The 60,948-nt window shown below is 40.0% G+C and overlaps 2 protein-coding genes and 1 long non-coding RNA gene across 3 annotated transcripts in view; 2 read left to right on the forward strand and 1 right to left on the reverse strand.

The window, feature by feature from the left end:
* The window catches only part of LOC126910689 (uncharacterized), a 2,209-nt gene extending 899 nt beyond the window's left edge, over positions 1-1,310 (forward strand). The window contains exon 2 of the long non-coding RNA XR_007705315.1: positions 456-1,310. This is a non-coding gene — a long non-coding RNA (uncharacterized LOC126910689). The remainder of the gene's footprint in view (positions 1-455) is intronic.
* A 12,374-nt stretch (positions 1,311-13,684) lies between these two features.
* LOC126910697 (uncharacterized) lies at positions 13,685-15,746 on the reverse strand. The gene is made up of 2 exons (XM_050693801.1): positions 13,752-15,746; positions 13,685-13,702 (listed from the first exon to the last, which is right to left on the reverse strand). Exons 1-2 carry the CDS (start codon positions 15,744-15,746, stop codon positions 13,685-13,687), a joined length of 2,013 nt encoding a protein of 670 aa, XP_050549758.1.
* Positions 15,747-53,317: 37,571 nt separating this feature from the next.
* On the forward strand, positions 53,318-57,578 carry LOC118271998 (uncharacterized). The gene is made up of 4 exons (XM_035588286.2): positions 53,318-53,483; positions 55,609-55,758; positions 56,563-56,766; positions 57,389-57,578. Exons 1-4 carry the CDS (start codon positions 53,447-53,449, stop codon positions 57,499-57,501), a joined length of 504 nt encoding a protein of 167 aa, XP_035444179.2. The 5' UTR covers positions 53,318-53,446; the 3' UTR covers positions 57,502-57,578.
* Positions 57,579-60,948: the final 3,370 nt, after the last annotated feature.

A 60,948-nucleotide genomic window follows, 5' to 3' on the forward strand; every position in this document is an offset into this window, starting at 1 on the left:
CACTTCGCTAGATATTAAAATAGATACCTATAAGCAATAATTACTATAATAAACATACGCTCTTTAAAACATCGTGCAAGCAACTGGTTTTAACACAAACAAAACAAGTTCAATTATAGACTATAAACTTGAACATAAGATCACGTTTTATCCTTTATCCTTAGTAGGATAGGCAGATATGCACATAGTAAATAATAGGTAACAGCCTATTTCGTAAATAATAGTTTTAAGCTCTATGAAAAAGAAGCCTATTGACGTACTAAATCGCATCTATGTCCTTGGGAAAAATAATATTTAAAAAATTCGATAAACACATTTTAATCCAATATGTAATAATGAGAACGATTTCTGGTTCAAACTGGATACTACCTATCAGCATCTACGCTGACGATTTATCGACAAAAAAAACAATGTAAACGTACAATTTTATTTATCTTTTATTTCTTTCTTTACAGAAAATGGCCGCCTACAAAGTTGTGCTAGCACTCGCCGTCTTAATTGCTGTCGTAAAAGCCCAGAGACCTTTCTACGCTGGACTCAGCCCAATTGGATACCCAGCGGTGGAAACAGACCTCATTTCAAACAGATTCGGTGAAGATGAAGACTTCCCAATTGACGCCAGAGGTGATAGGAACCTCATCAACCGATTGGATGCCCTTCCCATGGACAACCAACCCTTCTGGTACCTCAACTGGAGGCAATACGAAAACTTCAGACGCAACCCACAAGCCTACCCCCAGAGGCCAAACAACTTCATCGGCACCAGATAATCGGTTAAAAAATCGAGAAAGTGCATCGATTTAGAATCTCCATTTTATGTATTCGATTCATGACTGACAATTTAATTCGAATCGAAATTGGAATTTGATAGAACTGGTTTGACTTTCGAACGTCCGCCTGAGATTCTGAATTTAAACAGTATTATTATAAAATTTCGTTTGTTTTTTTTTGTAGTAGGTATGTGTAGTGATGTGCCAACTCGGGAAAAACAAAACTCGATTTAACTCGAGTTAAAATCCATGTAACTCGGGTTGAACTCGAATTACGTAACTCGAGTTAACTGGATTGACAAGTAAATGTTTTTTGAGCTTTTTCCAAATTATTCCCTCAACTTGGCATAAATACTTGAAAAAATTGGAACAGGCAAATTTTATTTTTATATGTTTCAATTCTTTATTTTTTTACATACTTATTTATAATGTATCGGGAGAGTTATGCCTACTAATGAGTGTTCGTGTTGTAAACATTGGAATTATGCCATTGTATTGCATTTATTGTAGTTTTGTAAATATAAATTTTGTTTTATGAAACCTATACTATTTTATTTATACTTTTCAAGAAGTCATAAAACGGTGCTATTTTTGATAGTAACATTGTTAAATTTAATGGACAGTTCCACAAAGGCAAAGCTACAAGACCGTTGATATTCCGGAGCTTACCTTCCGGCCTACCTAGTAGGTTAACGGGGAGTCCGACTCGAAAGCAGGAGTAGGAACGAAGTGGTCTTTATTCAGTAAGAGACTGACACAAGGTATCAAGTCGCCCAAGGCGGAAGAAATCATGAATGATCATCCCCCTTAAAATTTTACTGTTCACGTATTTAACTTTAGCTATATCTATACACTAGTCTAGTTTTAGACAGCAACCAAGATATAACATACAAATATGCACACACACACATTTACGTACAACAGACAACAATAATTCTAAGCCCCCATTCACCTATTACGCCCATTCAATATTGGACACTATTACTCTAATCTCAATGTTCAGAATTAATTCTAGCTTCATTCATCACTCCATCCTCAATAGGCTTTAGGTATTAATTTCTGTGAGTGGACCTCGGACGTGATTCAGTCATTGTATAGAAGTGACTCCTATTGGAAATCTGATGTACAGAGGGAATGATTAAGAAGCCATTAGAGTGTTAGATATTGAAGAGAGATTGATAGAATGTGTATGTACCTATAATACATATAGACATACATACATGTATGATCTATAGATACTCAAATCAAGATCAATATTTGTAAACAAACATTAATATGTTTTTTTTTTTTGAGGGAAAAATCATCCTATTCCTTCTCCTGCCTTGAGCGAGGCGAAAGGGAATGTCAGGCTCTTACTGACTAAAAACCACCACGTTCCTGCTCCTGCTCTGAGCCGGAGAGCCGGCAAGCTAGGTACTACCCAGGGTCGGCATCAGCCCTACTGGGCCCCATCTGTGATGGTCTGATGGTTCTATGAGGCGCGCGTGGAACGTAACACGCCATACGTACGTGTCTGGTTCTGGTCGGGCGAACTGCCCTTGCTCGCCGTCCGCAGATCCGCAAACATAATAGGGGTAGAATTACGTCTCGTCACTTCCTCCTTATTTTCAGGAGTTATAACCGCAAAACATAGAAGTATACAATGTGTAGGGGTGGGACTTCTAACCCGTTACGTACTACATCTAATTTTATCGACAAAAAAAATAATATGGGGGTTGAACCCCTAATTGAAAATATTGAAAAGTAGTGATTTTTTCGGTAAAAATAATTCGCAAATGATTTTTTTTTCACCAAAACATTGACAACAACGAATTATAGCCGAGGTTATAGCTATATACAACCTTTGATATCAAAAAAAGTAAAGAAAATATTAAAATTCTTTTAGGGGAGATTCGACCCCTTCGACCCCGACCGATAAAATTAGATAGTATTAGCCCGGGTTAGAAGTTCAAGCCTATCACATTGTATAAAAGTGCTGTTCAGTGCAACCAGATGTAATCATACCTTTGTCATTTGTTTACAAACATTTTATATCAATCTTGGCCGAAGTACAAAATAAATTATTATTGAACTTCGCACTACCAACTGTTAGTGATTACCTAATTACAAGACGCACCGAATGACATGAGTAACATGGTTTACAAACATTTTATATCAATCTTGGCCGAGTACAAAATAAATTATTATTGAACTTCGCGTAATACTGTTAGTGATTACCTAATTACAAGACGCACCGAATGACATGAGTAACATGTTGGTCAAGAAAATTACTTCTGTAGTGAAGACCTTACTTACTTACCTAACTATGTATTTACAAGTTCAATACAAAAAAATATTGAATATTGAGGTTGAATACAAAAATTGAATACTGAATTCAATATTTACATTACGCAGAATAGGTAGTGATAACTAGGGTTATGTAAACATTGGTGATAGTGACTAATAAGTCCCACTACTGTTTACATACATATGTAACTAACCTCTTATCTGCCATAATAAGGGATTTAACAAAATCTCCACGTTTGATAGGCGGGTTACAGATCAGTTCAAAAGGTTCAGATTTATCAGGGGACGCTGCTGACGGGTCTCTGTAAAATCCCTTACGTCAGCTTTTGTATAAGACCCGCGAAAAAATTGAGAAGTGTTGACAAACGTATGTTTTTGGTTTCCTCCATACATTATCGGTACATCACCAATCCTGCTCTTTTTGTGGGTTTTACTATCAAAGTGTCACCTAGCTCAGTCCACACACATTTTTTACGCACAGCATAAGGTTCCTTGACGAACGAAGCAACTTAACTAATATCTTCGTTCATTTTAAATAACATAAACATACTCGGGCTTTCCTTCCTGACGCTATAATAGCAATAATTTAGAAAAGCAGAGAATCAGGGAAAATCATTGGTCGAAACGGAGTTCGCCTAGTCGCTTATAAATTTATCTTAGACTAATTCCTCAATGTTAAAAAACGTTGTCAATACACTGCGAAATAAAAAAAAAAAAAACTTTGTTCCATAGCTCCATTCTTGCATTACGCCTTGACACGCTACGCATCAAGCTGTACAAAACCAATATAACCTGACCCGCAAATGTATAGAAAAGTCATACAAAGCGAGACCATGATAAACTGGTTATTTGGTGTGTACAATAAACCCTACTTTGAAACTAGAACGACGACGTTGTACTTTAAAATATTGTTATTGCCGACTATTATCCGCGGTTTTACTGGACCTAAGTAGTTGAACTTGCTACTGAATTCATTTGCTAGATAAAAATCTTGAAATGCAGTTTGGAACTCAGAGAGAGAGAAATACTGCTTTCCTCAACTTTGTTTTGATGGGGAAAACTTTGTTGGTGAACTTTTGATAATGAATTTTATAATAAGACATTAAATTCCTTTTGGCGGAAGATAGTATGGTACTGGTTCTTTTTATTATTTGTAAAACGTTGCCCCATACTAGGATTTTTTCCTGTGTCATAGGTGCGTTTACAAACATACAATTTCATATATACACATGACGCTCAGACTCGAAACAACAATTTTGGACCACACAAAGTTGCACTGTGCGGGAATCGAACCTGCTACATATTGCACGGCTGCCAGTTGCCCAGCCACATGCGCCAACCGTGCAGTCACTTGTTGTTAAACCCACAAATATTATAAAACTGCGACATTGTATAATATCATTATTATTAAAACTGGGAACTTACTCGTATTCTATTTTCAATTAAAAAAATCCTTCTTTACCGATTGAAATTGCATGTAATGATGTACCGTCTTGTCCAAAAATATAAATACTTCTAAATATCTAAACATAGTATATGATCAGTTGTAACCACAGAAAGGTAAATACCATACCTAGTACGAACATACATAATAATATGTTTGTACATCCAATTATACTCTCTTACATGTCTAACCTTACATAAGAAAAAAAGAAACTTTCGAACGAATCAACCGCCAAAAAGGTTCCATCAGGAGACAGTGCTACCAACATACAGAAAATTAACTGCCAATCTGCCAACTTTACGCCATCAATTTATCTCAGGAACTCTAATAAACGTAAAAACCCACACTTTCCAGTTACTATGTTTAATGGTGCTCTCAACGATATAACTTATAATTAGAAAGTACTTTTACTCTAATAATTATACCTATATTATACATAATATGAAGTAGGTATTTTGTTTGGTTTGCTTCTTATACATGAGTCAATGACCGCCATGTGATCTCATTGCAGATTAATGCAGAAAGTTTGTTATGAAATTTTGACATACTCGTATAATTTCGTAAAAAGGTGGGCAAAATACTCGACTGCCGGCTGTAACTTGTAGTTGGTTCAATTCTTTATCATCATCATCATCATATCAGCCACAAGACGTCCACTCCTGAACATAGGCCTCCCCCAATGACTTCCAGATAGGCCGGTTGGAAGCGACTTGCATCCAGCGGCTCCCTGCGACCTCAATCAGGTTGTCTGTCCACCTTGTGGGTAAATTTTTATGTCATCCACTAATTGTTGTTACGGGTCTGGGTGCTCTGTGTGTGTGAACTTATATGTTTGTAAACGCACCCACGATGGAAGAGAAAAACCTAACGTGAGACAATATGTACCGTTTTTTTTTTTTTTTTTGAGGGGGAAAATCATCCAATACTTCTGCCTTGGGCGAAAAGTGTCAGACTCTTACACTAAAAACCACCCCGTTCCTTCTCCTGCTTTTCGAGCCGGAAATAAACCCGCTCAAGGTAGTCCGCAGCTCCGGATTATAAATCACTGTTACTGGGCCCGATCTGTGGTGGTCTGATGGCTCTTTGAGGCGCGCGCGGAACTACGCGCTGCAACGGGTCTGGATCTGGTCGGGCGATGAGCTACCCTTGCTCGCCGTCCGCAGGCCCGCACTTACGGTGGCCGGAGATCGTCACGCGATCCCCGACGCCCGGAGTGTCTCTCGCGACGGCTGGGGCGTGAGGAGGTTTGTTCCCTCACGCGCCCCGCCTCCTCCTTAGCTAGCATGACTGCTTCGCAGAAGGAGGAGACGGCATCCCAGTCCCTCTCGCTCCGCACCATGGCTTGAACCAGTGCCGGGCGCGAGAGGTCGCCGTCGCCGACCACATCCCTGAGGACTTGGCGGTGCTCAGCCCACGCAGGGCACACCGCCACGTATGTTCTACAGTGTCCTCCGGGCGGTCCTCGCAGTGATGACACCCGGGCGTTTCCTCCCGCCCAATAAGGAACAGGAACCTACCGAAACTCCCATGTCCGGTAATAACCTGCGTCAGGCGGTAGGTGAGGACGCCGTGGCGCCTCTCTAGCCACTCCTCAAAGAGGGGACTTACCGCTGCAATGACAGCGAGCCCAGCCCTCGGTTGCGACAGTCGTTGCTGCCATTCCGCCATGAGATCGCGCCGGAGCTCGTCCCGCCACGCACTGATCTGGCGCGGCAGTGGAGTTTCGCCCCGGCGACACGCGTCGGCGCGCAATCTGAACACGCGCGCGAGCACCTTCGCCACCAAATCCCAGGGCGGTAATCCGGCAAGGAGGTTCGCCGCCTCCCCGGAGATCGTGCGATATCCACGGATCACCCGGATGGCCATGACCCTCTGAGACGTGAGCAGCGCCCGAGCTGGCCGCCGCATCAGGTTCGGCGCCCACACAGGGGCGCCGTAGAGGGCCATGGACCGCACGATCCCCGCGTACAACCTCCGGCAGGAGGCATTTGGCCCCCCGAGGTTTGGCAGGAGCCGCTTAAGCGCAGCCCCCGTCCGTTCCAACTTTGGAGCCAAACGTCTGAAGTGTTCCACGAAGTTCCATCGACTGTCGAGGACGAGTCCTAGATACTTCATCGTCGTCTCGACGCCGATGGAAACTCCTCCCGCCGTTATTTGGGACCCACCCGGAGGTGGCGCGTTCCCGCGGCCATGAAAGCACATGGCCTCGGACTTGTGGAGCGCCACCTCGAGTCCCAATTGCCGGATCCTATCAACAACCGTCGCAACCGCTCTCGCCATTAAGTTGGCCGCCGCCTGGTGCGACCTCCCGTGCGCTAACACTAGCGTATCGTCGGCATAACAAATTACACCGACGCCGTTCGGGAGGTCGGTGCGCAGCACCCAGTCGTAACCGATATCCCACAGGAGCGGTCCCAAAACCGAATGTGTACTGTACTTAAAAGCCTTCTATTACACCAAACCATTTTAGCTAAGTCATGCGTATTAGATCAAAACAATCAAGAAAAAAATATTTACAAAAACTGTTACCGAAAAATTCATTCCAAAACTACTGCAACAAATCGATTCAATACGGCCTAAATGCGTCAACACAGCAAAAACGTCACCTAAATCACGTGTATACAAATGTGTCCAATAAAATGGCTGATAAATGCTCCATTGATACGTCACAATTGAGTATTTCACCCATTTCAAAGTCACACAACAATATGGACCAGTTCACAGGAGTCCGCGAGTCTATATACGACAAAGGCTGAGATATGTAAATATAGAAATAAGAGCGCTTTTTCAGTAGACATAAGCTATATAGCTATGCTACGAAGATGTAATAGCTAAACTGTGAAACTATGTGACCATTTCCATTGATACTAAACTACGTAGCTGTCCGAGTAAGATGTGCTATAAAGATGCACCGCCACAAAGTAGCTGTGCGAGGAAGATGCACAGCTCGAGTATGCGATGTATCGATAGTAGGGAAGCCATTCATAGCACGCATCTTTCCGTATAAAAAACATAGCTTAGATGATGCTATGCTACTACTCTAATAGAGTGATGTGTACTGGGATTTTTTTATCTTTAAAATATATTCGATTATTCGTACCTCTGCTCTTTGCTTTTGATACCGTACAGATTCTTAACAATCCTGTAAAAACATACATATTGGTGAATGTGTTATGATCATTATATTAAATTAGCTGTTAATTTGTGGCGACCTGCCACTTATACGCTACTTATAATTACGAACAATTCTATGTATGAATAAATAAATACAAAGAAGCATTTCGGTATCACAAATAATTAGTTACTTCTCAGAATGCAGATAAAGTTAAATATAAATGTAAAATAATTGGCACTATGAAAATACCACAATTCGCGTTATTTTAATAAATGGTGCTAGAAATATTACCATTATAATAATTGTTTACTGTAAAACATTGAGGTTAACATTTTGTTTTGTGGTTCCAAATATTAATATAATTAGTATTGTTCAGTGGTTTCGTTTAATTAATATCTATTATTGGTAACTAATACTTAGTTCGCTATTTCCTGATATGATTGGATTTTAAGCTATTTTTAGTTTTTAATTGAGGTCAATATCATTTATTGGTCCACATAGCTTAAAACTGGTGGAAGCGGACTCAGCTAAGCTATGTTTTATATATGGAAAGATGCGTGCTATGGATGCGTGTTATGGATGTATGCTATCAATACATCGTATACTCGACCTGCGCATCTTCTTCGCACAACTGCATACTTTGCGGCAACGCACCTTCGTATCGTAGCTACATAGCACACCTCTAATGAAAAAGGATCCTCAGTATCACATAACAACTATTTGCGAGATACACAAATTGGTATTCTAAATCCAGACTTACAGCAAAATTATCTCAGGAACATGTATACGAAGAAAATGAGAGGTTTATTTTATGAAACGCATAAAACCTAATTTCTCCGAACCGACTGGTTTGGAGACGATGTTATACTTTGTTCCTGTTATTCACCATACATTGGTGTTTAATAATAAAATAAAACTGTGCTAATCCTTTTATGGAATAAAAGACAAGGAGGTAATACGCATGTCGTATAACACCTCAAGCCAAATACGTCAACATGAATTACAAGCCTCTAATGGATGTATGATTAATAACAAATGCATTAAGTAAAAAAACGCTTAGCAACGTTTATAATTCTTAATCTATATAATGGGCAAAATTACAAGGAAAGTCGTTAACTTTAATAAACTATTGGGCTAAACCCATTATCTTGCAAGTCACGGTTGAATCTATACATATAATAAAATCGTAGAAAAGTGCTGTCTGTACATTGAAAATAAAAATAAAAAAAATAGCAGGGGTTATTGTTATGTCGATGTCGAACCCAAAAATGTAATTAACTTTTATTTTGTCTGTTTGTCTGTTTGTCTGTTTGTCTGTTTGTCTGTTTGTCTGTTTGTCTGTTCGTCTGTGCGCGCTAATCTCAGAAACGGCTGATCCGAGTTGGATGCGGTTTTCACGAATATATTGTGGGATGCTTAAATTTACATTTAGTGTTTGTTTCATGTCAATCGGTTCATAAATAAAAAAGTTATGTCAAATTAAAGAATCACGTCGAACATTCTATGCTTATACCATTAATCTCCGCAACTATTTGACGGATTTGGTTGAAATTTGGTACAGATATAGTTTAGAACCTTAGAAAGGACATAGATATATTTTTATTTCAAAAATCAAAAAATAAAAATAAGAAATAAATTATTTATAAATAATTCTATGTCGATCGTTACACGACTTCGGTTCATGTTATTGTTTTAATTTATCGAAAAAAAGTAAATAAATAGTAAAAAGGTATGAAAAAAATAATATCAATATAATAAAACATTTAGTACAAAGAAAATGCTCTAACGGAGTATAGATAATTCTATGTCGATCGTTACACGACTTCGGTTCATGTTATTGTTTTAATTCATCGAAAAAAAGTAAATAAATAGTAAAATGGTATGAAAAAAATAATATCAATATAATTAAACTTTTAGTACAAAGAAAATGCCCGAACGGAGTATAAATAAATAATCCAAGTTGTCTTTATCCTCGATAGATGGCGTTGGGATCGAAATAGATCGCGCTATGGTTTCGTTACATTCATTTGGTTGGGTATCGGCCGAGCGCTTCGGTACTATCGTAGAAAAAGTGTATTATCAGTCGTATGATTATTTGTCTGTAGTGGTCCTGCTGTTTCGTATATTCTAAATTGGTTTCGTTGTATTTGTCAATTAATAAGTTTATTTGTTGGGTTTTCCTGGTTTTTTGGTTAAACTATTTAACGTAGGTTTAGTTTGATATCGATTATTAGTAGTTACTGTAGTTAGTTTTTTTAATAAAATTGTAAGTCTAATTTTTTTTTAATTAGATTAGATTTAAGTCGTTTCTTTTAAATTATTTAGTTTAAGCTTGGTTATTATAGCATAGAGGATAGGTTGTAATATAGTTTCTTTTTTAATTGTTATAAATTCGTAATTCGTAGCTTTCTTTAGTTTTAAGTTAGTTTAAGTCCGTTTTTAAACTATTTTTTCAATGCCCTAAGTGAGTATACATCTATTAAATTCAAACGCAGAGCTCATTATGTTGATTTTTGAAGAGTTCCCTGGAATATCTTCCACATCTCATTTTTGAAGAGATCCCGCGAGATCGGGAACTATGTGGTTAAAACCAAAAATTTGCCGGAAGTCACTATTCCACGCGAACGAAGTCGCGGGCAAAAGCTAGTAATTAATAAAGTTATTGGTTATGGTTAAGTTTACGTAAACCATGTATGCGACTTGTTAGTCATTCCTATTGTAATATGATTTATTAACTCACGCGTTTAATTTTAACTGAAATGGTTTAAGGTTCACTAATAGGTAATGCTATTTAAAATGACATCATCGTTATCCGGAAGGTCTGCTGCTTACAAAGGCTTTTTCCTTAGTTGGAAAAGGATTCTATGATTCCCGCACTTCATAATTAGCTTAGGAGAAAATTGTATTTAGCATAAAACATACTAAAAATTTAAGTTTTGTTTATGTCGGTTCTTCGACTATTAGGGTGCTTTTCCACCAGAGATAGGCTATGTAGCTATGCTACAAAGATGTAATAGCTAAGCTGTGAAGATGCGTCACCGCAAATTACCTAGGCGAGGAAGATGTGCAACTTGAGTATACGATATATCGACGACGGGGCCTTCTCTTCGTCCCCGACTGGGGGCGTGAGGACGCGCGATCCAGGCCGAGGCCTGTTTCGGCGGTCGCTTGTCGCTGCCCGCAACTGCGGGCGAGGGGTTGGAGTAGTCGGGCCCCGCGAGGGGCCCGATGCGATGTCAAGTCCGTGTTGTGGCGCCGCTAGCGGCCGCGCTCAAGCCGGGCTGGCCCGGCGAGCAGCAGGCGGGTAGCGGCGCGTGGTCAAGTCCGGTGGGGAGCCTCTACCGCCCCGCCCTAGCTAGGGCGGGCGGGAGGCTCATGTGGCTGCGTCGGGTGGGTCGGCCGGGGCGACCAGGTCTCGCGGCAGACCGTATCCGTCGGGGGGGCGCCGATGGTATGGCGCCAGCGCCCGAAGGTGGTCGTGCCGCGACTTGCTGGCGCGCTCGAACATATTGGTGCTCAGGCGCTGCACGAAGTCGTCGACGCTCTCTACGCCGAGGTCTCTCGAAATTGTCGCGTTCCGTACGAAGCGCGGGGCCTTGACTATGGTGCGCAGCGTTAGTGATTGCTGCGCACGGAGGCGTTTCTTGTTGGATTCGGACACGAGCGCGTACCAGGCCGGGGCGGCGTAGGTAAGCCGTGTCCGAATGTAGGCCTTGTAGATGCCGAGCTTCGCACGGAGCGGCAGCGACGAGTCGAGGACCGGGCGCAGGAGGTGACGGGCGGCGCGCGCCTGAGCAACAGCCTGCTGCACGTGGGGCGTCATGGACAGGGAGCGGTCGATGGTCACGCCGAGGTATTTAACTCTCGGCGCCCACCGTATTGGCTCACCCATCAGAGTCATGGTGTCCGGCTTCATGATCCCCACGGCGAGCGCTTGAGTCTTGGCCACGTTCACAGCCAGTCTCCACTTCTCCAGCCAGTCAGGGAGTGCATCTAGGGCGCGCTGTAGTTTGACTACTGCGTGCCGGGCGTTCAGCGACGTCGTGTAGAGCGCCGCGTCGTCCGCGTAGAGGGCGAGCTTGGCGCCGTCCACGACGGGGATGTCGTCCGTGTACACGCAGTAGCACACGGGTGAGATGCAGCTTCCCTGGGGCACGCCGGCTTGGATGCCGCGCTCAGTCGACAGAGCGCCTTCCACTGCCACTTGGAAGGTTCTGCCGTGCAGGAAGGTGGCCACGATCTTGACTAGTCGACGAGGAGTAGTAGATGTGGCCAGCTTGCTGAGCAGGCCGGCGTGCCAGACGCGGTCGAACGCCTTCTCCATGTCGAGGAATACTGCGGCGGCCCGCTCGCGCTTGTTACGCGCGGCGGCCAGGTCGTGCAGTACCCTCGCGACTTGCTGGGTCGTGGAGTGTTCGGCCCTAAAGCCGAACTGTTCGCCGCGTGGCTGGAGGTGTGGGCGCAGGTGCAACAGCAGCAGCTTCTCGAAGAGCTTCGATACGGTATCGAGGAGCGTGATGGGGCGGTAGCTCCCCGGCAGCAATGTATTCTCCCTTGTTTGGGCAGCATGATTACTCTGCCGAGCTTCCACTTAGCCGGGAAGTGTCCGGTGCGGAGGATCCCGTTGAACAGCCGCGTCAGCGTCGCGATTCCTCGCGGCGGCAGGCGGCGGAGGGCCTCATTGGGGATGCCGTCCGGACCGGGTGCCTTGCGTAGTGGGGCTCGGAGAGCCATACGCCGCACCAGGCCGGGGGAGAACACGATGGGGTCCTCATCGGGGAGGATCGGCTGCTCCAGGTACCGTTCGACCTGTTCCTCGATGGCTGCCGTGTGTTGCACGTTGCGGGCTGGGTTCGGCTGGAACGAAGCCTCCAGGGAGTCGGCGAAGAGCTCCGCGCGGTCCTCGGCACGGTAACGGGGGGTTCCGTCGCCGGCCAGTAGGGGCCTAATCGGAGCCGGCTTCCCTGCGAGGCTGCGGCACAATCGGTGGATGCCCGACCAATCATCTGTCGCTCGCTCGATGGCGCGTTGCCACGACTCGCCCGCGTGGTTTGCCACAGCGGACGAGATCTTCGCAGCCAGAGCGTTGAGCGAACTCTTCATGGTCGGGCAGCGGGTCCTTTGCCACGACCTGCGAAGTCTCCTCTTCCTCTCGATCATGGCGAGTATGGAGGCCGGGAGTGGTGTCGGCCTCCTAGGCGTCGCGGTGCTCGCCGTCTGGGCCTCGTCGAGTGCGGCCTGTGTGGCCGCGGCGAAGTCGTCGGCGAGGCGGTCCACGTCCGCGGGCGTGTCGACGCGGTAGGACGGCGAGTTCCGCGCCATGTGCGCGGCGAAGGAGCGCCAGTCCCGCCGTGGGCGAGGAGGAAGAGGTCGCAGGTGCTGCGGGATGTCCTCGAGAGTCAGACACACCGGTTGGTGGTCTGACAGGAGATGGTCGTCCAGGACGTCACAGTTGACCGTCGCGGTGATGCCGCGCATGACGGCCAGGTCTATGACGTCGGGTAGCTGCAGCCGGTTGCCTGGGTAGTGGGTGGGGGCCTCTGGGCCCAGTACCACGTAGCCGTGGAGCTCTGCATCATCGAGGAGACGAGTTCCCTCGCTGGTGTTGGTGTTCGCGTTCCACGCGGTGTGCTTCAGGTTGAAGTCGCCGGCCACCACTGTAGGCAGCGGCGAGTCCAGGAGGACGCGGACGTCAGCCACTGCGAGGCGAAGTTGTGGTGGCCTGTAGAACGCGAACACTCGGGTCGGCTGGTGGTTGATGCAGATCTCCACGCCCAGCGCGTAGGCAGCAGACAGCGTGGGCACCGGCAACAGCTGGTGGACGATTCTTCTCCTGACCAGGATTGCCAATCCCCTGTAGGCAATCCCTGATGGCGAGACGTGGTCCTCCCGGTAGACGTGGAAGCCGGCGAGTTTCAGCTTGTCCACCGGTCTGAGGTGCGTCTCGTTGATCAGGGCTATGTCAGCTTGCCGCTGGTCTAGCAGCAGCTTCAATAGCCTGGTCTTCTCGGGGGACATCCCGTTGGCGTTCCAGAACACGAGTCTAAGGTGCCGCTGGTCCATCGCAAATCAGAGACTTGATTGCGTCTAGGAGCAGCGGCACCGGGTCGCTCCGCTGCGTGACGAGCGCCGTCACGATCTCCTGCAGGATCCGGACGACGTCGTTGATGGTGAGTGTGCGGGCGGACTGCGCAGGGGTCGGCTGTGTTGCCGGCCGTGGCGCAGCCGTGCGCCTCGCCGGGCGCGCAGCGGTGGCAGCGGAGGTGGCAGTGGTGGTGGTGGCAGCGGGGGCGCGGGTGGCGCCGGTGGGAGCAGCAGCGGGGGCGGCAGCGGGGGCGCGGGGGGCGCCGGCGGGAGCAGCAGCGGGCTTGGGGGCGGCGGCGGTTGGCGGGGGCGCCTTCTTGCGCCTGCGCCTCTTGCGTCGCTCGCCTCCCGGCTCGTTTGCCGCGGCCATTAGAGAGCCAGGGGCGTTGTGTTCGCCCCTTGGCTGTACGGCTGCTGGTTTGGCGGTGGGGGCGGCGGCTGTGCGCGCCACAGTGCCTGCCCTCGGGTTGCGCGTCTCGCGGCGGAACACGGGACACGACGTGTTATTCGCCGTGTGTGCGCCGCCGCAATTCGCGCAGGTGGGCGGCTCCTCCTTAGGGCGGGGGCACTCGCTTGCCGGGTGGTCCTCGCCGCACCGCACACAGGCCATTGGCCGGTGGCAATTGTGTGACGAGTGCCGGAATTGCTGGCATCTGTGGCATTGTGCGGGGCCCTTTTTCCCGCGCCACGCTTCAATCTTGATCCCGGGCATACAGAGTAGCTCTGTTACCCCGTAGATGCCCGGGATGGTGTTTTCTGCGCGCGCTACCTGGGCGTAGTATAAACACCCAGGTCGTCCCTGGCGCGCGCGGATGGGGCGGACGTATTCCGCGCCGTAGCCGGCGTCCTGCAGCGCCTCCATGATCGCCTCCGGCGGGGTGTCAACCGGTAGCCCGCGTATGGCCACCTTGACGCTTCGCTCCGCGGGGAGGGAGTACGAGAACCAGGCGATTCCCTGGTGTTTCTCCAGTTCAGCCAGGTAGGCCTGGATCGCCCGGTACTCCTCGTCGGAGCGGGGCGTGAAGCGCACCCCCTTTCCAAAGGGGCGCGCGTTGGGCGCGTGTCCAAGCCGCCGCTTCAGGGCCGTGAAGTGCTCGACCCAGTTGGGGAGCTTCTCCACTATGAGCGGCGGGTAACGCGTCTTCTTGGGCGGGGGGGCGCACGGTGTCGTGGGCGAGCGCGGCTTCGGTGTCGGGGGCGCGGCTGGGGCGGGCGTTCCGGTGGCGGTAGCGGCGGCGGCGGCTGCGTACGTGGCTACGGGCGCAGCGCCGTGCAGCGGTGGAGCGAATGGTGGCAGGATGGGCGGTGGGCGGAAGGGCGGAGTGATGAAAACCGCCTTTCTCTTGTCCGCCGGCATCTTCGGCGGCGAAGGGAAGCGCCCCGGTGCGATGTTGGCCGGGGGCGCGCGATACATAGGCGCTGCGCGTGGGGGCGCGGCGCTGGGGGGCGCTGGGCGCATGGGCGCAGCTGGCGCCATTGCGGTCGGCTTCTTCTGAGGCCGTTGGGGGCGCGGCGGGGCCGCGGCGGGCTGCGGCTTCCTCGGCTTCTGTCCCGCGGGTAGTGCGGGGGCGGGGGCGCGAGGAGCGGTGGCGCGTGGAGCGGCGGCTGCGGTGGCGGCAGGTTGCGCCGCATCGGTGTCAGTATGCGGCCGTGGAGTCGGCCGCGGTATTGCGGACGGCGGGTGTGTCGCACCGGCGTCACGAGTGACGGTGGTCGGGTGTGTGACACCCGCGTCCGGAGTGGCGGTGGTCGGCACCACGTCCATTGGTTCCGGCGTCGCGGTCGGCCACGCAGGTGGGGCCGTGCGCAGCGGAGGCGAGGGCGACGCCGGGGTGTCGGGTATCGAGGGGGGCGGGGGGAAGAATTCCTCCCCCGCACCTCCGGTGGCTGATGGGGTCGGCGTGGCACTGGCGACGAACCCTTGTATCGCCACGTGCAGCGTCCTGGTTTCGGTGGGGCGCAGGCGAGAGTTCTTAAAAACCCTCCCCCGCCCCGCCGGGCCGAGCTTGGAGGAGCGCGGCGACTGCTCGCGACCTCCGTGTGGCATCTTCGTTCGTAGGTAGACCGAAGACAGGTGTTTCGACAAAAGTAATTATTCGTCGGGTAGATGAAAAAATGTTGTTGTAAAATGTTCGGGGTGGCTGGTGGCGACACGTCAGCCGCTGACCCGCGCGGGGGACCCGCCGAGCCGGCACCCGGGGCTTGCCGCTGGTGGCAGACCGGGCACCGGACACGACGGAGGGCCTCGCGTGATCGGGGCAACGAGCTGAGCGCGCTGAGGTGTGAGCCAACCGCGACCGAGCAGCGGGTAGTCTGGATTTGCGGTCCGAGCGGTAGATAGTGCGGAGTACTTGAGACGTCCGCACTAGTTGGCTGCTGGCGAATCCTACGATATATCGACATTAGGGAAGCCATTTATAGCACTCATCCATAGCACGCAGGAAAGATGCGTTTCATATAAAGAATGAAAAATATTTTCATACTATCTACAAAATATAAATCTTTCAAACTATCATTAATAAATATAAACAATGTACTACATTGTGTAACAGTGTATAATAAAATATAAACACATAGGTATATATGAATATAATTGGCATAATGATCCTTGCAAACCGCAATACCGTAGGTAAGAACATCAAGTTCATAATCAGTGTATAATTTAGTTAATAAATTACAGAATGCCTGCCTGCGGTCGGGTTTTTCCATATTAGCAGATGGCATTTGATTCAGATGATCAGTTGATTTTATGATCTTGATTTTATTATTATTTAACTTCATATGTTGTAGGTACCTACTGCTTTTTTCCGAAGGCAGTTGGTAGTTATGCCTATAGGTTATTCTTATGCATACATAAAACCATAGATATTATATGCCGGGTGCAACTGCTAAGTAATTGACTTTAGGATCTGATTCACAAGTCGACAACACCTCATTGCAATTTTCGATAAGTGATGCTTCAGTAAGGTCTCTATAATCGTATTTAGTTTTTAACTTAGTTTTATCTGTGTAGTTTGTACTTTCTTTGTTTTGAACCATGACATAATACTAAAACTGATATAGGTAAAGTACTTAAAGTTATATACCTATGCTATAAGCAAACCTCTACTTATTGCTTAAGAAAATAATATTACCTATATATTTTCTAAATCTGGAACTCATTGTGAACTTTCTTTATGGAATAGGGGGCAAACGAGTAGACCGGTAACTTGATGGTAAGCGACTAGTGCCGCCCATAGACACCCGCAACACCAGAGGAGTGGCCAAAGGAGTTGCCGGCCTTTTAAAAAGGAATACGCTCTTTTCTTGAAGGTTTGAAGATCGTATCGGTTCGGAAATAACTTAAACTTAACTCGAACAACTCCTATCTTCAACATAACCAAACTTCAGAAACACAATCTCCTTATGAAACCACAAACACTACACTACATAAAACAAAAACAAAACCGAACGTAAATAAAATTACATTTCACACGAGTGCCTGTCAATAAACAAATAGCAACAATAAAATATTGGCAGCATCGTGCTGTTACAGGCTTTCATGTATACAGCCGTGACTGATTGCCATCTGTAGGAGCTGACGTTGGGTATCAATCTTAGATGTGTCTAGGTATAGTCGGTGATATTATGTACTACATGTAAATAATGTCTATATACTTAAGTGTGAGTATATATGTGTGTTATTGTTTTGTTTGTATATACCTAAATATTTTTTGTGGGAAGTAGTAGTACCGTATATATTATGTTATTGTCATTTGTTTCATTTGAAATGTGTTTGGTTTTATTTTAGTTTACAGGTTTTTTTTTCTAGTAACTTCGACTGTCTAATATGTACAAATATTAAATCTAAAGTATAATATGGATCTGATCAGGAGTATCCATATCTTACTTAGGGAGTTATAGGAGAAAGTCAATGTAAAACACTCACATTGTGTCTTGTTAATTATGTCATACACGACTTACTCGTGCAACTGTTCATCGAAGTAGCTCAATTAGTTTCAATCCACACACGGGGCGCACAACCACTAATGGAACGACCACCAATATGGCACATTTACATCATCATCATCAGCCGAGAGACGTCCACTGCTGAACAAAAGCCTCCCCCTTTTTTTTTTTTTTTTTTTTCAGGGGGGAAAATCATCCAATGACTTCTCTCGCCAGGGCAAAGCGAGAGGGAGTGTCAGACTCTTACTGACTAAAAACCACCCCGTTCCTACTCCTGCTTGTCGAGCCGGAGCCCCGGTAAACCCGCTAGGTTGTCCGCAGCTCCGGATTAAGCATCAGCCCTACTGGGCCCCATCTGTGGTGGTCTGATGGCTCTTTGAGGCGCGCGCGGAACGCAACGCGCCGCACGCACGGGTCTGGTTCTGGTCGGGCGGCGAGCTACCCTTGCTCGCCGTCCGCAGACCCCACTTACGGTGGCCGGAGATCGTCACGCGATCCCCGACGCCCGGAGTGTCTTTCGCGTCGGCTGGGGCGTGAGGAAGTTCGTTCCCTCACGCGTCCCGCCTCCTCCTTAACTAGCATAACTGCTTCGCAGAAGGAGGAGACGGCATCCCAGTCCCCCTCGCTCCGCACCATGGCCTGAACCAAAGCCGGACGCGAGAGGTCGCCGTCGCCGATCACTTCCCTGAGGGCACGGCGGTGTTCAAAGGCCTCCCCTTGGGAGAGGAATGCCATAATCTCCACGTTTGGCAAGCGGCTTACGGATCGCAGTTAGGTCACTAATATACTTTAGGGAATGCTACTGCACCTCGGTAGCTGGTCGCAGTTTTAAGACGTACCAGTGTCAATTTACATCACACTCAGACATAAAACAATAGATTCTAGATCACACAAAATACCAGTACCCCTTTCTTACCCTGAAAGAGGTAGACAGGTGTCACAGCACATCCACTTAAATCAGAAAGCCACAGTTCACCACAAGGTACTTACATTTGATGGGTGTGTGGCTTAATCAATCTCAGTTAATTCCTTCACATAAACACAACTATAGCAATTTCCATAAACTCTTGACTTGTAATGTTATCTTGTTTACATACAGATTATGTCAAGGAACATAGAAGTTTAATAGACAGTGTATAATAAATAAAGACTTTATAGTTTAAGTGATAAATGAATTGTTATAAATCGCAATTAACTTCGTTATAAAAATATAATATCGATAATATAAGTAATGTTTATATATGTTTATAAAGAGTTACATTTAAAGTTGAATAAAATGAAAATTCAAATGTAAGTCGTTTTTCTTGAAGAGGTAAACTGAGCTGTGTTATTTATGGTGGAAAATCATCCTTTGGCCATTAAGCAAGGCCAAAGAGAGTGTTAGACTATGACTGACTTAAAACCATCCCCGTTCCTTCTCCAAAGCAGGAGCCGGAGCCCCGGTAACCTCTTACGTTGTCCGCAGCTTGGAACGAGCGCCTAGCTTCACTGACAGACAGATTGACGGACAATTCAATTTGACGTTTCAAAAGTACCTTATTTAGGATTAATTGAAATAAATGCTTTGACTTTGACTTTGACTTTGACATGAGCAACATTCCGCGACACTCGACGCGGCGATTGTCGCGCTGCTACTGACACATCCTCGTTTACTGACACATTTAACACATCCTTGTCTTGTTTTACATTTCTCGATTACGATTCCAGGATTACAGTTACTCATACTTCGGGGTACATAACTTTACTGTGTACAACTCCTAATTTTGGTGAATTTACTCAACGATGTGAATGTGAGTTACAACTTTATCGAAACTTGTGTTTGAATATCTGTTTGTTGGTCGTGCATGAGAGAATTGGTTTCCTTCAAATCATAAAACAAAATTTTGATCTTATAACCAAAACAAATGAATGTTGGATTGGATTGGGGCTAACGAGCAGCCCTATATTATATGACTCGAATGTCGTGGTGCCACGGAGGTTGAAGACGCCCGATTCTCATGCATTAGAGTGCTGGTTCAGAACCTTCCAACGGCAAGTACAATAATAATATGAGTTTTTCCGACTTATATGTACCGACAACAACTGAGGCGCCACAATAGCTTCCAAGTAGTAGTACATTGCAATAATCACTTTTAAATGTTATAATTTTTTCAGCACCGTAGGTACTTAACATGTTTGTATATAATCTTTAAACTGAGTATGTAGCTTAATCTAAAACGGTTTGTTTCAAAAAGTTTTTAATAATGATAATATTTTCAACTAAAACTTTTCTAGAATCACATTTTCAAAATTTTAAAAACCCTAACTCAAATCACATTTGGCGACGACGCACTCGAGCAATGAAACATACAACCATTACTTCAGAAACAGTAATAAAACTTATTAACTTTTTTATTTCGCTGTACCTACGTGAGAGAAATCACACATATGAACTTATAATTTGGTCACGCCAACAGTTCAGGTCATTAATTATAACACTTTGGTAGGCAGTCATATTTTTTCACACGAAAAAGCATTTTAACGTGTGCCTTTTAAAAAGTATTTTTGATTGAGTACTCGGTTGTTGCCGTAGCTGAACTTTACCCTTAGTTTGTTAGGTTGGTTCACTGGAGCTGGCCAATCGGAGGGCTTAGTACGAGTTTGTTTTACGTTCAACGAGATCGAAACGAAAGCGCGTACGGCGCTCTTATTGGTTGATTCATTCGTACCGGCCAATCAGAGCGCCAATCTCGCAATCGTTTCGTTTTTGTTTAACGTAAATAAAATTAAACTCGTACTTAGGGTATAGAGGTCTGAATGCGATCATTTCGATCTCTTTCAACGTAAGCCCTGTAACTATTGCTATACAACGTGTCGCAGATTCGATCCCCATACAAAATTATTATTTGTGTGATTCACATACAATTGAAAATCCTAAGATTTTCAGTACAGTTACCATAGCGTTTCTTAGGAAAACCAAGAATGAATTGACACTCTCATAAATCATATTTATTTTACAAACAGTAGCCAATATTTTTCGCGTACACACCGCACTCAGTAAACTTTCATACAATTTTGCAAAGCAATCGTTATATTAGGAACTACTGGGAACAACTTATACAAACAAATCTAATAATACTCCTCTTAAGGTGTAATGACGTCATAAAATTGATTCATACTATTGTTTACCTACTCAGTGTTGACCATGATGTTGACTATGACGTCATTAATTGTGATCTATAATATTATTGCGATATTAGAACTGATGATTTACAAACAAGGCTGCAACGATTTATGCCATTAAACTATGCTCTGTAAATGCGGTAGCATTTAACATTTTAAGCACTTTTCTAAACACTTTTCGACCTAATAAGGGTCGCAGGGAGCTGCGGACTGCCTACCGGGGCTCCGGCTCGTAAAGCAGGAGTTGGAACCGGGTAATTTTTAATTGTTGAGAGTCTGACACTCCCTCTCGCCTCGCCCAAGGCGGGAGAAGTTATTGAATGATTTTTCCCCCTGAAAAACAGGGCCGCAGAGAATTTTGTTCTTTTAACTTCAAACGAACTGCCATATATTATTAGACTAGCTACTTCCGAATGCGGTTTCACCCGCTCAGCTCGGCTACTATTGGTCATAGCGTGATATTATTATGATGATCTATAGCCTAGTCCATGATAAATGCACTTCAGGCTGGGTTTACGTGTCATAATCGAGTACCTCTGTAGTTCCGGAGATTCAGCGCGTTCAAACAAAGCGAGACAAAAAATCAAACAAACTCTTCAGCTTTATAATATTAGTATAGATAAGACACACATTATGTCTCGCGTGGATCAACGTTCCAAACATACGAAGGGTTAAAAATATCAATGCACGCCTCAGTCACTAATATATGCACTATACGCAACCTGTACATAATATTGAAATCACAAGAGTACCAAAATAAATTCTCCAAAGACATTCCCTTAATAAGTTGTCAAGCCAACATTAGAATAATGAACATTTCACACAGGTAAGTAGGCGACACGTCAATTTATAAGACAGGGAGTAAGTAGGATTACCTGCGTTACTGTTATGGAACGTAAATCTTCTGTGTCGAGAAATAATGAAATATTGGTAACCTTCTTTGAAATATTAAGAGGGGAAGGAAGTATAGTATTAGAGAGGTTTTCGAATAAAGTGATCGTGAAATTGTTCATAGTCGTTCACGGTTTGCGCGGTTGTTGGGTTACTAGTATAAAGCAGTAAAGGAGCAGACGGATTATCTGTTGGTAAGCAATCGCCGCTGCTCATGGATACCCGAAACACCAGAGGCGTCACAAGTGCGTTCTCGGCCTTAAGGGTTGTTGGAGAATAGCTTATCACTGTCTGTTATTTTTTTTTTGGGAATAAGAAACAATATTTTTTGATGGGTTAAAATCATCCAATAAGTAAAAGGAGAACAAATATATGTCAGGAACCATACCTCTTTTCAAATAATATGTGTATAAACGTATTAAGTGAAAATGGTTGAAATTTGATCTCACCAAATAAATTACGGTACCTCTATAGAAGATCGATCACAAAATAAGTGAAAGAAGATGTTCAAGCAATCGGTTACTCAAATCATAGAATAATTAATTCCTCACGAATAATGTATTGTATGAGCTCAGGGCTGCCTATATAGTTCACTTTCAATACTTAAGTATCTATTACGACGAAGAGAGCTCCGAACTTCGTCCAAAGGCTACTTTATTTAAGTATCTACTACTACATATCAATATCTGGTCTATCAAGACCAGCACATAAAATATTGGTTCAAAACTGTGTTTTGGGATGTAGGTTCCCTGGTGAGTACAGGGGATGAGACAAAATGGGGATATAATAAGACATAGGTAATCTATACTTAGATACTAATATGACAAATTGGGAAGTGTGTTTGTATGTCCTTTCTTCATGATGCTCTGTTCCTCCATCAAAGCTTGCTAGTTTAAAACATAATATATTTTTTGTGCAAAGTTAGTTGGAGGACTGGGGAGTGATATAAGCTTCTATTTGTCCCTATTTAAATCTTTACTTTTCTGAAATGGGCGGTGGACGTTTGTATGCAATATTTCGCAATTATCAAGATAAAAACTAAAAATTGGTATGCTATTTGTGACTAACAAAAAATCGCTGATTATATTTATAGATATCTGCCCCATCCCTTAAAAAGCGCGGCCGATAAAATAGTTTATCATAATATGAAACATTATTATTAAGAGAAAATAAATAATATCCCAAATAAAAGGGAACAGGCAGAAACTATACTATTTATTTTTATTTAATCGCGTTCTAAATCGCAAACAACAATAACTATTACTTAAAATTGATCCTAAAAGCAATTAATCATTCTAACGTTCTTTGTGTAGCTACAAACACAATTTCAACTAAGTACTAGTCAACCCTAAACAGACTTCGTTTTCGTATCACGCAGAATTTATAACGCATAATTACATTTCTAGATAGGTCGTTAGCAGGGTTACGTTGTGTACGTGCGTCACAATCTCAATTAAATAAAAAAATTATTTAGATTACTGACGTCACTTTTTATCAAACTTTGGTGATCAAATAATGTAAGATAAATAAAGTGTGTATAAGACTAGGAGAGCCATGCTTAGGCACGAATGGGCTGGCTCGAGTGATAACACGGCCTCACAGAAAACCGACGTGAAACAACGCGTGCGTTGTGTTTCGTTGTATAAGTGAGGTTATCGGAGGCCCAATTACCTCTTTCCCAATCTTCCCAATCCTCGATTCCCCTACGAACCTTAAATCCCCCAAAAGACCGTCAAGGCACTAATAACGCCCCTGGTGTTTCGTGTGTCCATGAGCGGCGCCAATTGCTTACCATCAGGTGATCTGTCTGTTCGTTTACCTGCTTGTACTATAAAAAAACTATAGTCACCTGAATAAATGTTTGAGCTGGAATAAAAATAACAGTATTCCGTTCGATTTAAACAGCCGAAGGAATCAGGTTTTATAAAACCGAAATGCAATTATTAAACGAGCTTACGGTATTAACACCCAAAACTTGATAGCATAATAAACGGCATTCCATATAACTCCAAAGTTTTTATTATTTCAAGAAATTGTAAACTATAATGTATGAGAGTTAACTGCTGGACTATGAGCCTTTTCTCCAAAAGAGAGGTTGCTATGGTCCCGATGCTTGGCGAGTTAGTTAGAGATAGCAGTTTAAAAGAATAAGTTACAGTGGTTTCTCAATAATTCGAAACCAGTAAATATCTTCTATTCTGACATCACCACACGACTTCAAAATTTGTCTATAAAGAAAACTTACCGTACTTTAACGATACTCTTCTTAAAAAAGTACACAAAGGATTTTATTATCTTAATAAAAAGATTTTTATTAGAAAACTTACAAAACTGTCTCAATATTGTCATTTTCAGATGAAGACAGTTCTTGTCTGCAAATGAAAGGTTGTCCCGCGAAGGACAAGATATATTTAGGAGTAAAAATACAGGTAAAGTTGAGGTGAATTTATTTATTTTAATGAAAAATACCATCGTGTATGATGAAAATAGCATCTCATTACCAAGTGTGAGAGAGCCATGCTTCGGCACGAATCCGACTCGATCGTAAACAATACTTTGTAAACTGATCCCTAAAAATGCAAGTAACAAAGTCCATTTTGTGTTTTATTTTCTCAAATACCGGTTATGGTGACGCGAGTAAAGGGCGTTGGGTTTTACCAGCTCACTACTTGTTTATATTATTTTTAAAACAGAAGTTTTACCTACTCGTTTGTTGACATAACAAAACACACCTGCTTCACAGGCGGATAGATTGAGACTATCTAGTAATGTAGTTTCTTAAAATGTCACTGATGTAGATAAATTAATTTCTCCGCGTGCATTTCTGTCAAAATCATCCTTCATGTCCTTTTTAAATATCATCAAGTGTCCTTATTATACAAATAGGTATTTCTTGTAGGACGTGGAATAAGCACGCGGGACGGTAGTGATCCGTGACAACAGCCCCGCACGCGGGCCAATCCCGCGTGCGTGATGAAATCCACACGATATTAAAAATACCCAAAGAAACAGCAAAACTATTTCCATATACATCAGACACAATTTTTGGGTCTAGTTTATTACTACTATCTATTTGCCAAACGAAAAGGCTCAATACTGCTTTTTAAGAGGGGAAAACCATCCAATGACTTCTCCCGCTCTGGACGAGGCGAGAAGGAGTGTCAGACTCTTACTGACTAAAAACCACCCCGTTCCTACTTTTGCTTGTCGAGCCGGAGCCAAAACCGCTAGGTAATCCGCATCTCCGGATAGATGCTGGCTGGTACTCAAGAAAATAAATAAGTTCACCCCCTATAACATGCAACACATAACACAACTATCTAAAAGTTTGTATAACAATTACTACTAAGTTCACCTAAACATATATTTCAAAGGAGTAAAAAAACAAAATCTTCTTACATTTAATACCTTCAAAAGTTTCCTTAGCCCTTAGTTGTTTGCTAGCGTTTTTGTGCCTGGTTTTGCTCTCATTAGTGAAGTCATTACCCTTTAAATATGGCCACCGCTTTAGATAAGCTTCAATTCTAATGGACACACGTTTTTCGTGATAATATCTTGATCTCTCTGTGTTGTATGGCTCAGTGGTTATATACGTATAGGTGTAGCTGGTACCAAATGATAACATGGTACCAAATGTGGTATCATCTCTCATCATCTAGTGGGTGTTGTTACAGCTTAATAAGAAGCTATTTATACATTGGACCGGAACCTAATAAGGGTGCTTTTCCGCCAGAGCTGTTAGCTGCTACGTTGCTTTGGCTGCCACCAATTATATTCATTGGTACGCATAGTGCTGGTGGCAACGGACTCAGCTAAGCTGTTTTTTGAGATGAGATCATTTACTCGAGCTGCTCATCTTTCTCGCACAGTTAAATAGCTTAGTATCAATGGGAACGGTCACATAGTTTCACAGTATAACTATTACATCTTCGTAGCACAGCTACATAGCACATCTCTGATGGAAAAGTACATTTACAACGTTGTTTGATGAACTCTTATAGTGTATAAGACCCTAGCATTATGTCAGTCAATGACATCAGTTTTAATTCATGTGTAAAGTTTAAATAAAATGACGTAGTACTAGTACCTTATTAAACCAACAAATAAAACGAGTTAACAGCTCTAGCTAGCAAATGTGTGCAACGTGCATCATGCAACATCATTGAATCGAGCCACACACCAAATATTACAATATTTTCTTCAACGTTACCATTTTAATACACCTATAAATCCATGTTAAAAAGACTTTCACGTGAGCATATTCGAATCCCTCCTTTGTGCTCAACATCCACCGTCGGAACTAGTCGTATCTAGATTTCCAAGAAAGATTTTCAAAGATGAATAAAATACGTACATTTTGTGAACGAAATACAGATCTACTACTACAGCTATCTCATCAAAATATCTTATGTTAAGCAATTTCAACTTTAGTGTAAAACACTAAGATTGAAATTCCATTGAAGAAATTTGCCTATTTCGGGTAGTTTGTCGTGCTGCCGTCTGTGCCTATTCATATTTTATTCGGGACAGTCAAGCGAAAGTTTCTCGCAAACTTTACGAAATTGTCATTATAAGGTCTTCTTTGAAACGACCGAGATTTGGATTTTGCAAAATAAACAAAATCGTCTTGATTATTGGAAAAGTACTGGATCGGCATATTTTATTGGTTTGCCTAGTAATATTTTTTCTTTATCCATCTTTTGAATGAAGTTTATAACTTAGGTTGTGACGAGATTTGCCTACGGTTTTATTCATTGAAGTTCTCTTAATCTATACTAATATTATAAAGCTGAAGAGTTTGTTTGTTTGAACGCGCTAATCTCCGAACTACTGGTCCGATTTGAATAATTCTTATTGTGTTGGTTAGTCCATTTACGAGAAAGGCTATAGGGTATAAAACATCATGCTACGACCAAAAGGAGCCGAGCAGAGCAGGTGAAACCGCGCGGAAGGAAGCTAGTGTTTCTATATATAGTGCCCTGGGCAGGAGTCCAATTATAATCGTATATGTATGTGTATAGCACTTACAATTGCCGCAAACTGCTTGACATACATACGAGGCCCTCAAAACAACTATCAAACAGCTCATTGGTCAGTAGTTTCCATCCACTTGGTCGGAGAATCATCTCTTTGTTATGGAAAATTGTTCCACATTTTACGAAGAGACTAACTTAATAAGCTAAATTTATTAACTCTATTGGCCTATTACAATAAAACAAGTTGCAAAATTATCCTACACCTGCAGCAACGCAACTTTAAACCAGTTAAACTTTAGATCAGAAATATCTCATTCATAGCACGTAGTTGATAAACAGATACAGGTAGTAGACGCAATAAATACGAGTATAAACAAATTGCTGCAAATATTCACTAGCTGGCAGCGAAAATAAACACATACTTATATAATTATGAGGTGTTAAAGTTTCCAATGAAAGCAGCATGTTTTTAGTCAAAAGGAGGAAATACATTCTACATGAGCTTGAAGAAGTTTCAACTAATTAAAAAAGTCGTTCAAGCCTCAGGGTAGCGTTGAAACATTATTATAACGGATTTAAAAATTTGCCGTTCATGCTACCTATATTGTGGTGGGCGAAAATGGTTTAATTTTTAAACAGTCGGGAATTGAGGTGGGCTTAAAAAACGTTCATTATGTTGGAGGTCGTATTAAAAAAGAAAATTTTATGTTTTAATTATTATTAATCGGTATTATGATCGCACGTACTTCATGATTATCAAAGCTTTTAATGAAGTGAAGATATGAAGTCAATGTGGCAGAATATATGGTTGTTTTTCTACCAGAGATGTGCTATGTAGCTATGCTACGAAGATGTAATACTTAAGCTGTGAAACTATGTAACCGTTTTCACCGATACTAAGCTATGTAACTGTGCGATTAGGATGTGCGATTAAATTATTCTATGAAGATGCGCCGCCGCAAAGTAGGTCTGCGAGGAAGATGTGCAGTTTAAGTATGCGATATATCGATAGTAGAGAAGCCATACATATGTGCGACATAACGTTATCCGTTGATTTGTTCGTCGATCGTCTGTATGCGACTTATGTCATCTATCACTTGTCATAGTCATCACACCATAATCTCCACATTTAACAAGTAGGCTAGAATTAAAAGTGTTCAGGTCTATCAAAGAGCACTACTACCGTACATCTGACCAATATATAGTCCCTTACCCAACGTTGCCTTCTCTTCCTACTGTCTTGCAGTAGCAAAATTCCTGAATAATAACACATACTTACGTATTAATTAACAAAACAAACAAAAACACAAACAGAACTTCGCCTAAGAAGATTGATACACCACGAACTTGCTAACCTACTTTCTTGGTTAACCAAGTTATGACAGCATCAGATGCCGAAGTTTCGGACGGCTCCCAAGACAATTGTATGATATTATATTAAAGTGGATTGTTACAAGTGTTAATTACATTCGATATAACTTAGATTCGTCTTGCAATTGCAGATGGTTTTAAGTGTTGTTTTAGTGAGTTAGTTTTATGACTGCCAATAGAAAACTGTTGAAGGTAAATCCTCCGCTAATGTCGGTCACATGGCGTTCAATGTGTTTAAGAAATAATTATGTAGAATCATGACCAAAACTGTAGGTCTAACTATTCGTTGCTCGAAAAGATACGCGTTAAACAGGCTATTATAGCATTTTCAGTTTGATAAAAAGTTTCAAGATTTTTATTTAGTGGAAGACGTGTTTTAAATATTGAAGAGTTTCGAGGAACAAGGGAGGTTTATGAAACAATATTTAAGAGAAAAATAACTGGTGAGAACATACAATAATTTGATTACCTCTTATTTGAAGCTTTCACATCTTATCAACAACCTATAAGTGGCCACTGCTGACTAAAGGCTACTTCTAACACGGAGAAGGTTTGAACATTCATCTCTAAGCTCGATCAATGCAAGTTGGCTATTTCAAACTATAATAACGATTTATAAGCCCGATATATAAGCTATTTCCTCACGATGTTTTCCTTCCACACGCACAAAAGCACGGCAATGTATGTAGTTTTTCTATAATATTACGATTGAATGTCAATTAACAAACATTTAAATCCCTTGACATGCCGTCCTGATCTGCATAGGCCTTTAGAATTTTTATTTGCATAACTTATAATAATGCTTATCATTATTAGATTTTCAAATTAAGATAAAAATATAACTACATCAATTACAAACAAACCATCATACATTAGATTATCTAACAAATGGTTTAATATAACAAGCGGATGTGGAAGGAAGTGTCACATTTAAATCACAATGTGATTGTGTCATCTCATGCCACCGCAGCCGTGTGGTTACAAGGTAATCCTTGTTTAGCTATAATTAGTTAGATATTATTATATTAAAAGATAAACGTATTCGAATAACTTAAACATAATATTATATGATAATATATGTAGAGGTAGTTAAACGAAGATGTACATAAATAAATATTTGAGTAGTCTATACTCAAATAATAAGGTAATATGCCACCCTTTATTACGGTACTGCTTCAACCCAGTGATAAAGTTGTCATTTAAATTTAATTTAAGATTTAATGTTCAAATTTATTAATTAATTATGATATTATTATATTTCGTAATGTCAATACAAAAAAGCTTTAAGCGCGCCGTCCACGCGCTGGCAGTGCGGTTACAGCCTTTTTGTATTGCCGTGTCATGTCCGTGCCGTTTATGTACTTTCCACAGGAGTGTCGTAGGAGTCTACTGAGTATATTGAGTATAGTAATAATGATTAACCAAGAAATGAAAGCAAAGACTTATTAGGCAAAGAACATTCGAATCATTTAATAAGATTTACTTAAGCAATACGGTACGTAGAATAAAATTAGGCACTTATATTTCGCCATTCCAAATAAGAATGAATAAATCCGTTTCGGATATTGAGAGGGCTTATTAATAAAGAGAGGTTTTGAGAATTCTGGTAAAGAAAAATAAATCTTTTAATCTGAGACATTTTTAGGCTACCGGTTTAATTTACAGGCTGCTATACTTATAAGCTGCTATACTATACTTATAAGAAATTCTTAACTGACTTTCATTCGTTTTGTATTTGAAAACTCTACCTGATTCATTGGTTTTAATTAGTGTTAACTTTATAATTTATTTAGACTAAACCAGGTGCCAAAAATTCATCATCATCATCATCATCAGCCTGTTCTCGTAGAGCTCTTCACGGAGACCTATTTCCAGCAGTGAACGAGAACAGGCCAAACTTTATAACAAAATATATTTTCTCCAACGTTCCTGAACAATGTTGTCGCTGTAATCAAACCTATACTACCAACAATATACGCGACTATGATCAAAGTATACTGTCTCGTTGTTCGAGTGGTAGCAAGTGCGACTGCCGAGCAAGGAGTCTCGGATTAGATTCCTGCGTCGGGCAAAGTACTGCTGGGCTTTTTACAGTTTTTCGAAAATTTCTTAATAGTAGCACGGACTCTGGAATTATGTCCAGTATATATAACTCAGGCTCATCTTCTATTACTTCTGACTTATAACACAAATGGTGTAAGTGGGTGTACATTGTACAGTGGCATTAAGTGCCGTAATGTGCAGGTACACTTCTGCCTACCCCTTCTGGAATAAAAGGTGGGACGTATTGTCAAAAGACCAAAGCCAAGTCTGTTACTGACAAAACCTAATTTACTTGCTTCATAACTCTTACATTTTCCTCCCTTGCAAATAATAACTAATAATAAAGTTTACAATCAGTCCTATTGTCTTCAAAACAAAAGGTATTTAAAGTAAACCAAAATAATTAACAGCAAAATTTCGTAAGAATGAACTAACAATTTCAGGTCTAACAAAACAAAATCACAATCAGCGTTGTTGCCGCTCCGCCATAACCCTTAATCATAATAACGGCAACGTCGCTATCATTGACCTAATTTGGATGTATTGTCACAACGAACTAACGCATCGCTTGTCCTTTTACATATATGTACTAGTTTATTTATTTATCTGATGAGAAAAAATATTAATATCTACCAAATGACGGATCTATGGAAGAAGGTGTGGAAGATGCAGCACCAGATCTGATGGTAAGCAACTATCGACATACTATAAGACCAGACGTTGATGGCGCGTCTTATAAGGCAAGTTGTCGATACAGGCGACTACGGGCACCTGTATCTCCTGACTCCAGACTGATTAAAATGTAGTGTTTATAAATCTTTATTGAAAAACATTTTCAGTTTCCCTAGGATTTCATCAGACCCTGACTTGGTGAAAATGTGATCCTCTCTGAAATATAACTTCTCAAACAATGATGAACAATCTTAAATTGAAAAATGGTCCACAATTGGCGGAGTAATCAGTGAACAAATAAGAAGACCAAACATCCGAATGTAGGACCTACTCCTTTATTTGAAGTCGGTAAAAACAAGAAAAAAAACCAATAACTCTCTAAAAAAAATCATAACAAAACACTTATAAACCTAAACAAGTTGCCACTATAGAGATAGAGAAAGATAGATAGGAAATCCTCCTCGTTTATCCCTTATAAGCTATTCCTAACCTTTTCTTGCCCCCATAATGTGGTTTTTATGTACCTCCTAGCGCCTATTTCATTAAATACAAGCCGACTTGATCCTCCTAAATATAGCGCCTACTATTAATAAAACGGTTGCCGCGATATTTTTATGAATTGTTGGCTTTATTACTACAACCCACGATGATAATAAATATGGGATAAAAATACTATAAAGTTCCTTTTTTTACAAACATTTTTGTTATACGGACCTTGTGGAATGTAGAACAAATTTCCGTGTGTTTGCCGTACTTATTATTGGAAGCAAGTATAACAGCTCACACATAAGACCTACTTAGTTTTAAGTCCGTAGCTGTGTCCGTAGTGCTTGACTTCTCTCAGTTGTACAGTATTTTTTGTGCCTTTAGCATTTAGGCTTAAGTCGTTCTGTCTCCTACATTAATTCACCGAGGCAAGTCGAAACTGTCGTTTTCTTTTTCATCTTTATTATTTATTTATTTCCATATATTTATTTAAAACACTCTAAAATTATATTTTTAAACATTACTTATAAAAATAAAAAACAAAATAACATTTAAAAATATAAAAATAGGAGCCAACCAGTAGCGGGAGCATGGTCCAAGCTACCGGTGGTTAGGGCTCCAAAGACAGAAACCTCCTCACAATACGTGCCGTTTCGAGGAGTACTGCCTTCTGCATCAGGCCCTTGATCCATCCGCCCAACCCCAGCCTTCTAAGGTGGTTGTCGAGGCTGTTGGGTATTAAACCGTTGGCCGACACGACTATCGGCACAACGATAGCCGAATCCACACTCCACATGTCGACAACCTCGTGAGCCAAATCAAGATATTTTATTTGTTTATCTTTTTCAGCTTTCACGAGGTTCTCGTCATGAGGGATGGTGATATCGATTATCATCGTGCGGCGCGCTTGTCGGTCTATCACCACTATATCAGGTTTGTTGGCTACAATAGTCCTGTCAGTGATGATAGATCGATCCCAGTACAACGTGATATGGCCGTTTTCGAGAACTGGATCGGGCGCATACTTGTAGTATGGAACCTCAAACTCAACAAGTTGGTAGTGCAAAGCAAGTTGCTGGTGGATAATCTTGGCCACCTGATTATGTCTATGCAAATATTCACCATTAGCCAAACGACCACAACCAGAAATTATATGTCTTATGGATTCACCAGGACTATGACATGCCCGACATATGTCAACGGTCCCATCCTTAATAATATATTTCCGGTAGTTATTCGTAAGGATAACTTCGTCCATAATTGCACAGACAAATCCTTCAGTTTCTCCAAAGAGATTACTGAATCGTAGCCAAGATACGGACGCCAGAAAATCTACACTGGGTCCATGAAGGGCCCGGAAGAAGCGTCCATGGAGCTCCTTGCTATGCCATACCTCCTTGCGGTCATTGACGCTTAGTACCACAGGTTTGCGCCAGTTCTCTTTTGCTAAAGATAGTGGAGTGAATCCATTGTTCACTGCTGCTACTTCTCGATGCATACCCTCGTTTACTTTCAGGAAATATTCCCTGAGGTTGCACACCTCACGGTTATGAAGGGTCTTAGCATTTAACAAGCCTCGACCCCCACACTTCCGCGGAATGTACAACCTCATGATCGATGAACGAGGGTGATGCATACGATTTGCAGTCAGCAGTGTTCGGACTCGCCTATCCAGAGTGTCAAGTTCAGTCTGAGTCCACTTGAGTATACCAAAAGAATACATTAGAACCGGCATGACCCAACCGTTATAGGCTCGCACCTTGTTTCCGCCTGATAATGAACTTTTCAGCACTTTATTCAGGCGGCCAAAGAAGCGTTCCCGTAACGATTGTTTCATGTCCGGTCCATTAATGCCTAATCCCTCTGACATACCCAGGTACTTGTAAGTATCATTTGCGGAGAGCGCTCTTAGTTTTGTGAAATCTGAGAGTTCTAGACCCTCAGATTCCACAATCCCTCCTCGCTTCACATGCATGACAGCACATTTATCTACTCCAAATTCCATTCTGATGGAACTACTAAATTTTTCAGTTATTTTCAGTAGTTCCATCAGTTGTTTGTTATTTGGAGCAAACAACTTGAGGTCATCCATGTAAAGCAAGTGGGATATGACTAGACCCCTTCTCCGCAAAGGATAGCCTAGCCCTGAAGCCTTGGGCTCGCTGTCATTGCAGCGGTAAGTCCCCTCTTTGAGGAGTGGCTAGAGAGGCGCCACGGCGTCCTCACCTACCGCCTGACGCAGGTGCTTGCCGGACATGGAAGCTTCGGTAGGTTCCTGTTTCTGATTGGGCGGGAGGAAACGCCCGGGTGTCATCACTGCGAAGACCGCCCGGAGGACACGGTGGAACATACGCTTGCGGTCTGCCCTGCGTGGGCTGAGCACCGCCGTGTCCTCAGGGATGTGGTCGGCGACGGCGCCCTCTCGCGTCCGGCACTGATACAAGCCATGGTGCGGAGCGAGGGGGACTGGGATGCCGTCTCCTCCTTCTGCGAAGCAGTCATGCTAGCTAAGGAGGAGGCGGGGCGCGTGAGAGAAAGAACCTCTTCACGCCCCAGCCGTCGCGAGAGACACTCCGGGCGTCGGGGATCGCGCGACGATCTCCGGCCACCGTAAGTGCGGGTCTGCGGACGACGAGCAAGGGTAGCTCGCCGCCCGACCAGAACCAGACCTGTGCGTGCGGCGCGTCGCGTTCTGCGCGCGCCTCAAAGAGCCATCAGACCACCACAGATGGGGCCCAGTAGGGCTGATGCCTAATCCGGAGCTGCGGACAACCTAGCGGGTTTACCGGGGCTCCGGCTCGACGGGCAGGAGTAGGAACGGGGTGGTTTTTAGTCAGTAAGAGTCTGACACTCCCTCTCGCCTCGCCCAAGGCGGGAGAAGTCATTGGATGATTTTCCAAAAAAAAAAAAAAAAAAAAAAAGCCCTGAAGCCTCTAATAAAGTACTGAGAGGATTCAAGGCCAAGCAGAACCATAGTGGGCTCAGACTGTCACCCTGGAATATTCCTCGCACTATCCTTACAGGTTCTTCACTCCCTTGGATTTGTCTACATCCCGGATAGCAAAGCACAGTACTCCATTGCCTCATACATGACTGCAAGAAGGCGCGTAGAGTTGCATTTATCTTATACAACTCCAGCACCCACATGAGCCATGTATGTGGCACAGAGTCATATGCCTTTTTATAATCTATCCAGCATGTAGACAAATTCTTTCGGGACCGACGAACCTGTTGGCTTACAACCATATCAATGAGGAGTAGCTCCTTAGTTCCACGAGACCCCTTCCTACATCCATTTTGAGATACAGACATAATGGAATGTTTTTCAATATGTTTTGTTATTTTTGTTCTCAAAATAGATGTAAGAAGTTTATAGACCGTTGGTAAACATGTTATTGGTCTATAATTTTTGGGTTCAGTGGAACTACCTGATTTATGGAGCAGATGGGTAACGCCTGTTGTTAGAAATTGGGGCAACGATCCAGCTTCTAAAGCTGCCTGGAATTGCGATGCTAAGCGAGAGTGTGAACTGGTGAACCATTTGAGCCAGAAGTTGTGCAGCCCGTCTGGCCCCGGTGATTTCCAATTTGGGACCGAACAGGCTGCACTGCTCACATCAGAGGAGGTGATTATCACCTCCTCCATCTCTGGCACAGTTTCACACCTTCGCTCAACATCACAGATCCAGTCATCCTCTGTGTGGCTAACAGGCACCGACCAGATGTTGCGCCAAAATGTGTTAGTGGCTTCATCATCCGGTCGCCGCCCATCAGTCACATCTTGGTTGGATCGTTCCCAATTTCTATATACCCACCACATAATAAATATTATTTATTTATTATTAGTCTCCTCTGATTTATTTCGTTGCGGGATCCAAGACAGTCATTCATGTCCTTGAGACGCGCCGGACTTCACTGTTCCAGTGTTTTCAGGGTTGTATCTATTGTAGGTCTTGGCTTACAAGAGTTTTGGACTTGTCCCATAAAAATAATTATAACAAAATAAATACCTGTATTTTACATTAAGGGACTGTCATTTGCCCTCCACAAACTGCGAAAAGTGGTAGATCCTCAAATTAACCCATTATCAAACTTGTTTAAATTTTGAATAGCCCACAACTGCTATAAAAGATAAATTCAAATAACAGCCTAAACAACTTTTACTTTAATATTTCCACCTATTGTTCTAAAAATAAGAAATGTACACACGAAATATAATCATCTCACCTAACACAATACACAGGCAATACATATAACGAACAATGAACACGCGACGTAAAATAAATGAATAATAAAAACTAATATATGTATGTAATTCTGTACTAATGTTTCCTAGCCCTGTATGGCTGTTAAGCTCTAAAAAAATGGAGTCATATTTTTTTCTGCGTAGGTAAACCATATCAAGAAAATCTTTTGGTAATAGCTAAATTCGTTTTAGTGATTTTGCGTCATAATAATAGTTGTATTTGGTGATATATTAATTGTAACGAAATATAATGACGTCAATGTGACGTTATATAGAGTGACTGGTAAATTAGTGAACGATATTTAAACACGCGATTGTACTCGTGATTACAAACAACTTTCTCAAAGGAACTTTTTGTGCATACTCATTAGTTTTATTTTAATCGAGTTCTTCGTCTTTAGACAGTCAGTCTCCCTCGTCTTAAAAGTTACTTGAGTAACTCGAAATAATTAATTTAGTATGTCTCACAAACTCCAATCACCCATGAGGCTCACCACCATCTGCCAAAGAAGATTATTTGACTTCTTTGGCCACATTGCCAGGAAGTGAGGTGATAACTTAGAAAAGTTGCTGCTCACAGGAAAGGTTGATGGAAAAAGACCAACGGGCAGGAGTCCAAAACTTTGGTCGGACCAAATCCGTGCCACACTGGAGACCACAGTCTGCGACGCCATCCACATCGCCGAAATATAGTTAACCAAAGAGTTATTCGTCGGGGTCACGACCCTCAGCATTGAGGATAAACGACGCAAGGAGGAGTCTCACAAAAGTTATACCACACAATGTTGTACATTAGAAAATCCCTACAGTATATATTAATAAGTACCTATATTATCTCCTAATTACCGATATGAAATATAATAATTGTGTAGGTGCCTACTAATGGCTAATTAGGCACGACATGATTTAACACCGCCTTAGGGAATTTGGGGTCTGATCCAATTATATGCCATAGTTTGTTAAATATTGTTGGTTAAATACCAAAACCATTTGTTTGTCGATATAATTATTATGATTAATTAGCTGATGTTATAATATTTTGTCTTTTATTATAACAAAGGTGTGCTATGCTGCATTGCTGTGGATGCGTTTAGTCTCTAATAATCTTATTCATTGGTATAACTTAGCACTGATGGAAACGGACTTAACTATAAGCTATGTATTTTTATTTGGAATGCCGCCTCTGGTGTTTCAGGTGTCAGGGCGGCAGCAATTGCTTAACATCAGGTAATCCGTCTGTTTATATCATAACAAAATGTCTGTCAATGAAGCTAGGTATTCATTTCAAAGTGTAGCATTAAATGGAGATGAACGAGCAAGAAACTTCAAAAAAAATGATTTTGTTTTTACAATCTCTCTGATACATTATTTGATCCTTTACTCATCTTATACTCAAATAGAAATATCGAATACTAAAATAATTAATTACTTAAGTACTGTATTTTAATTTTATTAGTTAGTAAGTCAATTCAAGTTACATTAAAGTGCATGTTAAGTGATATAAAATAATTTAACCGTGTATGTTGCTAATAAATTATATTGCTTCAGAGCTAAAATAAATTAATGTGCAAAATAAAGTTAAGCCAAAAATTCAATGACCTTTTTGATGTTAATCTTAAAGGTCAGGTATGTAAAGTCTGAGTGAGTAATCCATTTATAAAATCTAGTAGCTAGTAGGTGCCTATAATAATATTGGCGGTTGACGGTTGGCGCAATGGTGCGGTGATCGGCTGCTGAGCAACATGTTGCGAGTTCGATAGGAAAGAAGGAGACAAAAGAGATTAAATAATAGGAACCACCTTAAAAACTTAAAGTGCGTACCTCCGTTTTTTTAAGCGGGTAATTATATACTTAAAACCTTCTCCTATGAAGAAAAATACTATGCTGAAAACCGCATCAAAGCTTGGTTAAGCCGAACGCGAGATAATCGCGCACAAACATACATAAGTACATGTCAAACTGAGAACTATTTTTTTTTGAAGTCTGTTAAACAGACAGAAAATTCTTCATTCGTAAACTTGCTTTGCTAATTTTGATAAAATTACCTGACAAAACTCTAATTGCTTTCAGAACGCTTTATCTTAGTTCAATTATTTCAAACCAACACCACACATGCCTTCCACGCATCCCAAAGTCAAAGATCACATAACAGTACAAACAAAAAGAAACCTTATAGACATAAAACAATACTATTGACGCAGCTAAATCCCTTTAAACTATACCCGAAGTTATTGAAACTACCAAACATTAGTTACATGTATGTTTGTCCAACTTAAGTTTGTCTGAAGTTAGTAATAAGCTGTGCTTTGTATTGGATTTTCCTTTTGACTAAGTTTGTATAATAGGGAATAGTTTCATTGTGGAACGTTTGTATAGATTAATTTCTAGTTTGATCTCGTTCAAGGCTAGGTTTGCATAAGTTCAAGACACAGGTTATTATATTGAAATGAGAATGTCTCTGAAAATATGATTTCTTTGAGCACAAACTATAAAGCAGTCACGTGTTTTATTTTAGGAGCGGAAGAAAACCACTCCACTCCATTTTACTCGTGCTTTGACCCGCAGCCCCGGTTCCTAACCCAATCAGCCGTACTGGACGCCATCTGTGGTGGTATGACGACTCTTTGAGGCACGCGTGGAACGCGACGCGCCGTACTGTAGTGTCTGGTTCTGGTCGGACGGCGAACTACCTTGCTCGCCGTCCGCAGACCCGTACTTACGGTACAGAATACTACATACGGTGGTCGATGATGGGCGCTGGGTCTTCAGTACTCTTAGTACGAGATTACTGTACGTTGAAAGAAAACGAAACGAGACCGCGTTCGGCACTCTGATTAGTCAGCACCAATTAACCAACCAATAAAAACACCGAACGCCGTCTCGTTTCGACTTCTTTGAACGTAAAACAAATTTTTACTAAGCCCTCGGTACTTTGCTGTAATCACAGTATAAGACGATTATATTTATGTGTGTATGTATTTCCGAAAACATGAAAATTGATACCAATAACAGCAGACTTGGAGCCAGCCCAATAAACTTCACACCGATACACTTGATTGCATTTTCGAAAGAAAATATCAGAAATATCAATACAACGTCATCTTCATTTGTTCGTCAAAAGGCTTTTATCACGTCTGAGTCTAGACTGAAAATAATAAACTTAATCTAGACACCGAATGTGTTATCCGAAATACATTTTAGTTGTTCATAAAATAAGATTAACGTTAGTCTTGGCTGATTAGGTTTTTATTACTTCTTTAGTGTTGAGTTACTGTATAATATTAGCTTTTATTCAGATAAAGAAAAACAAAACATTGCTTTAGCAATTAAACTTGGTTTATCGCCTCAGCTGAGTTGATGGCATTGAAAACATGGACACGGAAAGCTTTAAATCGTGTAGAGTGGAAAGAAATGGAGGCCTTTGCCAAAGTTGGGCAAACAGATGAAGATTGAGGTAGGTACTGTATTCTATAATCTAGACTACATATTTTTTTTATTTTTAGTAAATAAAATTGGAGTGTCTGTTTGTAATATTGTAATCACCGCGTTTTACTACTGCATGCATGTGAATATACATACGATACTTACATTAAAAGTGTATTTTCACAATCAATTAAAAAAAAAATTCAATTATTGATTGTCTGTCTCTTTTGTCTGACCAAGTTCTGAAATGGCTTGACTGATTTTGATGCGTAAAAAAGTCCTGTTAAAGGTAATAAGCCAATGTCACTATCATAATTTCCTGACACTAAGCAATTCCTATCCATTTTAAACTTATAAAGATATCCTAACGTCCATATTTGACTCAAAATATATTATTGTTCCCTCTTTTTGTAGAACTGGTCGAAATATACCTAAGCATTCTCTTGAGTAATATTGCCGTCAACTAGTAAGAGGGTATTTGTGAACAAAATACCCTTTTTATGCGTCACCCTCACGAACTGTAGGTGTATGAATATTGTATGAGATTATGTCCAGGTGTCAACGAGGTCTCGAGACGATCGCTTTGGAACTGAAAAAATGGATGGTCATGAATTTGAGTCTTAGCTGTCAAAGGTTGGAGTGCAAAGGGTTTCGTTTATGACCGTTTCTAGAACAATTTTTATGTGCAGTATTAGTACTAGAGTATATTAGAGTATCATCTATCTATATCGAACATACATGCATTTTTTTTGTCATCTTTTTTATGGTATAAGCCGGTAAATACACAGGCGGATCTCCTATTGGTAAGCAATTGCCGCCATTCGTGAGCATTGAGGCGTTGCAAGTGTCCCTACGAATGGGCCGGCTCGACAGGAGTGATACCACGGCTTTGCAGAAAACCGACGTGAAACGACTCTTGCGTTGTTTCCTTGTGTAATTGAGGTTACCGGAGGCCCAATTACACCGTCCAAAAACCCAAACCCCCAACAATCGACTAGAATGCCTAACCCCTAAAAGGCCGACAACGCACTTCTAATGCCTCTGGTATACCGGGTGTCCATGGGCGATTGCCTACTATCATTTGAATTGTCTACTCCTTTACCAGCTATTACCATAAAAAATAGCCCCAATAAAACATATTTTACCTTTACATTCACTTTATAAGTCAGCAAAACTTTTAACCTGTCATCGGCAGACTATCGTGGGCCAACGCTAGTTCCGACGTGTGTCACCGGCCAGACGGTTCAATCTAAATGCTCCCTGTACAATGCATGTGACACATAATAGACTTGTAAATAAAATAGTATGTTCATATTGTCTTCTTTCATCTGCAGTTGGACTGACAAACTATTTATTTATTTATTTTATACTTTATTGCACACATATATAAAACATATTACATTGTTAACTATATCGTTTTGTAAGTTTCATTATCAAGTATAATTTCAAATATTTTCTGGATTATATTTTCTTTAAAGTTTTTTAACGCTAAAATTGAGGACGGAGTCTGTAATTGCGCCCGGTATACGACAATAGGCTCAATCCCTATTACAGTGGACTTATAACACAAATGGTGAAAACTGGGTACATGTACATTGTACAGTGGCAATACGTGCTGTAACGTGCACTACTGCTTACCTCTTCAGGAATACAGATAAAAGTTATGAAGAAATCTAGAACTTCATATATTATGGATAAAGTCAAAGTCAAAGTAATTTCATTAATCCAAAATTAGACTTTGAAAGATCAAATTGAATTGTCCGTTAGTATGTCTGTCAGGGAAGCTAGGTGCTATTACGGAATAGAACTAGGATATTATTACGGAAGGTCCAAAAAAAGCGTAAACATAAACATACCGTCTATACACCCAAGTCACTTAAGTAAAAGTTTACCCCGCATTCAACCCTTGTCTCCTAGGTAACCAAATTAAAAGGCTTTTATGGAGTGCGGTGTGAACGTATGAGGGTGCATTAGATACTATTAACATACGAACATATATAGGAAGAGTTTATGTCGTGGTGGCCCAGAGGTTTGACGCCTGCTTCTCATGCATGAAGGTGCAGGTTCGAAACCAACCAACGGAAACTGCCAATGTGACTTTTTCTAAGATAGACCTATGCTCTGTTGTTATGTCTAAATTTTTGTAGTTCAGGGAGCTTAGAGCGACGAGCTTAAGCTTAAGGCTTGATTGAATAATTATTGAGATTTTATTAGATTGACATTGCATTAACATTGAGATTGGTAAGAGTAAGCCCTGGCGTAAATAACCATCTTGTGGCAACTAACACTGAATTTTGCAGTCCCTATTCATAATAACATTTTCATCTATTATTAGTTTACATTTCAGTTAGCATATACATTTTGTATAACAAACATAAGTACACTGTTCTATTCATATCTCGCCAAACAATGCAAATTTAATCCCTAAGGGCCTTGTTGAACAAATATAGACAGGTAAAACACTAGAATAATACTTAATCAAGACCTGGGTCGTAGATCTACATAAATAATGCATTTCTCTGATTGTGTGGGCTAGCGTTTTGTTAAGTCAAATCCTTGTTTTAGAAGTACGCTTGTTACTGTTTCCCAAGAGATGAAGTTATAATAGCGATGAACTTTGCACACGCCTACATACTTTACATCAGATAGACAAACAATTTTGGTTGACATTTATTTTGATTGAATTTATGAAATGAATGAAACAATATCATCGCGACCTTTATTATTATTTAGTTAATAATATAGTTAAGTATGGGTTCGATTTTAGACTGTCAAATTAAAATTAAAATTGCGACACATCGAATAGTCGGCGACATTTTTAGCAAAAAAATATATTATTAATAGCACAGTGTATGACAATAGAAATTAATATAACTATTACAATCATAATCATATGTAACTGTAAACAAATTTCATGCTACTTAGGAGGTAATTGGGCCTCCGGTATCCTCACTCACACAACGAAACACGACGCAAGCTTTATTTCACTTCGGTTTTCGGTTATTGCTTACTTATTATTTTAAGAAATTATGGACGTAAAATAATACAATTTATATCTCGTTTATAATCCTTTTTTATAATAATTATGTTTATTATTTTTTTATCGGTGCAAATAAACTGTTTTTCTTTCTTTCTAATCCTACACAAAGGGGTTTGGGTAAAGTTGGCGTCGTTTTGAAGTTGAGCGGCCAGTAATGAAACTTAAATATTATGAAAGAACAGAATACAGCGATCAAAAGCTATTATGGTCATATTTCTCTAAACCATATCGGAACTGAGATATTTGGTTTTATATTGGTCATTGAAATCGAAGAAGTTATTAAATGTTATTGCACTCTTTATCTATGGGCCGATGGTGTGGCGCGCTTCTAATCTCTCGTGGACTTGTGGATAATTATAACGACCATAGGCGTAGCCAGGGGGGGGGTTGGGGGTTCAAACCCCCCCGAAAAATGCGTACCTAGACATTACAGAGCATTATGTGTCTAGTTAGCATAGTACATCCCCTGTTTGGCAAAGGTCTGTATGACTACCTATGAATCTATTTAAAATATTACATAAATTATTTTTTTTTTTGGTCACTCATTTCATGGGTCGACTTTCTGGTAGAAACACTGGAAGGGCAAGATGCACAAGGGTTAGATGCAATATTGGGCCACTATTGCTCATGTATAATCGGAAAACGGACCTTAGGCTGCTGTTCGCATATAATGTCCATTATATGGTACATGGGATGGGGCAGATATCAAAATAATCTGACTCCGCCGGCACAATTTTTAGATACCATTATTCGACATGACATTGAGAACGAAATGGACTAAGAAAGTTAATATGTAAATGTGTTTTTAAAAATCACGTAATAAATGCAATAAGGTATAATACTGTGTTTTTATTATTTCCTAGGGCCCAATACTAACGTCACATTGACAGACGAGAGGTCGAGAAACAGTAAAGCCAATAACTAATATCAATCTTCTAATAATATACAATAACTAAGATTTTTTTCACACAGGACGGTATTTGAAGTATTTATAGAGACTACATTTTTAAATTCTTCAAACTCAAATATCTCAGCTTTGATATAACTTAGGATAAAAATAATTGAACATATATGTGTAATGAACACAGCAGAACAATGTAACATGAAAATTATTGGTGGCCACTGAAAAAAAATTGACGCCACAAGTCCATACAAAGTTACTCAAACCCCTTTATAATTTTCCTAGGAGTAAACTAACGATTCTTGTTATTTATCGGTGACATAAATACAACAAGTCTTTACAATAAACAACATATCAAGTCAAATAGCTAATTGTTACTTAGTTAAAGACGCCGTGTTAATTGGTTCCCATTGTCTAAGGTTCCTAACTCGAGCCGCTAAGACAATAAACTAATTTCGTGAACAATGCCTAGGTTTAGTCAGCTATTGTTGGATAAGTCTAGACTACACTCCGTCATAACTGGGATATATTGTAATTTTGTAATTTATGTAATAATATATGTATATTATTTAATATATACCTTGTAATTTTGTTTCTATATTGTTACTACAATGTGACATAAGCCAACCCGGAGCTGCCTAGCGGGTTTACCGGGGCTCCAACTCGAAAAGCAGGAGTAGGAACGGGGTGGTTTTTAGTCAGTAAGAGTCTGACACTCTCTTAACAGAAACTTTAATGGAACTGTAGGAATATTCAACACCCTATTGAAACATTTTATAACCAATCATAATCGAATTAAATATGGAATCTCCATTCGTTTGCCTCAATTAAATAACGGGTCTGTATATACCCTTACAATCATGTTTGACTGATGGCCTCATCTAGTTGTTTTAAGGATTGGCGTGTAAGACGCGTGTTACCTTGTAATGTATTTGCAAAAATAAATATCATTTATGAAACCCAACAATGTAATAATCAGCTTACCGTAAAAAAATTGTTTACAAAATATAACCAAAAAAATAGAGCATAATAGGATTTTCTTTCAATAAAATAAAGAAATTTAAATCATAACAATGATTCACAATATCAAAATACCTCTAAATAACATTTCTCTGCGTTGAAATACCTCGATTTGTAAATACTTATTTAGGAATGTTGGCGCCAAAATGTCTACGGTCGCCATTTATGTTGCCAAATTTTAGTAAAATATTGCCAGTATATAAAATTATAAGTGCGAAAATGTTTTAAAGTACTTTTCATTATCAGCTTTTTCGAAAACTTTTTTAAGTTAATTTCATTACAAAGAATCCCAGAAGTTTTATTTATATCTATAACTATAAAATAAAGTCGTGTTAATTTCATTATTTATAACTCAAGGACGACAAAATCAATTTGGCTGAACATTGGTGCTTAAAAGCATGAGACAGACGTAGTCGGATATTTTCCTTTTTCAAGGATTTTCCTAAAATCCTACGGGACCTGGAAGAAACGGAAATATCCGCGTACGAAGCTTTTTATAGATAAAAAAACAAGTACTACAATCTTTATTTTAGTAGTTATAATAAGTCCTTTAATAAATAATAAAGGTACAACCTACTAGCCATTTAATAATGGACTACTTTCCTAGTTATAATAAGTCCTTTAGTAAATATGAAAGATTCAACCTATTGCCATTTAACAATGAATTTCTCTGCAAAGGGCACACAGTGGCATTTACAATAATTTATTCAATGAAATATGTAGATTACTAAGTATTTTCAAGGAATACATAACCGACATCTATCATTGGAGTTCTCACAAACTCGATCACTAAATTCAACTGGTGGTCTATTGTAGGTTTGTAAACAGATCGAGCAAATTGATAGGTGATTGCCATAGACTTAGTATTGGAATAGACTGGCTTGTTTATGCAGAAGGTGCAAAGTAGCTAGAAGTGGCAAGTATTTTATGGTATAAGCCGTCAAACGAGGAGAATTTTATTTGAATTTTTGAAATTTGAACTTCATCTTCATCAACTTCATCGCATCGGACCGCATCATCGGTAATGCCTACATGCGATGCGTACTGATGACGTCATACGGAATGCGTACGATGCGTACAATGCGGACCTGTGGCCTGTGAAAAGGTGTTTTTTCAACAAAAGTCCATATTATTAATGCATATAATTATGAAACATAAACTACTATAATTACATGCCCATGCCCACTCTAATTTTATGAATTTTGACAAATCTGCCGAAGGCACTCTAACCACAAGTGAATTGAAATTCACGCTGTGGCGGGATTCATTCATTCATTAATTACTAATCCTCTATGAAGCATGTTCCGTCTAAAATCCGTAACGAAAATACTTACTCATTGTCTGGTTTGAGCCTCACTAATGAATGAGGCCTAAAAATAGAATCTTTCTGTGGATCCAAAACTATTTAGAAGATTATAAAGAGATATATTTTTGGTGTTAATTGTTATACTTATCTTATATGACATCGTCTTATTGATTGAGTTGCAAAAAGGACTTCTAAATAAGAGGCATTTAGGTGTAATCTCCAGGTGAATAGAGTATAAATTATGTTTTTGTTATTTGTAAGTATAACACGGTCACATTAACTTGACGCGTGGTGTTGACAAAAAATATACTGATATATTACTATACTTTATTTTAATATATTTATATATTGTTATATTTTGCTATATACTCTTTATTGCTAACCACACTGACTGTCGGGTGAGATAAAGAAATATAGGGGGAGATACAACATTCCAGCAAAGTGTCGTGTTAATGTGACCGCTTTGTAAAAAATTTTCATAGGTAACATTTATTGGTTACGGTCTTAAAGCTCTAGCTCGTCTCCCGTCACCAGACAGACAGATTTCACTGTCTACCGATGTTAGACAATAAGAAAACTGTGTAGTATTTTTCCAGATGACAATTTTGTTTTTATGGTAGGTATAAGACGGATCACGTGGTGGTAAGCAATTGCTGCCGCCCATGGACACCCGAAACACCAGAGGCGTTACCAGTGATTTGTTGGCCTTTTGGGGGTTAAAAATTTAGGATTGTTTGGGGAATCAGGAATTGGGACAATTGGGCCTCCGGCAATTAACACACTCAATGAAACACAAAGCAAGCGTGGTTTCGCGTCAGTTTTCTGTGAGGCCATGGTGTTATTCCGGTCGAGTCGGCCCATTCACACTGAAGCATGGCTCTCCCACACTTAATTTCCTCCTTATTATAAAATTCTTTCATCTTAATAACTCAAGCGAAGACACAGGCAAAGACTCATTTAGAAATAATTATATTACAGCGAAATTGAAGTAATAGTATTCTATTTTTGTACAAAATAGTTGAGGAGAGGAGACAAAATTAAACCTATTTTTAGATTAAATTTTCACAAAAATCTCGTTGGTCCTCATATATAAGTAAGTATTACGTTTAAATTAAAACGTGACATTTAATATGACGAATTATGGTTCGAATTCGTTGAATCGTACATGAATAGTACGTGGGTGACTGAAAGACTAAACAAAACTGTTGAAAGTAATATATTAAAATGGAATATTACATGATATTTCTAATTCTCAAAAACGCCCACTTTTCCGAGTGTAATTATAATATTAGTTAGAAATTTTCGTACGATAGCAAAAAAGTTATAGAGCCTAGGAGCTCAGTTGTGTCTACTTTGCCAATCAAAGTTCATAAACTAGTACTACAATACTACTAGTGCCTACTCATCTGTTAACATAACAACTAGACCGAAACATAATTTGAACTACCATCAAAACAAAACGCAAGGAATATTCAATATTTTACGTAACGTAATATTATTTTTCTTACTAAAAAAGAACTGTATTCACAAATGTATTGTTCTCTACTACCCGGAGCTGCGGACTACCTAGAGGGTTACCGGGGCTCCGGCTCAAAGAGCGGGAGTAGGAACGGGGTGGTTTTTAGTCAGTAAAAGTCTGACACTCCCTCTCGCCTCCCCCTTGGCGATAGAAGTCAATGAATGATTTTCTCCTAAAAATGTCCTTTTCTACCAGTTCAAAGGTCTATGGTCCCACGTGTTTCACATATACCCACATTACTCCAGTATTAGCAGTAAAATTGCACATCGATAGTGCTTTGTGCCAAACATACATTCAACACCGTCGTTTACAGGCCTAATATTTTTGGCAAAATGGGAATGACATTAATAGCGACAGCGCATTTAAGGGTTATAATGAGTTTAGTACTATGTTTCAAATTTAAAACTGGGATAAAAAAATACTTCTAAGAAATGAAAATGTTTACGTTGAAATAATGCCAAATATATTTATCGTTTACTTGCTAATTAGAAAATGTAGCTTTGTTTACAACATATCTTTTTACAAATAACAAGGAATATAATATATTTTTTCGTGAATTAGGACTATGTATTACCATCCTTGCCTTTCCAACATCTTAATTAGCTAAGTTAATTTTATAAATTAGTTTATTTGGGAGTTAAGTATTGATAGTTTTGCATGTATACATTGTTAATAAGTATAGTATGTATTTAAGTGTTTCTATGAAGGTGGCATGTTCGTATTATAAACAAACCCTGCTTAATAAATGAAGAAAGAAAAAAGAATTACAAGGAATCGAACTAATTTAAGAATAACCTTCGTACGATTGATAAAAATACCACATTTGTAACCACTTAAGCATCACAAGCATTCTATTATTAAACTTCAAACCTACACAATCGTTATCAATGAAACTGGTTAAAGGTTAATGATATACATATCAATTTGAATAGGCTAAAAGCCCATGATTTCCCTTTCTCGAAATGTTTCCGAAAATATTTCCCACAATGCCTGTTTATCATTGAGTTTCTTCAAAGGCCTTCCATTACGGCCCATTTATGGGTATTACAATCTTTTCAGGCTTTGTTACAGTTACATTGTCGATGGAAAACAGTAGTCGTACTTAAAATTTTTCTCTATTTTTTCTTCTATACTAAATTACTTAGGTTTACTGATGAGGAAACCAGTGTGGTTTAAGAGATGTTAGAATCACACTAATAATATAAATGTGAAAGTTTGTTTGTTTGAATGTTTGTCTGCCAATCACGCTGAAACTACTGAACGGATTTTGATGAAATTTGGTATACAGACAGGACAAAAGCTGACTTAAGTGATAGGATTTTTATCCCACAGGAACGAGAGCAAAGCTTTATTTTATGGTTACTTAAGAATTTTCTAAGGTTCTACTGTGCAGGGGTTTGTCGTAAGAGGTTTATGAAGGGCTCTGCTAAGAGGACATTAATACTCTAGTAATTAATCTGGTGTTGCGGGCAGCGGTGTTGATTATTAAATTACTATCAAATGGTACGTCTGCTCTTCTCTCTGACACATTTATTTGCTTTTTGTTCTCTTAAAAAATTGTAGCAAATACGAATATATTTTTTTAATTCTCTGGGTCTTCTTATTTTCCTACCAAATGACCCTAAAAAGGATGGGTCTATTGTCAAATTAATGATCTCAAAATATTTTGAAATTGCACGCTCGAGCACTCGCGGGGTCGATCAATCAAAATGAGATATTTTTGTGACTGAATACCTTTTGTGCAGATTGATTTATATAGAAATGATTTTGGTAAATATTTTCATTGATCGTTCTATTTAGTGCTGTGTCATTGATTGTATTTTCTTAAGTGCTACTTCTGTGTAAAAGGATTTATAAGATTCTGATGTGACTTCTGATTTCTGTTATTCCATTGTTTTCTGTTATTATAGAAAGTCAGTGATTACGTCCCGAATGTAACTATGTGTATATGTTGTGCAGGCCCGGATATTTAAAGAGTCCTCAAATCTCACATTGGTACTTGCCTTTGAGGAGGACCCTCAAATGCAAGTACCAATGTTATTTTGAGTTTTATGATGTAAGATTATTTAGACACCACTGACATATTACTGTGAGAAAACCTCAGGTTATATTTTCTAGTTATAAAGTTTGAAATACGTGGTTTGGCTTGAGCAAGCGTTGTGATTAATGCTCAAATCTTATCCGTGTGAAAAGAGGCCTTTGGTCAGCAGTGGGCACTTATAGGCTATTGATGTGATGTGAAGTAATTATAAATATAACAATAGGACAAATTAATTTCTGAAAAGTTATTTTAAACTTTCAATTAATTCTCATTTCGTGTAAAATCTATTAATAAACGTTAATTATTTTTGCTTAACTGTACTTATAAATAGCTTTACTGCGGAAAATTCCATAACTATAATTTGGCCTTTAAAACCTATTAAAAATTAATCAGTCATGAGAAAAATTAAAGTGTCCCAATAATTAACTTTAAAGTTACTTTCTAAAACTAATTTGCCAATTTCCAAGCCCACACATATGACATTTACCTTAATTAGTTTCGAAACATTTGAAAAAGTAATCAGTGACCTTCTAATTAAGTTACATTTTGATTAAGCAATTAGAAATTATTATTAGTACTCATTTTAGTGTGTGTGTCGTGTTGGCCCGGAGGTTTAAGAAGCACGCTTTTCATGCATGAGAGTGCTGGTTCGAAACCTACCAACGGCAAGTACCAAATGTGACTTTTACCAAGGAATAATAAGGTGTTAAAACTGGCTGCACACTTTTGGTTTTCCTTGTAAGAACTATAAGATCAATACGTCCTATTCAATTTTATAAACGAAATAAATAATCGTGGTTACCACCATGTTTCTGTCACGTTTTTTGAGTGGGGAAAATCATCCAATGACTTCCCCCACCTCGGGCGAGGCCAAAGGGAGTATCAGACTCGTACTGACTAAAAACCACCCTGTTCCTACTTCTACTTTTCGAGCCGGCACCCGGTAAACCCTAGGTAGTCCGCAGATCCGACTTTGTTAACCTTTCCACGTCCTTCGATGATATTGTTACTAAGCCCACCCCTTTTGGGATTTAAGAAAAACCTCTCGAAGTGACAATGTCAATGTTTTATGGATCAAATCAAACTGTATGCCGTGCTATTTTTTCTATACTAATATAATAAAGACGAAAGACTGTTTGTTCTCCGAAACAAGTGCATTGATGTTAAAAATTCTTTCGCCATTTAAAAAGCTTCTTTATCTGGGAATACCATAAATGCTAGTTTTGTTCCGATATTTCTAGAGAGTAGACCATATCACCATTACTTCTGAACATAGGCCTCCAAGGGCTTACAAATTGATAGTTTGAAAGTGGCTCCTTGCAATCTTAATTAGGTCCTTTGTCTTATAACCTTGTGAAAGAATACCCATCACTGCACTTACTGGTACGCATTAGCTAGTATGCCGCCTCAATTCTAGAACCTTCATTGGGATCTATTCAAAAGAAAATCCAAATTCTACGTGAGTGATGCTGCAGTCAAAAAGCTAGTCTACCAATAGTAGTGTTACCTTTACTAAATCTGACAGAATTTCACTTTTGTCTTTGCTAGCCAAATCCCCAAAGGCATGTAGCACTCTGTTGCCAGTTTATTTTTGTTTTTTTTTTCGTTCGATGTGCTAGTAGGTTCCTGTTCACGATTGTCACATTTTCTTTATTTAACGCTTCATATTGCTGTGTCTTCTCTTGGGGATATCATCGAGTCAAATATCTAGGGTACGAAAATGTTACTTCCTATTTTTATGTTTAGATGTTAATTCTATGTTTTTCTCTTAATGTTGTAATAATTGTATAATTTTTGTAACAAAAAATTATGTAACTTTTAAAACAAAGTTGAATCACCTTGTCGTGGACTATCGTTCACCTTCTTGTCCTGTCTTCGGCGGTGTGAATGGCATCACAGACTGTTGTGTTTAGAGTGGCGCTGATTTGGTCGGTTCAGCGCATGGAGCTTCTGCTTCTGGGTCTCTTTCCGTTGATCTTGCCAGTCAGTAGCAGATTTTCTAAGCTATCGCCCGTTTTCCTTGCCAGGTGCCCAAAATGCTCCACATATCGTATTAGGCATGTGGTAGTGAGCCTCATTGGTATTTTAAGCTCAGACTACCTACCAAGGTACATATTTTAGGGTCCCATAATATATATTTTTTTAACAGTAAAATAATGTCATAATTGCAGACGAAAACTATTCCACTAGTATCACTACGTAAAGCAAAATATAGCAATGATATAAAACGCAGGCGCTATTATATTACCCAGTCATAACTCCAACCCTTTTACAATCTATCATATACATAATCCCAGTGTTATTTCACCATACTTTAGTATCATGACCATTTTTTTTCACTACCAATATCTTTTTTTTTTTGCTGACCAAGGGAAACCTTCGAAAGCCGCCTAGCGTTTTGGGGGAAAAACTAGGAAGTGTAGGATTTATACGTCACTAAAACCTCTCCGATGGCCACCATTTGTACCTAAAAGTGGCACCGGGTCCTCTTTGTAGACCAACCCCGGAGCCCCCATGGTGTATACCTATATATCATCTTTGAGCCTCTCTCCACTATCCATATCTAAACCCCATAAAGTCATAAAGTAACTTATATTAAAATACACGTCTCCCAAAACGACGATTTTTGATACCACATAAATAAGTGTGGTTTTCACAAGATTCCTAAACAAGGAATTTCACTTACGGTATAAATTTCCCTTAGTTGCCTTACAAGATTCCTCCTGACACCATGTTTTGGTTGGGTCAAAGTTTTTGGAATGCAAAAACGGGACGATGCCGCGACGCGATGAGACCGACATTGTTTCGTTCTTACAAGTTGGAAAGATTAAAGTAGTAAGTTTTGTAATCTTTGAGAGGAAAACAAAAACTAATTAGAATGCCGGTTTCTAATTCACTTTTTGTTGTTGTGTTGATTCAATTTCATTTCGTTTTTATTTTTTAATTTTCGAAAGGGTTAAATCAGTAAATATCTTACTGTCAACAGAATCAGTATCAGTACCTTAATCTTTTTTGGCAGTAAGCCCAACGTTTGAGGATCGAATTAAAGCAGTTACACTGACTGCTGTTTTGTGGTATAAGCCGGTAAAGGAGCAGACAGATCACCTAAAGGTAAGAAATCACCGCCGCCCATGGATACCCTAAACACTAGATGCGTTACAAGTATGTTGCCGGCCTTTTGGGCGTTAGGAATTTATGGGTTGTTTTGGGGAATTAGGGATTAGAATGATTGGAGATACGGGAACCTTACTCACACAACGCAAGCGTTGTTTCACGCCGGTTTTCTGTGAGGCCGTAGTTTCACTCCGGCCGGCCTAGTCATGCCGAAGTATGCGTCTCCCACACTTAATTTATATTCATAAAATTTCCGTGAACATGAGAAAACATAACCTACTTACGAATGTTCTGGAGCTAAAAATTCATAGGCACGTATATAGGATTACGACGCGTTATCCAACTCAAAGATGAAGCTTGCATCAGACGGTGAACGTTCAAGCATTGTTTATGTTCCAAATCTTTGGTTACATAGTACCTATATAATTTTTAAAGACGCACTTTTGTTCATCTCCAAATACAAAAATCAATTGCTGCTCGTTAGTCTCGCTAAAACTCGAGAACGGCCGGACAGTTTTGGCAAATGTTGCTTAAATTATTTGTGGAAGTCCAGGAAAGGTTCAAGTGGTGATAAAAAAATTTTGAAGCGGTACGAAATTTGCTGGGCCTGCTAGTATTTATATAGAATAGTTTTGGTGTTTTCAGTATCCTTTGGCTATGGTGTCTGTCTATCACCACGCTTTTTGTAAATATTGTGAACACTATAAATTGTTTCATTATGACAATTTAATTTACCCACATTAACCTACTCTTTTAAAACGAGGGAGTTTTATAAGCCTATGTTACTCTAGTGACCGCTATCTGTCCAAAGGCCTTTCCCAAGCCATTTCACATTCACTTATTTATGTCATCTCCAGCCAACCCTTACCTACACTTTGTGATATAAAACACCATATAAAGTTATGCTACTAGACTAATAAAAACTCGCTCCGTCTCCTCATGGGTGTTATTTCCAATGTTCCTGAATAAGTACAAAAATTTTGCTTCCATATTTCCAAACTATGTTGAAGCAATAACAAACATGACAAAAATAACAATCCGTTTTAGTACAGACGCTTATATACTCGTAAATACAATTCGCCGATTAAGAGTGCTTTTCCACCAGAAATGTGCTATGCTACGTTGCTGTGGATGCGTTTGGCTTCCGCCAATCATATTCATTGGTACACATAGCTTAGCACTGGTAGAAACGGACTCAGTTAAGTTGTTTTTTATATGGAAAGATGCATGCTATAGAAGTATACATAGTTTAGTATCGGTCACATAGTTTCACAGCTTAGCTATTACATATTCGTAACATAGCTACATAGCACATTTCTGGTACAAAAGCAACCTAAAGTACGTAGATTTCAATTTCAAAATTCAGTAGGTAACATTATTAATTAAAATCAATACCTACCACAATTCTTAGTTTCTAGAACAGTCTTAACAGTTAGGAATAGAAGTCAAAATAACCAAATCCGAAATACAGGTTGACAATATTGTAAGCGAAATAATTCGTAATCTTAATTGAATTTCAATGGAATAGAAAATAAAATTGTTAGTCGAACGTTTCATTTGATTGGCTTACAATAAATGATTATTCGACAATGGATAATTCGTTGCTGTTACTCGTCGTATTGTGTTGTAAGTTGCTTTGGATTTTATTAAGTTAATAATGAGATAGACTTTAATTTCGTTGGTTTTAAAGTGCCTAGAAAAGTGCCAATAATATATTTAGCTATTTCGATTTTTTTTTTTGTTTTAAGGTATTTATAAGATGTGACTATTCATCATTTAATTAGGTACTCGTATTATCATATTTTAAGATTAATGACATTCCAAAATTAAATTATTTTATTTCGTTTGATTTCTTTCTTGGAATAAATCTTCTTTTGTAAATTCTTTTTAAACGACTTCAAAAAAAGGAGGCTCATTTTGACCTGTATGTATGTGTGTATCTTTGTGTCTCCTTGATCCGGGAGGCTGGAGACCTGACTTTACCTCAGAGAAATCCTTTCAAACAAAAAAAGAATTTTCAAATCGGTCCATAAATACTTATACGGCGATTTCATGACAGCGCCTGAACTATTTTCACAGCAGTTTTTTCTTATTAAGGTGTAAAAAGTTTGATAGTATGCCATATTTCTTTATACATTTTTATCTTTTTTTAAGATGTCACTTCGTTATACGTGGAGTAATTTTGTATGAATTGTGATCCTTCTTCTTTGTACCTGCAACAAAATACATTTAACTTCTCAGACATAAATAATTTACACAGGTATAAACAAACCTACACATAAGCTCCTTAAATGAATGAAGCCACTGCAATGTGTGGACATTCCCATTGTCCTTTAATAGAGACATTTTGCATTGTCTTCCACACTAGTGCTGATTCTGAAGTAAATAATGGCCAACCATGAATCCTGGTCTTCTTCATTTAAAGCTAAATTGTATTCATTTCTGCTATCTTCCCTTTGCACTAGTTGTTTCTTGAAAGAGCTGTAGTGGTCATAAGTTTAAGGATAGGTTTACTGTCATTTTTATAAATACAAAGAATATTCTTTTTTGAGCGGAGAAAATCATCCAATGACCTCACTCGTCTTGGGCGAGGCGACAGGGAGTGTCAGACTCTTAATGACTAAAAACCACCCCATTCTTTCTCCTGCTTTTCGAGCCCGGAGCCCCGGTCAACCGCTAGGCAGTCCGCAGCTCCGTGTTGGCCGGCCTCAGCTTTACTGTAGGGGTCTGATGGCTCTTTGAGGCGCGTGCAGAACGCAACGCGCCGTACGCACGGAAAAGAATATACGTAGGAGATACATAGAGTAATTAATACACTCCTTGGTATTATAGATTATTATCTAGTTTACAGTAAATTAATTGCTTTTGTTGCCTATACATTCTAGAATTCGTCTCATTACATCGTCTCAGTTTTCACTAATGAACACATCAATTAACACTAAAACTTAACCACAAGATTACACAATAAAGAATTACGAACAGTTACAACACATTAATTTTGTCTAGACGTGAAATTCTGTTCTAGAATTTATATTAATTAATGTTTCTATTCTTTCACACTTGCGCTAAATGATACATCATACATCACTAATTCTCAAGATGTAATTAAACCACTAGACACACATTGAAATGAAAACAATATAATACAAGGACGCTTGCTTGGTAGACGTTTATGAAAGGCAAAAAGTTGAAGCATTTAATTCAATAGAATCAAGTGTGGAAGAGCTCTGCTTTGGCTCAAATGAGCCGTCGCGACCGGGGTGATACTACGGCCACATAGAAAACCGACGTGAAACAACGCTTGCGTTGTGTGAGTGAGGTTGCCAGAGGCGTAATTATCTCCCTCCCTTCCCAATACCCTATTCCTCAACACCCCTTAAATTCCTAACCCCCAAAAGGCCGGCAACGCACTTCTAACGCCTCTGGTGTTTCGGGTGTCCATGGGCAGCGGCGATTGCTTACTATCAGGTGATCTGTCTGCTCGTTTACCGGCTTATACCATAAAAAAAAAACCTAAAAAATTTCAAAATATTTTGAATATTCGACAGTCTATCTGTCAGTAAAATAAGACTCTTGATTCAAAATGTATGTTCTTTGGGAGAAGACCGAGTATGAAACTCCATAGATCGTCCCGCCTTAATGAAACTTAAAAGATTTTTTTTTTCACTTCATATCACACACGACTGAGATAAATTACGCATATTCATTAATTAAATCCACTAATTAATCGAAGTTCCTCTGTTTGTTCAAGCAATATTTAGTGAAGCAGTCAGCGATCAGTGCAAGGATGTTTGCCCACACGAGGGCAAAACGATATGCGCCCTAAATGAAAAGGATAGAAAGTATATTCTGTTTCCATCCGAATGTGCTTTGAAGGCTTACAGTGCTTGTCATAATGTTGGTAAGAGTTCTATTTTGGTATTAAAAAAATATGGTTAGATGAGCTTAGGATGGAGAAGGAGGATGTCGTGGTGGTTTGAGGTTTTTTTTAAGAGGGAAAAATCATCCTGTCTTCTCTCGCCTTGAGCGTAGCGAGAGGAGTGTCAGACTCTTACTGACTAAAAACCATCCCGTTCCTACTCCTGCTTTTCGAGCCGGAGCCTCGGTAACCCGCTAGGTGCGGCCCGGGGTTTAAATTGCCCTTATTATCAACTAAATCGTCTGCTTATGCTGTTGACTCGACCAACGACTGCCTCGTTGGTCGAGTGGTCGCAAGTGCGACTGCCGAACAAGGGGTCTCGGGTTCAATTCCCGGGTCGGGCAAAGTATTACTGGGCTTTTTTCGGATTTTCGAAAAATTTCTCAGTAGTAGCACGGAGTCTGGAATTGTGTCCAGTATATGGCAATAGGCTCACCCCTATTACATGGGACTTTAACACAAAATGGTGAAAAGTGGGTGTACATTGTATAGCGGCATTACGTGCCGTAATGTGCACCTCTGCCTACCCCTTCGGGGATAAAAGGCGTGACGTTGTGTGTGTGTGTCGTCTGCTTATGTACCAGTATCCCATAAAAATACCCTTAATATAAGTTTACTTTACGTCGAACGAAAACGAAACGAGAGTGCGTTCGGCACTCCGATTGGCCGGCGCGAAGGAATCAACCAGTGAGAGAGCCGAATGCGCTCCCATTTCGTTTACTTTCATCGTAAAACAAACTCGTACTAAGCTTACAAAATCCTAACGTAGAATATTTATTTAACCAGAATTAGCAAGAACACCAATCAAGTTCTGCATTAACCATGAGATAAAGAAGTTTAGAAGGATGTATGGAGAGTCCTGTCCATTGTTCTGCCCCACCCACTACAGGCCTGTCTGCGGCATGAATAACATGAGGTCCTATTTGTATAGGACATTTACCAACGCTTGCTACTTCGACATGCTCGCTTGTAGGGGTGATGAGATGAATGGTAAGTATTTTTTGTTAAGTTTTTAAACTGACATGGTCACTAACACTATTATTAGAACTTATGACGGGATATTTACCATGTTTATTTACTTTTGTGAGTGTCCGATATTCCGGCACTGTTGCAAGCGCCATGATCACGGATTAACTGGGCAACAGTGCAACAAGTGAATAAACATGGTAAATATGCCGTCATAAGTTCTAATAATAGTTTTTTTTTGTTCTATCACTGACTTGCCTGCTCGGTTGGTGCGGTGGCTGGGTAATCGGCTGCCGCGCAACGTGTAGCGGGTTCGATTCCGGCACGGCGGAACACAGTACAGAGAATTGTGTGATCTACAAAATGTTGTTTCGGGTCTGGGTGTGACCTGTATGTAAACTTGTAGGTTTGTAACCCACGATACAGGTCAAAGTCCTGGTGTAAAAATATATAAATATAACTTTTCTTTTAATAGTTTTTTCTATCAAAACTGATTACATTTAAATTTCAAAACTTAACTTTAACTATATCGAAAACTTTTCTAATCATGTTTAAAGAATAATCATTTCTAACCTAACTCCTAACCTAACGGAGATCAATACCGACACCCCTCAACCAATACCTCAACTTACCTCGTTTTTTTCAGAATACACCGAAGTGCCATTAGAATTCTGTCAGCGGCACCTGATGAAGAATATATTTAAGGAGCAGGTTGTCATCTCAGGTCTCCACGACTACAGAGATTACCACGAATACTAATATGGAAGAATAATGTGCATCGTTTTGTAATAACTTTCATAGACTTATTTTATTATTATTAAATGTATTTAAATTAATCACAGAAATATTATAAATGTGAAAGTTTGTTTGTTTGAATGTTTGGGTGTTTGTCCGTCAATCGCTGAAACTACTCAACGGATTTTGATAACATTTGGTATACAGACAGAGTATGAACTGACTTGGGTGGCAGGATACTTTTTATCACACGCGAACGTAAGCGAAACCGCTGTCAGAAGCTAGTATAGTTATTATGATGTATAATTTATCCTTCAGGGTTTGACCTGTTGACGTTTGTACTTTATTAATTCCAAAATGCACTAAGGAATGCAAAAATTTCATATTGTCTGGCTTTAATTACCAATAACATGAAATAATTGGTCAACAACTAAATTCACATTGAAGTATGACAAAAATAGAATTCAACAATATTTCTAACAAAAAACATGTTACTAAACTTTTAATCTCCAATTATTTTATCCTGCCCTACCTTACTTTAAATCAGACTATCAGTATTTTCCATTAGACAACCCTTTCACACTTCTGTACTTAACCCGTGATCCAAAGGGATGTTATTACGCGTTTAACTTTTCGTCCCCAATCCACCCTTGTTCAAAGCCAATTTACCTACTTTAAAATATAATATTAAGCTAATGTTACTGTTGAAGGGATATAATTTATCCGAGACTAACAAAATGTGATAATTACACAACTTTTATTGGATGGTAGCATTCGGGGAATATGGAGGATTCAAGGACACGTATTAAAGGTAGGACCTAATTATGACTATGCGTAAGTAGGGGCAGGTACTGGTCACATTTTTATACTGTGTGCAGTTTTGTGAGTGATAGATCCCATTCGCACTCGGAGTTTTGGATTACCTAGTGGGTTCCCAGGTCTCCGGCACGAAAAGCAGGAGTAGGAACCACCTGTTCCTACTTCTGCTTTGTATGCTCATGGAAGCTTTACTCTAATTTGGGTAGATAAAAGTTTGACATTCACTTTTAAGTTTGAGAATTAAAACATCCACGATATGATATTATTGATGAGGATGATATTATTATTTGGCCCTTCTTTAAAAACAACAAACAGCTCGCTCAGTAGCCATTCTTGACATTTCATCACATTCTCAATAAAAAAAATATATAATTTAAATCCTTAAAAAACAACCTCTTCTATACATATAATAAAATCGTAGAAAAGTGCTGTCTGTACATTGAAAATAAAAATAAAAAAAATAGCAGGGGTTATTGTTATGTCGATGTCGAACCCAAAAATGTAATTAACTTTTTTTTGTCTGTTTGTCTGTTTGTCTGTTTGTCGGTTTGTCTGTTTGTCTGTTTGTCTGTTTGTCTGTTCGTCTGTGCGCGCTAATCTCAGAAACGGCTGATCCGAGTTGGATGCGGTTTTCACGAATATATTGTGGGATGCTTAAATTTACATTTAGTGTTTGTTTCATGTCAATCGGTTCATAAATAAAAAAGTTATGTCAAATTAAAGAATCACGTCGAACATTCTATGCTTATACCATTAATCTCCGCAACTATTTGACGGATTTGGTTGAAATTTGGTACAGATATAGTTTAGAACCTTAGAAAGGACATAGGATAGTTTTTATTTCAAAAATCAAAAAATAAAATCTATACTTATAATAAATCTATAAATAGGTCAATTCTGTACATGAAATATATTTCCAAAATAACTATCGGCGGGTGATTAGTGGTCGATACTGACCACTAATCTAAATTACAGAATTTTTTTGTCTGTCTGTCTGTCTGTCTGTCTGTCTGTCTGTATGTTCTTTATAGAAATAAAAACCACTCGACAGATTTCAACTACGATCAATAGGAGCAGAGCAGTAAAGGAAAATGTTGGGAAAACAGGAGAACTTACTCCATTTTTTAAGCTTCCGTCGCATGTGCAGCCTTAATGGTTAAAGCTACACAGAAATAATGTAAGACAGAAATGTTCTCCTTAAAATTGTTTAAAAAATATTCCTCGACAGCAAATGTCTATCTCTTAGGGTTGACTCACAATAACACGTATAACTCCCGATAGCTTAGCAGTTCAGAGCTTTCTGATTATATTTGTCTACTCTTACGTTTATAACACTCTCATTCATTCATTCATTCATTCATTCATATTATAATAAATCTGTAGAAGGGTCAATTCTGTTCATTGAAAATATAGAAAAAATAAATAGCAGGGGGTGTTACTGGATCGATACCAAGCCCAAATATGTGATTAATTTTTTTTTGTCTGTCTGTCTATATATGTTCAGGCATCACGTGAAAACTAACGGTTCGATTTCGATGAAACTTGGTATAATTATATCTTATTATCCTGGGCATAAAATAGGTTACTATTTATCCTGGAAAAATCCGTAGAAAAAAAAGCTTTATTTTTCAGTTTTATTCTGATCAACAGCAATAGCTCAATATTATTAATTATTATGGGATCTCCTTAATTATTATGGGCGTCGCCGTATTTGGGTCCAATAGATATTTCTAAGATGTCATTGTCAGAGTTACTCAAAATGGAGAAATAAAACTTCCACGCGAAGACCGACATCTGCGCGGACGGAGTCGCGGGCGGAAGCTAGTAAATAAATAAAACACAACCTATCCGCAAGCTGGACAAATAAATACGGAAAGATCTCGTTCATATCGAAACTTAATTAACAATGCGTCAAAAGTTCACCGAATGAGTTGACTCGAAGCCAAATTATTTCCATACACGAGCCTCGTAGGATGAACAGTAATTAAAATCAGTTCCTGGACTCAATACGTAAAACCAGAATGGAAACCAATCTCCTTTGTTTGTTTGTCGAATAAAAACAGTAGGACTGACTTGTTTGTCGAGTGGCCGCAAGTATCACTGCTAAGGATAAGGACTATTGCGATACTTCTGGTCTTTCGAAATTTCCTCAGTAATAGTATGGAGTCTTGAATTGAACCCAGTATATGGCAATAGGCTCAACCCCTATTACATGGGACATATAACACAAATGGTGAAAAGTGAAATCGGTATGTGACAATAGGTCCACCCCTTATTACATTGGGCTCATTATCATCAGTCGGAAGACGACCACTGTTGAACGAAGGCTTCCTCCTCACTCCTTCACGTAGAACGAAAAGCCGCCATCTGTATCATATTCGACTTATTAACATATTTATAAAATGCAGTTGCACGTGGCTGGAAAACTGGCTGCCGTGTAACTTGTAGCGGATTCAATTCCCCTACAGAGCAAACAAATCTTTGTGTGTCCACAAATAGTTGTTTCGGTCTGGGTGTCATGTGCATGTGATATTGTATGTTTGTAAAGACAACCACGACACAGGAGAAAATACAAGGCTGGACCAATGTTTTGAAAAAATACACCTTTATGTACCTGGGAAAAAAGATGTGACGCAAACAGAACAAAAATAT

This window comes from Spodoptera frugiperda, chromosome 5 (assembly GCF_023101765.2).
Source record: "Spodoptera frugiperda isolate SF20-4 chromosome 5, AGI-APGP_CSIRO_Sfru_2.0, whole genome shotgun sequence".
NCBI classification, from domain to species: domain Eukaryota; kingdom Metazoa; phylum Arthropoda; class Insecta; order Lepidoptera; family Noctuidae; genus Spodoptera; species Spodoptera frugiperda.

Excerpts from the sequence above, each read along its gene's own strand:
- LOC118271998 (XM_035588286.2), top strand. The coding sequence starts at position 53,447 with ATGGATAATTCGTTGCTGTTACTCGTCGTATTGTGTT. Across the intron at positions 53,484-55,608 it reads GTTACTCGTCGTATTGTGTT|CAATATTTAGTGAAGCAGTC; the intron begins GTAAGTTGCTTT and ends TGTTTGTTCAAG. Across the intron at positions 56,767-57,388 it reads TAGGGGTGATGAGATGAATG|AATACACCGAAGTGCCATTA; the intron begins GTAAGTATTTTT and ends CGTTTTTTTCAG.
- LOC126910697 (XM_050693801.1), bottom strand. The coding sequence starts at position 15,746 with ATGCCACACGGAGGTCGCGAGCAGTCGCCGCGCTCCTCCAAGCTCGGC.